Consider the following 72,089-nt stretch of genomic DNA (forward strand, 5'->3'; position numbering starts at 1 on the left):
AGGGCGGGGAGTGGTTCCACTACATAATATAGGTTGGTGGGTAGTTTCCACGTGTTTCCCTTCCCATTTGACTATTTCATTCATTTATAGATACAATGATTATTATTCCGGACATCTCTTATAAATTCACTACAGGTATGCAATAGTCCTGTCAACAGATGTGACAGTTGGTTGGTGTACTTATGTGTACAGACCTCTGTGATACTCGGGGACTCGTTTCTACAGGGACAAGGCTATGACAACTCAGGGACAATCACGGACACTTCTAGCATATTAGTACTATTAACTTGGAACGTGTTAACAGATTCATAATACTACTAATTTTCTGCAGTTAAATGCGTCTATTACTCTTCATTGTTGTAAGTAGTCATTCTCATTCAACACCTTTCCCCCAAAGGTCACTGGCTTTGTGAGTGGTTAAGAGGCTGGCCAGTTATTGTGCGAATGCTCTGACCATTGGTAGCATTGACATTGTCATATGTACAGGTTGGGATGTATTCTGGGGACTAGGGTTGCCACCTTTTCAAATGGCCAAGATGGGACATTTTCGGAACACACATAAAATTTTACAAGCCGACACATACCCACGGTCAGTACAAAGGATAGAACTTTACTTATTTGCCTACATAAAAGCCTATTGTTGTAGCGGTTTAGTTGCTTATTCTGTTTCTTGTAACATTTAGGTATTTTAGATACTGAAATAATTATTTTCTGCAACTATTACATAACATATGGGACATAATTATGTCCTACAATCCCAGGACATTTGCCATTTGTAATGTATTTTGTAAAGACACAACTGTCCAAAGAGGGACTGTCCCTCGAAAAGTGGGACAGATGGTAACCCTACTGCGGACACCAGAATGTTTGGGCCAACACATAGCCATGGTCAGTGCCGGTTTAGAACATTCATTTGTTTCATAGCTGTGAGCCTTATACCTTTGGCACTTTTTTTGTTTGCCTGTTTCTTCTATGAATTACGTTTATTCTATCCTGACGTGACCGCTTTAGGCAACTGTTACATGCAGTATGGTATATAGTCATTTCCTACAATCACAGGACATTTGGCATTGTATCATTGTTGGTCAGGTCACACCTACACACACATTAATTGTCCCTCACACAGTGGATCAGGGGGTATCCTGTTTACATCAGTGCCTTCATCACCCTTATACCATGTGCCACTATGCGAATGTGTGCAATATATTCTCTCGCTTATTCGTGTCGGGACACGTGCGTCAGGGGCAGGTGTTTGATCCTGGGTAGTAGGTTCTGCATGACCATCTAGGTCTGGACAGTCTCGTGCACCATTACTGCACATTCCAACTTGTGTCCAGATATCTACGGGACTGGACTTCGTGTCTTCATACACATTCTAATGTTTACCCAGGTTACTTATCCCATGAGGGATATCCCAAAAATTGAACAAGACCAAAACAAGACAAATACTGACCATTCTTCTGGCATTATGAAAATGTGCTGGGGGTTTTACATGCAAGGGATACATAGTTTGCAATCCTGAAACTGCCTAGGGTGACACTACCTACTACATATGCATAGTGGTCACTATGTGTAGATGTGGCTGCACCAAACCAGTAGGCCAAGTATGGCTGGATTTGGTGGACGCTCAGGTATGGGAGCAGGTTGTGTGCTGTGGGGGGATGCTGGGTAGTCCATTATGCATCCAGGTGTGTTGCATTTGATATGGCCAGTTCCATCAGGACCAATCTGTGGGTATGTGCTGGTGACATGTGTATACATTTGTATTGGACATTTTAATATCGATATGTTTGTGGGATTGTGTTCTACAGTATGGCCTGTCTGGTTGTATTGCAGATGTGTATACATGTTTTTGTATTTCTTTCTGCTTCACCCGCTGCTCCCTCATACACCTCCGGTTCACCTATTCTGCATATGACACAGTGTCGTCTTGGAGGATTATACTATTACCCACCCCCCCACACACATATTCCTGACACTCCATCCATCACTGCTTTTGTTGTTGGTCCATGACACAACCAGAGTAACACATTGCATACCCTACATATGTCAGGTACCTGTATGGTTGTGTGGACTACCCTGCCATGTTTGCTTTCCACATGCTATACCTCACGCACATAGGTACACGCCCATACTTAACTTTCATTACATGGTTGGTATACCCGGGTAATACCCGTTCAACTGTGACACATCCTGACAAGTTTGGCTTGTACTGCTGATGTGCGGATTTTGGCAGACTGTTCTAATCATTAGCAGGATGTCACCTTTTCCTATGTCCAGGATGGGATATATTCTGGACACATATCCGAATGTACTGGACAACACGTACCCACAGTCAACGGTACGGATAATACTGTTCCTTTCAGCCTACATCTTGCCTTATTGTTGTAGCAGTTTATATGCTCCTTCTGTTTCATTTACATGCTTATTCTATTTCCTGTCACATTTGGTATGTGAAATATGGACATACCTATTGTATGTGACTATTACATGCATTGTATGATATAATTCGGTCATATGGTCACTAGATATGTACATTTATCGTGTTTTTTGTTATGGACACATCTGCCCAGCTGTGTACCCTCCCTCACAATATGGGTCAGCTGGAGACCCTGACCATTAGGCTGGACGTACCTATTGGTGGCGCGCTAACATATGATGCGTGTCACTTCCACTTGGTATAACTCTCTACACTGCGCTGGACTACGGGCACACGGTTTTCAATGTCATTTGTTCGCGGGATAGGGACCCGTTATTCCCTACCATGCATTTGTGTTTGCTTCTCATTTTGTGTTCGCAGGAACTGTCTTGCATGCTTTACATACGTTTCAGTATCCATGGACACTGACAGATGTGATTACTATTGCTTGCAAATTGTTAAATGCAAGCATTTTAGGTTGCACGTCGACAGCTGACATTTCCATGCCTCCGTGCGGAACTTCAACATGCCCTATGCACTCATGCTCCTTTCCTATGCACGTGGCTGTGGTGGCAGTGCGTCTTCATTAATATGCATTTGGCGCTACTGCTCCATCTTCACGCCGCATGATCGGCGCAAGCCTAACTCCGGCCTTGCACTGAGCTTCATGAATCCCGGAGTAATACTTTTTATTCTTCCTTATTTTTTATGCTATTTTCATTACTTTTCAGATCTCTTTTTATAGTATGTGTGCATTATTATTGTAACTTTCCTATTATTAATATTAAGTGTTGTACAATTTATAACTTTTTTGTATTGTAGCTTTTCTTCAATACACACTCTCACCTGGGCATCTGCTGAAAATGGACTTCACTGCTCATTTGTACAATCCCACTAAACAAATTCAAAAATAAATAAATGAATAAATAAATATACAAACAAACAAACAAATAAAGACTCTAGCACAAGGAAATAAAAGCTTTGAAATACTACTTAGGTCTATGGCACACAAATATCATAGGCAACCAAAGGTTTATGGTAAATAAAAAATCTCTGATAAATGAAAGTCACTCAGGCAATAAATACCTCAATGGATGAGTTGAACAATTTCTGTGGCTCACCAAATCTTCACGTAAAATACTGTCCAGGAGACCAACCACCAGGGTTTCCTCTAGTGGATTAGAAACTCAGATTTAAGACTCCCACTCATGGAGCTGAGCTGTCTGGCCTTGATACATCTTATTTCACAGGTAAACTACACAGACACATCTAAAACCATGAAGACTTGGCTCTACACTGACTTCTGCCATACTGTCACTGAACCTGTCTTAGATAGGTGTATGCTTCCAACAGCTATTAAAAACCTGCTACCCTAGGTAATTCCCTTAAGGGGTCCAATCTCACATTCTTGCTTCTTACTTGATACCACCTACTATAATGAGCTCTTCCCATAGATATTGTATGTACCTGTATAATGTTATGTTCTTAGTGCTACTACCCATGAGTATTAGTACCATGTATTAGGCAGTGCTTGTGGTGCCATCATGCTATGCTGCTACATACACATATTACAAATGCACACACAAATGTATACACATATATATATATATATATATATATATATATATATATATATATATATATATATATATATATATGTGTGTGTGTGTGTGTATCATAATGTTGAAAAGTCATAACATTGAAACTCAGAAGGGTGAACCCATTTCATTGAAAGGTCATAACACTGAAAACTAATTTCACTGAAAAGTGTAGAACTGTATTGAATTGTTTAGAAAGTATGCAATGGTGTCATTTAATCTGATGATGTCAATTTTCATTCATTCCTCAACGTATGGGTTCAGAACTGACAGATCAGACTCAACCTTTACTCTAGCTCGTGGCCACCAACAAACTCTCAATCTCCTGTCCTACCCATAATGCACTATGCCTAATGTCCCTCAGAGCTTGTTTGCCACTTTCGTGACTAGACATGGTTGACTACAGCTCTTGGGCTAAATTGTTAAAATAAGTGTGTACTTCTTAAAATCTTATTTTTCAAGTCTTAGTTTTGATAAATCTTAGTCTGCTAGAATATTATTCTGTCCCTTGACTGTTTTATTTTCACTTGTTCACTTTTACACTACCCTGTACACTTGTTAGTGTATGCTAAGCTACCATTGTTGGTCGACCTTTCCTACCCTGCCTTTCTAGTCATTTTCCAGTTTCTTGGTGGCTAGTTAATCCATTTTTTTTCTTGGTGGTTAATTAATCTATTCTCAAAAAAAGTGAAGAAACTACTTTCTTAATTTTGTTGCTCTTTCTTCGACAAATTATTGTTGGTGTTATCATTGTTGGCTGTTGTCACTGCTGTTGGTTGTTATTAATCTTCTTCACTATGTCTGAAAAAAGATTCAAGAAATGAGAGATATGTGGGCTAAAATGCCTTTTTCTGATGCCCACACTCTGTGTATCTGTAATGTTTAGATGCAGAACACCTGGATCAGGATTGTGACATTTGTCATAGTTTTAATCCATGGGCTTTAACTGAGAGGAAAAATAAATTAATCCTAAAGGGTATGTTGCCAAGTCGATTCTCTGATGCTTTATCTGGAGTTCAACCTCCTAAAGTTAAAGTTAGTGACCCTTCAAAAAGGTCCATATCTGTGGAATATTCAGCTTCTATGTCCTTTGGATCCAAGCAAGTATTTCCAGTCCAACAACCTCAAATCCAACAAGATGCACTTCTGATCCGAAACTCTCTGGCTTTAAAGCCATTGCACCACACTGCGTATTCACCCGTGGTGAAGCAGGGACTGTCTAAGGTGTCCTCCCCTTTTCCTTGAGTGGCACTATAAGTCTCCTTCGGTGGTGTCTTCTCATTCCTTTAGAAGGCTCATAGAGGCAGATGTGGAAAGGATAATCAGGGCATTCTTCACAGAGCATTTTCAAAAGGGTCTTCATGGTTCCTACCCCCTTTGGCCAGGAACAATGTTCAGCTACTACTCCAATGACAATGCCTCCTCCTCTGATCCAACCTGTGGTGTTAGAGTCTTGAGATCTGAGAGTTCAAGGCCCTTCTGTGTTGGATCTGAAAAAAACATTGTCTTTGGATCTGACTGTTACTCTGAGTGCACTGGCTCTGACTTCTTCAGATTTGGATGACTCTCAGAGCTGAAGCTTCCAGATCAGATCCAAGGGGAATAGGATTGACTCTGAGGTTTTAGAGCTGTCTCTTCCTCTCAGAGCTTCAGTGTTGGACAGCTCTGCTCTGGCTTCTACCTCTGGTGGATGGCTCTCGGAGCAGAGGGAGGTGTCAGGCCAGAAACTCACTTTCTCAGCCCCATTGGCTTCCTTCTCCCTGACGCTGTCTGCCTTGAGATTGTGAAGAGGGTTTTCTCTGCTCCTTCCACCTTGGATCCACCCTTGACATCTCTACTGACTTTGAATGGTGATCCATAACATTTCTACATCAATGGGACAGCCATCCCAGAGCGTCCAGACCACCAGCTAGGTATTGTCATCTCTTCAGATACTTCTCCAGATTATCCCACCAAAGAAGTCCCTAGGAAGAGAATGTGCAAGAGGAAGCACTTGTATTCCCACAGGTGTCCATCATCAAGGATACTAACTTTTATGAAAGAGAAGTGTCACTCAAATCAGCACCCAATCATAGGATCATAGGAGGTTACTAGGCCAATAGCCCTGGGGCCCTTACAAGCCTAGCCAAGAGTTTATCCCTAAAAAAGAAATCTCAGTCAGCACCTGTCACCCCTGTCAATGAGGGACAAAGTTGGAACCCCCTGGGACAGATTTGTGGTTTCCCATCCACTCATCAAGGTTGCGCTTGAAGATGGTCAGCGAGGTGCTCTGTTTGACATGTATGGGAAGTCTATTGCAGAGATGGGGCTGCCTCTGGGAGACAAACCTGTCTCTCCAGGAGGTTTTGTTGATGTTGCATATTAGATTTAGGCCTATCAAGTGGTTAATGTGTGAGGAGTTAGACTTATGGATATGGAGCATCTCTAGTAGGGCAGGGTCGAATATTGCCTTGTAGGCAAGACACAGATCACCTCTGAGCAATTTGTATGATACTGAGTAGAGTGATAGTGATTTGAACCTGTCCACATACGACAGGTATTGGAGGCCATGGATTCTCTTTGTGAGGTATTTCTGTGGCCTTTCTAGTTGGTGCAGGTATTTGGAGAGGTACATACCATATGGGGCATTATACTCAATTATAGGTCTAATGAAGGAGAAGTACAGGGTGGTAATAACCTCCTTTTTTCTGGATGCAATCCCTTTACTTATGAGATGAACCAAGTAAAAGGCTTTTCTGACCACTGCCGCCACATGATAGTTGAATGTGAGATTGTTGTCAACCTGAGTACCCAGGTCTCTCACCACAAGTTGTGTGCTTAGACGGTTGCCGTTGATGTGGTAATCAGTAGGGGCCATGGTTTTGTCGAATGGTATCATATTACATTTTTTGCATTTAACTTAAGGCCATGACTTTGGCACCAGTTATTTGTAGCTGTGAAACCTTCTTGCAGTATATTAACATCATTTGGGAAGTCAGTGACAGCACCCAACTTACAGTCTTCTGCAAACTTGATCAGACACAGGCCCTTTGTTTTCACCTGGACCTCTGAGAAGTAGATGCCAAACAGTAGAGGTCCTAGGACAGATCCCTGGGAACATCACTAGTGACAGGTCTGCTGTCAGAGGTGGTGGCACCTATTTTGACCTTGTGGGTCCTATCTCTGAGCCAGTTGGCCACCCATTTGATGAGATATGGATTAATACCAAGTTGTGTTAGCTTTACAATGATTCCTGAGTGGGGGATTGTGTCAAAGGCTTTGGTCAGGTCAAGGTAAGCTGTATGTACTGACTTTCCTCATTCAGGGCCTTGGTGACAGTCTCAAAGAAGTCAACTAGGTTCAATAGGCAAGATCTGCCCCTGACGAATCCGAACTGGGTGGGGTCAAGTACTTGGAGATTGCCTATGTCCTTGTTTATGAGATCCATAATAATACGCTCAATGGCTTTACAGATCAGACTTGTCAAGCTAATGGGGCGATAGTTTTCCGGGTCAGTAATGACACCATCTTTGTGCAAGTGGATGACAATGGTGGTTCTCCACTCTGCTGGAATGAAGCCTGTTAATTAGGCTGTGGTTGAATAGTGCACTGAATGGCGAAGGTAGTTGTTGCTGGAGATGGTGCAGAATACAGCCTGGGATACTACTATCAGGTGCCATGGAAGCTGTATTCCTTGCCTTAGATAGGGCCTTTAACACTTCATCTACAGAGATGTGAGGTGTGAGACAAGTATTGGGGATGTCAACTGGGTCTTTGGGGGGCTAAGTTTGCTCTGAACCTATCAACTAGCAGGTTGGCTAAGTCAGCAGGATGAATGTAAGGAGTACCATTAAGTACTAGCTCAGAACAAACTTGGGCTTTGCCATGGAGGTTCCTAACATGACTGAAGAAGGACTTGTGGTTTCCTTTTGTTTCAGAGGCTAGTTTCAACTCATAATTAACTTTGGAGGTTTTCACTAGTGATCTAATTTTCTTGTTGAGGTGGAGGAGGGAGTTTTTCTGATTTGGAATTTTTTTCCTTTTTACCCTTAGACAACAGTTTCTTCCTTTTATTGTAAAATATGTTGATAGAGGATGCCCACCAGACAGGTTTGTGTTTCATTGAGGAACAGGTTTTAGTTCTGTTGGGTAAGGCCGAGTCCATGCAGTCGTACAGGTGCTTGTATACTGCATTAGCATACTGTTCAGCATAGTTGTCTGCATTCTCTGAGGGGGGTGGTGGTGTGAAGCTGCTGATACTCTCCCTTAGGAGGTTGTAGTCATCTTTTGAGAAGTTTTTTAGCATGGTTATGGCTGGGGAGGGGTTGGGTAGGATAGAAACTTTGAATGAGACAGACCGATGATCTGATCTCACCAGAGAGGAACATACTATGGGAGTGGTGCAGCTATCGCCCATGTTGGTGAGAACCAAGTCCAATATGTTATCTCCTCTTGTGGGGGATGAGACCAGCTGGTCTAGTGCATTAGAACTGATGAAGTCAAGGAATCATTGGGTGCATTAGTGCAGGAATAGTTCACCCAGTCTATGGTAGGGTAGTTGAAGTCATCAAGGATCAGGGTGTTAGGGAGTACCTTGATGGAGTCAAGTAGGTCCAGGTAGGAGGAGTGGGTGTCCTGAGTCATCAAGGGGGTCTATAGCTGGCTATAATTTGGATGGGTGTCTTGCCAACTGTCAGTTGCACCTGGAGTAATTCCAGTGCATCATGCTGGAGGTGCAGAAACCACTCTTGTGGTAGATAGGCTACCTAGTGCTTACCACTCCCAGTGATAAGCTAGAAGGCTTCCCTCCAACACAGAAAGGCTTGGGGGAGCGCAGAAGCTTACAAACAGTCCTGGATATAGCAAATCTGTATCTGGAGTAGACTAGTTACAGAAAAGATGTGAAACAAGTGCAAATGTGGGCTTTTACACCAGTAAGTTGCAAGAGATGGAAAAACTGCCAAACGGCCTTTTAAATTACAACATCTGAACCAGAAACGACTCTTGTGGTAGATAGGCTACCTAGTGCTTATCACTCCTACTGATAAGCTGGAAGGTTCCCTCCAACACAGAAAGGTTTGGGGGGCTCTGAAGCTTACAAACAGTCCTGGATACAGCAAATCTGTATCTGGCCTAGACTAGTTACAGGAAAGGTGGGAAACAAGTACAAACACAGGTCTTTCAGGGACCACTACTGCAGAGATTCAGATTTCAGTGGCCTTACATTTGGCTACCCTTCAATCTATTGTGAATTTGTTCATGAGGCTCATCTTGTATGCTGCAGAAGGTGCCTCAAGGGCTGTGCATTCAGGCATTTCCATCAGGAGGCATGCTTGGACATGCCTGTGTGGTTTTGTGGAGTCCTTCAAATCATATTTCATTAATGTTCCTTTTGATGGTTCTTCTTTGTTTGGCCCCACAAGTAAAAGACACACTCTGCACATGTGAGAAGGATGGAAAGACCCTATCTGCAGTGGGCATATGTTTTTCAACCCCTCAACGGACCTTTTCTAGGAACCAACTGGGAGGTCAAAAGATGTGGTTCAGGAAGTCTCCAGGTCATTTCCAGGACACATGTGGAGGTAGTTTCCCTAGAGGCAGAGGGGGAAGCAATAATGACAGAAGACACCTCCATGGCAGAAGAAGCCTTGCAAAACTGAGTGTCTAGAGATACCTTTTCCTGACAGACCCTTTCAGCACTCCTGAATGGAGGCCCAATTACCTTCCTCTGAAGGCAGTCGGGGGTCACTTATCTCTGCACCAGGAAGCCTAGCTAAGCATAAGGAAGGATAGTTGGGTGCAGAGAATCATTTACAGAGGTTGTATTATTCCCTTTCCCCTTCCATCCCTGATACCCAGAAAAATCCTGATTTTTCACCCAGTCAGAGGGGAAGCAGCAGCACTAAAAATACAAAAGCTGCTAGAAAAAAAGAGTCATACAAGAGGTCCCTCCAGACCAAATAGAATCTAGAACCTACTTAAGATTCTTTTTAGTGACAAAGAAAACAGTGGACTGGAGACCAATTTTAGATCCCAGTGTGCTGACTAAATCAGTTCAACACACAAAGTTCCAGATGATCAGGGTTCAGTACATTCTGCCCTTTCTGACAAGGATGGCTGGATGAGCATGATAGACCTTCAGAATGCGTACAATCATATAAAAATGAACAGATGATCCAGAAAATACTTATGCTTCTGGCTGGGAGCCAGTCATTACCAGTTCAGAGCACTGCCCTTTGGTGTCACCAAAGACCTCAGGGTATTCACCAAGTGCATGGCAGTAGTAGCAGCTCACCAGAGACTGCAGGGATTCTGGGTGTTTCCATACTTGGACGACTGGCTCATTACTGCCCTGACCAGGCATCAACTGGTACAAGCATGAGACCAAGCGTTAGAGACTTGTTCAGATCTGGAATAACCACCAATCACATCATCACAATTACACCCAACTCAGACATTGGAATTCATAGGAGCAATGTTCAACACAGTGGTAGAATATCTCTTTTCCTTTCAAGGGTATAATCAATAAGAATTCAGATCAGGAAAATTATTTGCAGTACAAAAATTTCAGCCCGGTCGATTCTAGAAACCATGGGATCAATGTCAGTGACGATAGGCATAGTTCCTTTAGCAAGTTATCACATGAGAATTCTGCAATGGATGCTACAAACACAATGATCATTTCTCTCTCAACCTATGTCAATGAAGATAAGAATAACTCAGGTATGCAAGCAGTATCTTTCCTGGTAGCTGCAGTCACAACAATTGTTGCTAGGCCGTCCCTTCATTTTCCCTCAGCCCAAGGCCACAGTGACCATGGATGCTTCCCAGATTGAGTGGAGTGACATATTTTGGGAAAGGTAGTCCAAGGCACTTAGTCCCCCAAGGAGGCCAACTTGCATATCAGTGTTCTGGAAATGACAGTGGTACTGTTAGTGTTACAAGCATTCTGAAGCTCTCTCCCTCTTGGAATGATTGTGATTCAAACAGACATGTCAGTAGTTTTGTACATAAAGAAGTAGAAACCAGATCTTATCCCCTGTATTGAAAAGCCCTGAGGGTATGGCAATGGGCAATTTCTTCCAACTAGTTTCTAATTGCAATGCATATTCCAGGGAAGTCCAACGTGATAGCGGACAAACTGAGCAAATCCATCTTATTACCTCATGAGTGGTCTCTCAGCAACAAAGTGATGGACATGATTTTCCATCAATGGGGCCAGCCTTGCTATGATCTCTTTGCATCTCCCCCAAGCAATTAGTGCAGCAGCTTCTTTGCCCTAATCCTCCCTTTGGGGGTGTCAACGAGGGATGCTCTATGCCCGATTGCCCCCCCCCCGGTCTTCTATACACTTATACCTTGACTCCATTAATTCCCAAATTCCTCCAGAAAGTAGCCAGGTTGAAGAGCAAAGTCATCCTCATTGCACCTTACTGGCCTTGACAGATTTGGTGCTCTTCTTTTGGCCTCATATTCTATACCCACCTTGGATTCCGAATCCATCTCCAGACCTTCTGTCTTACCCAACAGGCATGATTCACATGGGCATCTCAAATCTCAAACTGACTGTATGGTTTCTCCAATTCCATTAATAGCCAGGCAACCTATGCATTCTTCGCCTGTCCATTCCATTCTGTTATCTTCTCATAAACCCACTATGAGGAAACTCTACAGTAAATGGAGAAAATTTGTTTATTGGTCAGAGCAGAATCAGGTAGAACCTTTCTTAGCCCCGATACATTCTGTTCTTGAATTTTTAATGAGTTTATTTAATGAAGGTGCTAGTTCATTGACTGTAAAAGTCTAACTCACAGCCATGTCAAATTTCCATGTGGGGTTTCAGAATAATTCCCTGGCTTCCTCTAAACTATGCAAAGCTTTTTTGAAAGGTACTCTTCTTATTTAGACCTCATTATAAAGATCCAATGCCACCATGGAATTTAAATGTGGTACTGCAAACCTTAACACAGTCTATCTTTGAACCTGCAGATAAATGTGATTTAAAATTCTTAATTTGGAACACTATCTTTTTAGTTGCAATTACATCTGCTAGAAGTGTTTGAGAATTTCAAGCATTATCAACTATGCCCCCATATTTGATTTTCCATAAGGACAGGGACACCTTATGTACCAATGCTTCCTTCGTACCTAAGGCGGTGTCAGAATCCAGCATTAACCAAACTCTTAACCTGGCAGTATTCTTCCCAAACTTTACAAATAAACGAGAATATACACTACACTTACTGGATGCTCAAGGACAATTGCATTTCTACCTACACAGATCAAAACAAATAAGAAAGACAGACCATCGCTTTCTTTCCTTTGCACATCGCAAAATGATCAAATCAGTCACAAAGATAACTATAGCCAGTTGGTTGACGGATTGCATCTTATTTGTCTACACTAAATTGAATCTCCCCATACCAAAACAATTAAAGGCTCATTCAAATAGATCTAGGACTACTTTCACTGTATTCCAGTCCACAACATTCATGAACGATATTTGTGTGGCTGATACTTGATCAAATCCTCATACCTTTATCACTCATTGCAAACTAGATCTGGTCTTGAGGGGAAGAGCAGCATTTGGCTCAACCATACTCAGGAATGTCCTTCCTTAGAGTCCACCCAGGAATTTAGGTAGTTGGGGACTCTGTCCCATATGTTGAGGAATGAATGAAAATTCACAACATCAGATAAAGAAGTTACGTACTTAACATAACATTCCATCTGTGTTGTCCATTTTCATTCTTCCTCAACTACCCACCCTTCATCCCCCTCAATTTCTCAAAAATGACTTCTGGAGGAATAAGACCTTGAAGGACACCAAGGACACCATGGTCCTTTATGTTGAACTCCAGTTATAGAAATTCTCTTATAGTCTGTCTCTCTCTCTCTCTCTCAAGCTGTAAATAGGATCTGAGGGATATTAGGCATAGTGCATTATGGGTAGGAAAGGAGCTTGAGAGTTTGTTGATGGCCACGAGCTAAAGTAACTGTTGAGCTGGATCCGAGTGTTAGATCTAAACCCATATGCTGAGGAAGAATGAAAGTGGACAACACCGGAAAAAAATGGGAATTTGAAGATGGAAGCCACAAACACTCCAGGTACCAAAAATATAAAACTTTATTGATGATTATTTAGAGTTTACAGAAATGAAATGGCAGGTTAGAATGAATGTCAGTGTATTTCCTGGCTTGAATGATAACATTTCTCTTTGCCTTTGTTAAAAGTTAGATCTGCATATTGTATTTAATTTAGAGAGAATTTATTTGTGATATGTTTTTATTTCATTGATTACCCATTTCATTTTTTAATGTTTTAAGGACTTGTTCAGGATACATATGACACGGGGGTGTGTGGTTGCTGATCACTGTTAACTAATGATTTGGCAGGAGTATGTATTTAAACTTATGCACCTGCCTTTTAATTTATTCTGATGAAGTCTGTCATACTGAGACAAAAGCGTTCAATAAAGTTTTATATGTTTGGTACCTGGAGTGTCTGTGGCTTCCATCTTTGAATTATCATTTTGTTCTGGTCTATTGTGGTTGTGTTTTAAAGTGGACAACACAGACAGAATGTTATGGTAAGTACATAACTTCTTTTTATCACAGGAGTTATTAGGGAAGTGTGTCTAGCACCATATGTGTGAATTGTGATGGTCAGCATAATGTTGAACCCCCAGATCTATAAATGTTTGTGTTCACTGTTGAGCACTGATTCACTGTGTGTGCTGTTTTATTTTATTTTCTTTATGGTTGTATATATAAGTAAAGGGGATGTTGGGGGCAAAGCCTCCCACATGGGGGAGCAGGAGCCTTGTTTCCACGCAAAAGCATGTTTTATGGTATGTTTGTTTTGAAGTAAGTTTTCAAAGAAATGAGTTTTGATGAACTTTAGATAAAATAAGTTTTTGATGTTATGGGCTCAATGAAATTAATTTAAATGAAATGGGCTTTTGTCAAACCTATATATCTATATCTATATCTATATATAATATTTCAAAGATCATTTTCTTATGAAATTGTGCTACTTTATGTTTTGCCTTTTTTCTATGATTCCTTATTCTGTCATACCTGCTCCATTACTAATACATTGGCCTCCTTCGTACTTCTTAATACCTTCACTATGACATTTAAGAGAACTCCACAATCATGTTCATCACCGTCTTCTTTCTTTCATACTTGTCTTTACTCACCATGGCTTTCATTACTGCTTCACTGTATTTTACAGCTATTATAATTATTGCATTTTGTTGATTTATATGTTTTGCTCTATCTGAACCTTTGAAAAATTATTTTGTTTATTATATTTGTTATCTGGGTAGGTGGTGTGTTCAACAGACCCTTTTCATTTATGATCTGAGCTCATCAAAAAAGGTATTTTCATATCATGTACATTATAACATTCTAATCATAACAATCACACAGAATTACAATTTGATTTGTTACCATAAAAATATTTTAGCAATATTTTCTACACATTAACAAGCTAGCATATACTTTCATTTAATAAAATATGAACAGCTAACTCATTGCACAATGGATCATCCAAGTATTGCATAGACAAAATTATGTTAATATCTAAATTTCAATTAGATTCTATGCATACTTTTCTCTTTCTCCTTCTTCAACCCATCCGAGTTGGGAACTGCTGGTGGGAGGCTTATTGAGTATTTATCTGATTGTAAAGCAAGTAAATAAATAACAGCTCCCAACAAAGTAAACACCTCTCGGTTTGAGATTAAGGTTAAGAAGGAAATGCTAAATGAGTAAACAGAGAGGTGACCACGGAACTTTTCAAACGCCAGATTATTCAAATATCGTTTAACGGTCTGATGAAGCCTTTGTGAAAGTGCTTACCCGTAGTATGCTCTAATAAATATTCCGTTTTATTTTTAAATACTGCTATTTTGTTCAGTATTATTTTTCAACTGGATTACTCTATTGGTATTATCGACTGAAGATAAGAATAATCTGGCATTTAAAAAGTTCCGTGGTCACCTCTCTGTTTACTCATTTAGCATTTATCTGATTGGCCTAAGGCTTTAACTGTGTAAAAGTCTTTCATCATGCTAGTATAAAAGCCTTACATTTTTGTGAGACTCTGCTCATTTATTCAGAGCTTTCCTGTGCCTGGCTTGGACACCTGTGACTATAATACCTTGGATTGCTTCTAAAACCATCTGTGGACGTAAAAAGCTAATAAACATATTTTTTGTACTTGCTCTATGTCCGTCCTATTTAACAATTCTGTGGTGCATTTATTGATTTTGTTGAATTTATCACTGTTTTTCAGCCTGCACTTGTTAAACGCCATCTGTTTGTCACTGTACTGCTCTTAGGTAGTTTTAACAGTATTCAGATATTTCCTAACCTCCTCTGATGCTGCAAAATTTGTTCTGAGCTTGCCAAAATATTTCTAAGTTTTGCAAAGTTTTTCTTTGTTTCTATAATTTCTCCTACATTTGTGCATTTTTTTTCTGCATTTGTGAACTTATTTGCAAGGATTCCTGATATTGCAGGTGTTCTGCCTTTTGTTGTAGAACATTTGATAATGCACTTGAGCTGAAAACCAGTTTGTTTTACATTAAGAGGGTGTTTCTGCACTCTGTTGGGAGCATAGGGCTGATTCAACCCATCCAAGTTGGGAACTGTTGGTGGGAGGCTTACTGTGTGTTTATCTTGATTGGCCTAAGGCCTTAACTGTGTGTTTCATCCTGTTGGTATAAAAGCCTTACATTTTTGTGAAACTGTGCTTATTTATTCAGAGTTTCCTGTACCTGGCTTGGACACCCCATAGGTTCATAGGGTCATAGGTGTTTACTAGGCTAATGATCACAAGGGCCTTTTTAAGCCTAGCCATGCATCCCAAATCTCTGACAAGTTCTGATACCCTTGATAAGTGTAAGCACGGGCCTGGGAGATGAACCATTTACAGGTTATCTGTGTCCATTAGAGACATAAATGCCAAGCCAGGGATGAATTTCTGGTTTCCCATCAAATTGTACAAGTTGCACTTGAATTCAGTTAGGGAGGAACTCTGCTTTGCATGGATGGGGAGCCTGTTCCATAGACGGGGTAGTCTCTGGGATACACACCTCTCTCTCCATCAGGTCCTATTTATATCATAGGCAAGGTTTAAGTCTTTCCCATGGATAATTCTGGTGCTGTTTGTTTTTTGGATATGCAGGAGGTCAATCAGAGTGGGGTCTGACACTGCTGTATATGCCAAGCATAGATCTCTCCTCAAAAGACTGTAGGAGACAGAATACAAGGATAGAGCCTTGAGGCAGTTTGCATAGGACATTTTACTTACACCTTCTATTTTTTTAGTGAGGAACCTCTGTGGACATTCCAGTTGTTGGATATGCCTGGTTAGGTACATACCAAAGGGGCATTGTACTCAATGATAGGTCTGATGAATGCTGAATATAGTAGAAATAGAATAAAAACGGTGTAGGACACTGCTGAACTGTATCACTTTTATTGCATAAAAACACAAGATAAAACACAAGATGAGCGCTTTCGGGATATTCCCTTCATCAGATACTATTCTCATAAAACAAACACTTTTTAAATTAATGAATAGCCAATAGCAGTCAATGAAAAACCCGCCTATTTTGGAGGGTGGGTTTCACAGGAATCACATCATTAAGCCCTGGTTTCCTACTGGCCAGCAGCTCAATTATCCACCTGGATTCAGTTAACTCTGTTATGTTCTTCAGATTGCCTCCTCTATTATTCAACTTGACATTTACAATAGCCCTAAAAGTAAAACTGTGGGTGGGGTGGTCCATCACATGTCTACTTAAGGCATTATTTATATCATTATTCCTTATACAGGACAAATGTTGCAAGATCCTTTGCTTAAACTGTTGATTAGTCTTACCCACATAAAAACTGGGACATTGGACACATTCTGCCAAATAAACAATATCTGTAGTACGACATGTTGCTCTACCTGGAAAAGTAAACTTCCTATGTGTAACTGGGTGTTCAAAATCAGATGATCTTTTTATATATGAACAGGCTTTACAACCTCCACAAGGGGCTGTTCCTGTCGATGTAACTATTGTTTTGTTTTCATTTATTTTCTCTTTACAAAGTAGGTCCTTGAGGTTTTTATTCCTCTTATATCTAAATCTGGGATGTGTACCTACTACTCTACTTATACGTTCATCACCCATTAAAATGTTCCAGTTTTTACGAACAATCTCACAAACATCACCAACATTCCCACTGTAAGTGAGCATTAATTCAGGACCATATTGCTTCTTCGAATCACCTGTAGGGGTAGCAGTGTTCGGTGTATCACGTTCTATCCAAGGTTTATACTTGGTATTACGAAACCTCCTATTGTGATCTATAACTCTATCCACCACCTTTCCCTGATAACCCCTCTGTAATAAACATCCCTTTAACTTGGACAATTCTGAGTTGTAAACTTCATCATCCAGGCATAACCTTGAAACCCTGCTGGCTTGCCCTTGTATTATGTTAGTGTACGTGTAACGTGGGTGCATACTATCATAAGCTAATAACGTATTTCTCCAACAATCTTTCCTGAAAAGTCTTGATGCAAAACCCCCGTCATTCTGTTCTATATGGACATCTAAAAAGTCTATGGAATGGATGGAAGATTCCACCTGAAATTTGAAAAAAGTTGTTGTCGTATGCAGAAATTCTACAAACTGGTGTAATGAATCTACATCCCCTTCCCACAGAATGAAGATGTCATCCACAAAACGTACATACATCTTGATGTACTCCTTCCATATCTCATTACCCAGTACATGTGTCTGTTCCCATTGCGATAAAACAAGATTAGCATATGTATTGGCACAGGGGGTGCCCATGGCTACCCCCTGTGCCTGCTTATAAACAGAGTCTGCTCCTAAGAAAATATTATTTTCAAGGACCAACATTAACAACTCCTTAACTAGATTGATCTTATCTTCTGTTGCCTTTAACTTCCTTAAAAATGTGTTTATCATATTGACACCATAGTTATTATTTATCACAGTAAATAAGTTGTTAACATCCATAGTGACCATTAATAATTTAGTTGTACATTTCACTTTACCCAATTTCATCAAAAAATCACCTGTATCTTTTAATACATTGTCCAGCCCATTTACAAAGGGTCTCATATAATGTTCAAGCCATAATGATATATTCTCTGTAACCCATCCCCTCCCCGAGACTATGGGTCTGAGGGGTGGGTTAACCAAAGACTTGTGAATTTTAGGAAGTGCCTTAAAAATGGGCGTTAAGGGTTTTTCCACCCACAGAAAGTCAAAAGTTGTCTCATTGATCTTTAACTCTGTTAGTAACTTATGTAGAACTCGATGTACCCTATCTGTAGCATGCTTTACACCTAAAGGATTAATGCTGACATATGTGCTCTCATCAGACAATACTGTCCTTAACTTTTCAATGTACCATGATGTATCTAGCACAACAATAGCCCCTCCTTTATCAGCTGATTTTATTGTTATTTCTCTATTCTTCATTAAACCTTGTAGGGCTACCCTTTGTGATGGTGTTAAGTTATAATACTTACTTTTATTGTCCTGCATAAAATACCTGATCAAATCTTGCTCACAACTATTTATAAATAAACCTAAAGCTGGGGTCAGAGGTGGGACATAACTACTTGGTTTCCTTAATACTTTATCATACTGTCCATTCCCTCCAAACATAACTTGCAAAGCCACATTGCGGGTAAGTAACATTATATCCATCACTACTTCATTGTATATGCTGCTATTGCTAGGGACAAAAGTTAATCCCTTGTTTAAAACCACCAGCTCATCTTCACTTAAAACATACGTAGACAAATTATACACAATACCAGAGTCCATATGGCTATGAGTCAGTCCAGCACCTTCCTCCTCTTGTCCACAATCCGATCTTCGCTCGATGACCTCTTCCATGCCCCTTTCTTCTTCACTGGGGCAGGCAGCATTTCCAAAAAACGTTGCTTCCCTCGTTGTTCTTTGGGACGTGCCCCTCCATTGATATCACCATGTTCCAAGACCTCTGAGATGACTGCTGGCGAAATCTCAGTTCTGGTGACAGCCCCTGTGGTCAGTGTGGGATGGGATCCAGGACTGAACCCATTGTTGGATTCTGTGGGTGGCATATCCCTATCGGCCTGACTCGACAGAGGTCCAGAAAAAGGCCTGTGGACAGTGGAAAACGAGGCAACCGAACGTTGAGCTTCAGATGGACGTGTTATGGGCTTGTCTCGCTGGGAACAATCTACCTCGCTGATAATGCGACTCACACTAACTTGTACATCCTTCTCAAGCTGAATCGGCTCCGCCTCACTAGGTTTCTGACTCACGTTAACTGGCATATGTGAGCGTTCCCATCTGCGTGTATTGTTTGGAACCTGGATACCTTGAGACTGTGTGGCGTTCAATCTTGGCCAAACGAAGATGTTACCATGTGTAAAATCTTCAAAGTCTCTTTGTAATTTGCCTAACTTTTGTTTCTTTAAACGTTCGTCGCTAGCTGCAAAAGTTCCAAATAGTTGCCCCAGTCGCTCAATACTCTTTTGATCAACATATTCATTCACCAGCTTCATTTGTATGTCAGCAACTTCTTTCTTAAGCTGTTCAATATTAGGTGAAAAGTAATCATTTAACAGTTCCATGTATTTGAAACTAGTACAAATATTAATGGACTGCCATTTGGCTAGCAAGTCCGGGTAATGGTCTCCCTGTGCTGGCATGCACAGGATTCTCATTCCCCTGGGAACAATGCCATAATCAATGCAGGCTTCTAAGTGAAAAGTCTGCCATTGTAAGCGTTGTAACTTGCTCACCTTGAAGCTGAGTTCTTTTGTTAGATCCTCAAAAGTCTTGTCTACAGCAGCAGGAATTTGTTGCTCATGAAAAACATCTTTGTTTAATGAAAAACCCAAATGCAAAAGTGGACTGCACCATTGGATTTTTATTTCTATTTTGCTCCAGTTATCTACATACTGCGCATGCTATGGAAGGAAAAACAAGTACAGGAGAAGACTCAACTGTTTTGGGAAATACAAGGGCATTAACTACCAAATGGAGCCTTGAACAATATACTGAGAAGGTGAATCCACTTTTGCATGACAAAGAACAACGAGGGAAGCAATGTTTTTTGGAAATGCTGCCTGCCCCAGTGAAGAAGAAAGGGGCATGGAAGAGGTCATCGAGCGAAGATCGGATTGTGGACAAGAGGAGGAAGGTGCTGGACTGACTCATAGCCATATGGACTCTGGTATTGTGTATAATTTGTCTACGTATGTTTTAAGTGAAGATGAGCTGGTGGTTTTAAACAAGGGATTAACTTTTGTCCCTAGCAATAGCAGCATATACAATGAAGTAGTGATGGATATAATGTTACTTACCCGCAATGTGGCTTTGCAAGTTATGTTTGGAGGGAATGGACAGTATGATAAAGTATTAAGGAAACCAAGTAGTTATGTCCCACCTCTGACCCCAGCTTTAGGTTTATTTATAAATAGTTGTGAGCAAGATTTGATCAGGTATTTTATGCAGGACAATAAAAGTAAGTATTATAACTTAACACCATCACAAAGGGTAGCCCTACAAGGTTTAATGAAGAATAGAGAAATAACAATAAAATCAGCTGATAAAGGAGGGGCTATTGTTGTGCTAGATACATCATGGTACATTGAAAAGTTAAGGACAGTATTGTCTGATGAGAGCACATATGTCAGCATTAATCCTTTAGGTGTAAAGCATGCTACAGATAGGGTACATCGAGTTCTACATAAGTTACTAACAGAGTTAAAGATCAATGAGACAACTTTTGACTTTCTGTGGGTGGAAAAACCCATAACGCCCATTTTTAAGGCACTTCCTAAAATTCACAAGTCTTTGGTTAACCCACCCCTCAGACCCATAGTCTCGGGGAGGGGATGGGTTACAGAGAATATATCATTATGGCTTGAACATTATCTGAGACCCTTTGTAGATGGGCTGGACAATGTATTAAAAGATACAGGTGATTTTTTTGATGAAATTGGGTAAAGTGAAATGCACAACTAAATTATTAATGGTCACTATGGATGTTAACAACTTATTTACTGTGATAAATAATAACTATGGTGTCAATATGATAAGCACATTTTTAAGGGAGTTAAAGGCAACAGAAGATAAGATCAATCTAGTTAAGGAGTTGTTAATGTTGGTCCTTGAAAATAATATTTTCTTAGGAGCAGACTCTGTTTATAAGCAGGCACAGGGGGTAGCCATGGGCACCCCCTGTGCCAATACATATGCTAATCTTGTTTTATCGCAATGGGAACAGACACATGTACTGGGTAATGAGATATGGAAGGAGTACATCAAGATTTATGTACGTTTTGTGGATGACGTCTTCATTCTGTGGGAAGGGGATGTAGATTCATTACACCAGTTTGTAGAATTTCTGCATACGACAACAACTTTTTTCAAATTTCAGGTGGAATCTTCCATCCATTCCATAGACTTTTTAGATGTCCATATAGAACAGAATGACGGGGGTTTTGCATCAAGACTTTTTAGGAAAGATTGTTGGAGAAATACGTTATTAGCTTATGATAGTATGCACCCACGTTACACGTACACTAACATAATACAAGGGCAAGCCAGCAGGGTTTCAAGGTTATGCCTGGATGATGAAGTTTACGACTCAGAATTGTCCAAGTTAAAGAGATGTTTATTACAAAGGGGTTATCAGGGAAAGGTGGTGGATAGAGTTATAGATCACAATAGGAGGTTTCGTAATACCAAGTATAAACCTTGGATAGAACGTGATACACCGAACACTGCTACCCCTACAGGTGATTCGAAGAAGCAATATGGTCCTGAATTAATGCTCACTTACAGTGGGAATGTTGGTGATGTTTGTGAGATTGTTCGTAAAAACTGGAACATTTTAATGGGTGATGAACGTATAAGTAGAGTAGTAGGTACACATCCCAGATTCAGATATAAGAGGAATAAAAACCTCAAGGACCTACTTTGTAAAGAGAAAATAAATGAAAACAAAACAATAGTTACATCGACAGGAACAGCCCCTTGTGGAGGTTGTAAAGCCTGTTCATATATAAAAAGATCATCTGATTTTGAACACCCAGTTACACATAGGAAGTTTACTTTTCCAGGTAGAGCAACATGTCGTACTACAGATATTGTTTATTTGGCAGAATGTGTCCAATGCCCCAGTTTTTATGTGGGTAAGACCAATCAACAGTTTAAGCAAAGGATCTTGCAACATTTGTCCTGTATAAGGAATAATGATATAAATAATGCCTTAAGTAGACATGTGATGGACCACCCCACCCACAGTTTTACTTTTAGGGCTATTGTAAATGTCAAGTTGAATAATAGAGGAGGCAATCTGAAGAACATAACAGAGTTAACTGAATCCAGGTGGATAATTGAGCTGCTGGCCAGTAGGAAACCAGGGCTTAATGATGTGATTCCTGTGAAACCCACCCTCCAAAATAGGCGGGTTTTTCATTGACTGCTATTGGCTATTCATTAATTTAAAAAGTGTTTCTTTTATGAGAATAGTATCTGATGAAGGGAATATCCCGAAAGCGCTCATCTTGTGTTTTATCTTGTGTTTTTATGCAATAAAAGTGATACAGTTCAGCAGTGTCCTACACCGTTTTTATTCTATTTCGTTGGCTGGTTCGTGTGTTAGGACTTTGGTGCAGTATTGGATTTTTATTTCTATTTCTATAATGCTGAATATAGTGGAACAATGACTTCCTTGGACTTAGATGCCCTACCTTTGTTTATAAGTTGCGCAACATAAAATTATTTTCTCACCACTGTAGACACATGATGGTCAAAGGCTAGATTACTATCTATGTGTGTCCTTAAGTCCCTAACTACTGGGTCAAGTCTAAGGGGTGTGTTGTCAATATGATAGTTATCAGGGATGGATGACTTCCCAAAGGATACTATTATGCATTTCTTGACATTTAGTTTTAGTCCATGGCCATGATGCCAGTTGTTTGTCTGTGTCAGCCCCTCCTGGAGAACATTTGTGTCAGTGTGAGATTCAATGACAGCTCCTAATTTGCAATCATCTGCAAATTTAGTCAGCCAGAGACCACTGACATTTGCCTTGACTTCTGAGAAGTAAATACCAAAAAGGAGTAGTCCATGGACCAATCCCTGAGGGCTTCCACTTGTGACTGGCCTCTTTGTAGAGGTGGACTCCCCAATTATAACTTCCTGGGTCCTGTCTGTGAGCCAGTTGGCTATCCACCAGGTGACATACAGGTTTGCACCTAACCTCTTCAGTTTGTCAACAATGCCCGAGTGGGGTATTGTGTCAAATGCCTTACAGGTCACTGTAGGCAGTGTGAAGGATTTTGCTCTCATCCATTGCTTTGGTATCCTTCTCAAAGAAGTCCATCAGATTATGTAGGCATGATCTGCCCTTGATGAAACCAAACTGGGCTGTGTCCAGTGTCTGGAGGTTTACTATATCTCTAGTGATCATCTCCATGATAATTCTTTCCATGGCTTTACATATAAGACTAGTGAGACTTATGGGTCTGTAGTTTCCAGGGTCTGTAGATGGCCCACCTTTGTGCAGAGGGATGACTATTGCCTTTCTCCATTCGTATGAAGCCTGTTTGGAAGCTACAGTTAAATAGTAATTCCAGAGGCCCTGATAAATCATGTTCCATGTTATTTAGAAGGCATTCTGGGATATTGTCTGGGCCCGTTGATGCAGTGTTCTTGGTGTTAGAGAGAGTATTAAGGACCCATTCCCTAGTGATAGTACTGGGAGTTATATTTGATGATATTCCCTGAGGGAAGGCTGAGGGAGTGAGAGGGGTAAAGTTGGACCTGAATTTATCAGCCAGGAGATTTGCTATATCTTCTGGCTCAGTATAGGTGACTCCATTTACAATGAGCTCTGCACACAATTGTGCATTGCCTTTGAGGTTGTAGACATAGCTAAAGAATGCTTTGTGGTTGTCCTTGGCCTGGGAGGCCAAACTTACTTAAAATTTGACTTTGGTAGACTTTATTTGTCCTCTGAGCTGTTTGTTTAGTTTGATGAGAGTGCTTTTATCCTGCTGGATATTGCACCTCCTACTTTTTGCCAGGATTTTCTTCCTCCTGTTATACAACCTATTGATTTTGTGATTCCACCAGGGTGGCTTGTTTTTTTGAATTAGTTCTGTACTTTTATTAACATGCTTGTATAGGATTTATGTGAACAGTTCTGCATAGGCAACAGTATTCTCGTGGTTTATGGGGGCTTGAAATTTTGCCAGGTTCTCATTTAATAGCAGGAATTTAGTCTTAGAATAGTTCCTGGATATTCCAGGTTTAGCTGGGATCAGGTTTTATTTTTACTTCAGGAACTATTTTGTTGTCTGACCTTACCGGGAAGGCATTACAGTAGGGGGTGTGCAGCATTTACCTATTTTAGTGAGGACCAGATCCAGTATGGTTGCACACCTGATTGCTGTATTGACTACCTGGTCCAGGGAGTTTGTGGTTACAGAATTCAGGAATCTCTGTGCATGTAAGTTTGGTGTCATATAGGATTCCCAGTTAATAGAGGTGTAATTAAAGTCACCCATGAATATGGTATTGGGTTGGATGGTTAGTGTTTCTAATAAGTTTAAATACACTGTATGGGTTTCCTGGGTCATGGAGGGGGACCTATAGCTTGCAAGGAAGTGGTATTGGCTTTTGGCTATGGCTATTTGAACATGAAGCAGCTCAAGTGCATTGTCCTATTTGACCAACCTTGAAGTATATTTATTTTTGATGTAAATAGAGATACCTCCACCTTTAGTCCCTACCTGTGAAGTAGCTGGCCTAAATGTATGGAAGGCATTATAACTTTGCACTGTTGGTGTGCTGTCTGCGACTTTAAACCATGTGTCAGTGACTGCAAAGATGGCAGCATTCTCTAGGGTAAAGAGAGCTTCTAGTGAGTGGAGTTTTTTGTTTAGACTCCTAGCATTGAGCAGTAATACCTTCAGAGTTTCTTAGTTTTGATTTGCTATGTCAGAAGTGCTTTCAATTTGGCATTGCCTAAAAAAGGCACTATGGGGGAAAACGTTTTAGCTAATATTCAAAAGTCTTGATGGGAGAGGTGCAGACCATCCATGGCAAAGCATCATGGTCTGTTGACCATCTCCTTCCATGCTGACAAATATTTCACCCCCTTAGAATGACACCAGAAACTAAGCCAGTTAATAAAGTCAGTCATCTTTTGTTCATATTCTGGCATCATCCTTGGAGAAGGGAAAATGCTGCTCACTGCTAGGCTCATACCAGCCTTAAATACATAATTTAAGAGCTCCATGATGCATCTCTTCATATAGTCTAGGGAGGTACATCTTAGGTCATTTAGTCCCACATGGACTATGACTGAGTCATATTGGTAATTGTGGTCCAATGACCTGAGTGCATGCGTAATGTGGCAAATCATAGCCCCTGATAAGCAACTGATAGTGACTTTCTCCTTACTCAGCCAGGTGAGAGGGACATCAGTATGTCTCACAATGGAGTCTCCAGTGACATAAATGTTGGATTGTGTGGTGGTTTGCCTTATGATCTCAGAGGTAGATGCTCAGTGAGATGTAGCTCTATGTGTTTATGTGGGTGTTGTTTTGAAAGAATGCATTTGGGGCTGCTGAGGGTATCTGTTATGTGTACTTCATCTAGGAGGTCTTTGTGGTTTCGGAAGGTTACATTTAATTGCCTCAGCATATGTGGGTTGATGTGTCTGCTTTGAATTGTGCATGATGGGTGCAGCGTGTGTACTACTTACAACCTTATTGACATTAGGAGTACTTTTATGATAGAGCTTTGCCTCCAGTGACAGTGTGTAAATACATCTCTTACATACCATATCAGTTTGTTTGAGAATTACCTATTTGTCAGTAGACATGAGGCAATTTCTACACTGCCTTAGGATGCCCATATCCACCAAGCTGGTAATGGAGACAGTAGGAAAGTTCATATCCATGGCCACAGACCCTTTTTTATTAATTAGACAGTTGGAGTGAGAATATCAATCACTGTCAGGAGTATCCAGTTTGCAACTATGGGAGCACTGCTTGTCACTGTAAACTAGTTGTCCAATGTACAACTAGGTACTGGAGAAATTTCAGCTGTGCTTTTACAAGAAAAATGTCACTCAAGGTGTCTGAGTCTGTACAGAGCACTGCCAAACACTTGAAGGGAAACTAATACATAGACCCTGAAATTTTAAGGATGAAGTATTTAGGCAGATATTCTGAAGTTAGAAATAAATCAAGCAGTACTTACTGAAAACAAAGAATTAGCTTGTCAAGATTGATGAAAAGAGGGGAGTCGCAAGAATAGCTACTGCCAGGCTACTACTAATGCTGGTCTCATCACAGCTTCACTTGGTGAGTAAAATCATCTATGGACCTACAAAGCTGATATATATATATATATATATATATATATATATATATATATATATATATATATATATATATATATATATGTTCCCTATTAAGTAAGTGAATGCTTAATATAGCGAACTCTGTTTAATCGACAGATAAATGTCGAAATGGCAAGATCCTGAAGACACGGTACAGCGATTTCTTTTCCCAGGGGAAAAAAATAACTGGACCGTTTTTGGGACTTTGCCGTTTTCTCCACTGTGGTGCGATCTCAGAATTGGCATATTTAAGTAGGGGGTGTGGGGGCACAGCCCCCACATCTAGGGGTGTTGGGGTGAAGCCCTCCACTTTATTTTGTGGGTTTTTTTTTTGCGGACCAGTGTTTTTTTTCCCTGGGAAAAAAATCGCTGTTCCCTTTGTTTGTAATTTTGTGTTTTCATTTTTTTTTTGGTCGACTATACAGCATTTACTTTTTTAAGCATTCGCTGTTATAATATAGACCCTATATATATATATATATATATATATATATATATATATATATATATATATATCTATGTAGATTTTCATATATATATATATATATATATATATATATATATATATGTATATAGTTTTATATATATATAGTTTTTCATATATATATATATATATATATATATATATATATATATATATATATATGTATATAGTTTTTCACTCACAGTAAGACGCTGTCCAGTTCGATTCTCAGCTAGAGCATCTTCTGCGGTGGAGACATGCGTGAATGAGTGTGCGTCAGGCCTGGCAAGCCGTACCGGCTTTTTTTTTTTTTTTATGTACCATAAAAATCAACTGCCAATCATTAGCGGACCGGAGTTCCGCTGTGGCGACCCCTAACCAGGAAAAGCTGAAAGAAGACTTGCTCTATCTCATTGTTATTTAATACTTCTGTGTTGCATTTATTTATCTTGTTGAATTTATCACTGTTTTTTAGCCTGCAGTTGTTAAAGATATGCCATCTGTTTGTTACTGTACTGTTCTTAGGTTGTTTTAACAGTATTCTGATATTTCCTAACCTCCTCTGATACTGCAAAAACTGTTCTGAGTTTGCCAAAATATTTGTAAGTTTTGCAAATTTTACTGAGTTTACACAGTTTCTGTTTGCAGACCTTTTTCTGTATTTGTGAACATTTCTCAGAGTTTGTGAACTTATTTCCAAAGATTCTTGATACTGCATGTGTTCTGCATTCTGTTGTAAAGCATTTGTTAATGCACTTGAGCACAAATCCAGTTTGTTTTACATTAAAAGGTTTTTTCTGCACTCTGGTGAGAGCAGAGGGCTGATTCAACCCATCTGATTTGAGAACTGCTGTTGGAAGGCTTATCTGATTAGCCTAATGGCTTAACTGTGTCGCACAAACATGGTTACCCATGCTTTGTATATAAGCAAACCTGTCCAGTTTAATATCCTCTACAGGAAACGTTGTCCATAGTCTCTCTCTAGCTGCTCAAAGAACTGCCAGTTTGTGCAGAGGGGAGCACTACTGCAAGTCATCTAATAGTATACTACTAAACACTCTCACTTAGACCTTTAAGTGACTATACCCTAATCATTCCCATCTACTAAGGATCTGTTATAATGGATAGGTGCTTCTCTGTTTCATTTCTGTTTGTGGCCTGGTGGGTATGGGCATCATGAGGCAATGTAGTAACTGCCTCTTGTTCACTGATAACCATTTAATTTTAGAAAACAGTGTGTGAGTTTTATAGATACACAATATCATTGGAGGCAAAGCTCTCACATAAACACACGAAAAATGCGGACCAGGTTGTCAGAGTTACACCCAAAACACTTAACTACCAACACTAAGAAAGAAACACATGAACCCACATATGTGGAGGTACTAACTTTTAATCTACCCAAACCTCCAAGACCACCTAAAAGCATCTCTTATTGGCCCTGCTTGCACTCAAAGAAGACATCACCTCACACAACACATAACTCTGAAAATCATAGCAGGCCTGCTTCCAAGCCCATAAGGAAACACACCACTCAGCCAAACATTCTAGCTATCAGGGATTCCTTTGTAAGACATACTGATGTCTCCCTTAAAAGGCTTAACAAGGAGAAGATCACAGTGAGATGTCTGTCTGGAGCCAGGATCCACCAGATCATGCATGTACTTAGGTCTTTAAACCATAAGTATCAGTATAACACAGTCATAGTCCATGTAGGCATAAATGATCTAAGATGTATCATTCTGGACTTTATGAAGAGAGACATGATGGAACTCTCTGAATATGTGTCCCAGGCAGGTGTCCCAGTCTAGCCTTGAATAGCATCCTATGTTCATCAGTGGTGAAGCCACAGTACCAGAAAAAAATGATTGACTTCAACAATTGACTACGTTTCTGGTGTCACAACAAGGGGATCCAATATCTGTCAGCCTGTGAAGACATACTCAACAAACCAATGCGTTGCCAGAGATGGTTTGCACTTGTTACCACTTGGCTTCTGGATACTGACAAAACTTTATTTATCTCCATAGTGCCTTTTTTAGGCCATACAAAGTTGTTAAACCCTCCAACATAACAAAAATCAATTGCAACTACCTAAAGGTACTGCTGCTCAATGCTAGGAATTCAAATAAAAAACTGCACTCCCTGGAAGCACTCCTCGCCCTGGGGAATGCCAACATATGTGCAGTCACAGAAACATGGTTCAGAACCATGGAAAGCACCCCAGATATCAAAGGCTATAATGCCATTCATACATTTTGATCCCTCTCAACTCAGGATAAAACAAAAGGAGCATGTGTCTCAGGGTTTACTATTGAAATAGCGATCGAACTTGGTCGAACAGCCACTTCTGCGACGTATTTATGCGAACCGAAACCACAAAAATTGTTCGCCACCGCCAGGCATTCGACGTTCGACATTACCGGCCGCACAACACCTCCACACCCATGCTACCATGGTTCATGCAGGGGCGAGGATCTGCTGTTTGCACAATTGGATTCGACCGCGGTGACATTCGCTCTTCCGCCTTCACGCAAGTCGAGTCGCACATAGTCGGATCGGCATTTCAATGGTAAACCGTGTCTCAGTGTTAATAAAGGGCAAGTACACTGCTAGACGGTCCAACAACATGACATGCTTGAGCTCCTCCATGTCCAACTAACCATAGGTGCAACAACCTATCATATTCTTGTTAGCTACAGATCCCCTAACATGAGTCTGGAAGTCCACACCTCTTACCTAAACCTACTGGAATCTCTAAACATTCAGCCTAATACAACCCATAATTCACTTGCTCAGAGTTTGTGGACATCTTCAACACAAACACCCTGGAGGAACTATTTATTTTATTTATTTATTTATTTGCAGTTTGTTTGCCAGGATAGTCCACTGGGCCATGAAGAGCCCGTTTTCAATGGAGTCCTGGGGAGAAAAGCTCCAGAATAGTACAGAAAATCAAAGTAAATACAGACAGTAAAAATACATAACAGTAATACACAGAATACACAATACATACATAATAGTAGTACAGAAGATACAACTGATACAGTACAAGATAAAAATTGTTAGAAGCAAAAAAAATATTTTTTTTTATTCTTTGCTAGAGCTGTAGCTTATAGACACACTAGGAGTTTATTTACAGAAAGTAATAGCTTATGGAGTTACAGATACAGATATCCTAGACCTAGTAGTCAAGAACATGGAGGGATGCTGCTCCCTACCATGCATTATCTCCTCCCTTGTAAGGTCTGACCACAAAATTATCTCCTTTAGTATTAAAACTAACCTAGATCCCCTATTAGACTCCAAACCTGTTAAGAACTTTGCTAAGACCAATTACCTCAAACTAGGTGACATGTTATTAGACCTCCAGGCCTCTCTGAGCCCAGATGACACCTAGGCCTACTCAGAGGTGTACACAAAAGCACTGAACAACCCCATTCATAGTGGCATGGACAAGGCAGTACCTGTCTGAGAGAAACCTATGATCACTGGCTAAAATAAACCACCCTGGCGGACCATTAACATAAATATGCTACTCAGCAAAAGAAAAAAAAATCCTCTCCAAAGCCAAGAAGGAATAGACAAAACAGTGCAAATAAGACACTCATCAGTCTAAACAAACAAACTGTAGAGCTGATCAAATCTGCCAAAGCAAACTATGAGGCAAAGATAGGTTGCTAGGTGAAAGATAACCATTAGGCTCTTTTTAATTATGTTCATAACTTCAGAGGAAATGCTCAGCAATGTGCTGAGTTAATCATGAAAGGCAACACTTACATCCAGCGTGAAACTATAGCACACCTGCTGGCTGATGACTTCAGTTCAAACTTATTCTCCCCATCAGCACCTGTCATGCACCTAGAAATACCCGCAACCATCCCCCTACTGGTCATTATGAGGGAACAGGTCCTTACTGCACTCACTAAATCCAAAAACACAGCCTCCATGGGTCTGACAACATTCCAGGATGCTTCTTAAATAGCTTAAAACAAAATCTATGAGGGCCACTAAAAACTCTCTTTAACCACAGCCTCTGGACAGGCTTTCTCCCAGAGGAATGGAGGACTACAACAGTCATGCCACTGCACAATGGAGGCCCATCAGCTGACCCAGAGAACTACAGACCTATAAGCTTGACCAGTCTTATCTGCAAGACCATGGGAAGAATTATCATGGACCTGATCAATAATGACATAGGAAATCTCTAAACACTGGACCAGACCTAATTTGGCTTTGTCAAAGTGGGGTCTAATTAATTCAATGATTCCTAGACTGTTACTAGTCTCTCAACCATGGGGTGCCCTTCTAGATGTAGCCAAGTTTTCCCAAAAGAATAATGATGTCCTGTATCCAAACAGGACAATGAGGCCAAGGCATTTATAAGATACCTCTTTCCATAAAGGACATGGGTGCCAGGCCTGGTGTAAATTTCCTATTCCCCATCCACTGGTCTGGGTTACATTTAAACTGGGTAATAGACAAACTCATCTCCACATGATTGGGAAGCCTATTTTATAGGAAGGGCAGCCTCTGGGACATATATCTATCTTTCTAGCATGTTCTATTCAAGTCACAGACAAACTTCAGGTCACTAAACATTGTACTTCTGGTACTCTTTGACTTACAAATATGTAGGAAGATTCATAATTGTGGGATTTGTAGATGCCTTGTAAGCCAGGCATAGATCACCCATCAATAATCTGCAGTAGACTGAGTAGAGGGAAATGGCTTTAAGGCACTCTGCATAAGGCAAGTTTGTTACGCCTTGTATATTTTTATTAGGAACCTCTGAGGTTGCTCTAGTTGCTGCATATGGCTGGTCAGGTACATACCAAAGGGAGCACTGTAGTCTATGACTGGTCTGATAAGGGCAGAGTACAGTGGGATAATGACCTCTTTCTAGATGCCATGCTCTTACTTATAAGTTGCACAACATAAAAGAATTTCCTCACCACTGCAGTTACATGGTGGTCAAGGGTAAGGCTACTGTCTGCATGCATACCAATATCCTTGACAACTGGGTTTTCTCTTAGGAGTGTATTATCAACATGGGAAATAGCTGGGATGGTTGACTTCCTAAAGGGTACAATTATGCATTTCTTAGCATTGAGTTTAAGACCCTGGCTTTGGCACCATTTGTTAGTCAGAGATAAATCTTCTTGAAATATGCTAGTGTTTGGAGGGGAGATGATGATAATCCCCAGTTTGCAATAATCTGCAAACTTAGTCAGCCATAGACCCTCAGCATTTGCTTCCATTTAAGAGAAATAAATAACAAAAAGGAGCGAGCCCATTACCAAGCCCTGGGGAATTCTGCTAGTGACTAGCCTCTTGGTGGAGGTCGCCTCATCTATTTTAGCCTCCTGGGTCCTATCAATGAGAGTGGCTATCCAGTGGGTGATAAAAGGGTTTATATCTAGATTAATGAGCTTGTCCATAATGCCTGAGTGGGGTATTATATCAAAAGCCTTGGCCAGGGTGAGGTAAGCTATGTGCAAAGTCTTGCCTTCATCCAATGCTTTGATGACCCTCTCAGAAAAGGTCCACCAGAGTTAATAGGCATGACCTTTCTTTAACTAAGCCGAACTGTGATGGGTCCAGCATTTGCAGGTTACTTATGTCCTCATTTATCATGCCCATGATGATTCTTTCCATGGCCTTGCATATGATGCTGTTAAGACTTATGGACCTGTAGTTACCTGGATCAATGGTTGCACCTCCTTTGTGCAAGGGAATGAATGTAGCCATCTTACGTTCCTTGGGCAAAAACCTGACTGAAGGCTACAGCTGAAACATGATTCAAGTGGACCAGAAAGGTCATGTTTCATGCTATTTAATAAACATTCCAAGTTACTCAATGTATAAAATGGCAGGTAAGTATCTCCAACTATCTACTAAATAATATAGAATTTCCTCAGGGATCCATTCTTGGACCATTACTCATTAACTTCCTCATTAACAACCTTCACACCACCTCCCACCAAAGCTCCCTAATCCAATATGCTGATGATTCCACTCTCATCTCCACCTCCAACAACATAAAAAACCTTATGCATCTAACACAGTCTGCCTGCTCTTCCATTGAAACCTGGCTAAAAAATGCACAGCACCTGCTGAACCCAAATAAAACCGAAGTCTTCCTTTTTACACCCAAAAATCTCTCAGCCAACTTTAAGATCTTTTCACTAAACAATAGTCAAATAGAAGTTGTATCTCAAACCAAACTACTAGGAGTGACCACAGACAATAAACTTTCATTTGATCCACATATCCACTATGGAATCATACAACTCACTGCAAACAAGGAATGCTCTACCAGCACAAAATGTTCATGAATACAACCACCAAAACCAACCTGGCCATTACTTGCCTTCTCCCCTTCCTACTCTACTGTGCTCCCATTCTGACAAACATTCAGATTACCCTGAAAAACAAACTTGAATCATGTTATAACAAACTTGCTAAATTTGCTGTAAATGCACCTCATTACAGACGACTGTACAGCTCTCAGTGCCCTCAACTGACTCAAACTTCCACATCTCCTAGAGCACTTACAACTCAATATGGCAAAACATCTGCAATGCCTTACCAGCAAACAGAGCAATAATGAACAACAAGAATTTTAAAATTACACTAATAAAAAAACTTCTAGAAACTAGTATTTGCCCCTGTTCAGAAATTACGTGGGAACCCAGTTCCTATCCCCTTCCTTACCTTCCCCTCCTTTACTCTGTAATACTTTTCTTCCTTCCTCCCCTCTCCCTGCCTTCCCCTCCTTTACTCCACTATACTTCCTTCCTTCTCCCCCCATCAAAGGACGAAGCAGATAGAGTTACTGAAACATGACAAAGAACTTTATACTTGACTACAAATATTAAGCCCTCCATTTCTTTCATAAGTAAATTAGCTGCTAGACTTTCTGATGTGCATTAGTTGACCAATTTACCCCTTTTCTAAATATATACCTGCAGTATTCCTAAAAGATTTTTTTGCAGATAATATAACTATATAAAACTTTTCAAATTGCATATAGTCTATCTAAAAAGAATAGTAGTTGTTAAACCAACTGTATAAACTCATATCTCTATTTCTTGTTTTTAAAGTTTACTGTGGTAAATCTATACCAATTGTCTCCCTTGTAACTTATTGTAACATACACTCCCACATGTAAATGTAATATATCTGTACTTTTATTTTGTCAGTGTTTTACTCTGTTGAGCTTTTCTCCCCAGGCCTCCACTGAAAATGGGTTCCTGACTCAGTCGGACTTTCCTGGTTAACAAATGTAAAATAAATACATAAATAATAAATAAAATGCTATTGGGGCACATCAAGGCAATGTTTTTGGTCTTGGAAAGGGCATTCATGACCTGTTCCTTAGTAATGGTTGGGAGGATTGTGTTATGTGGTGTTTCCTTTGGACTATCAGGGGGAGTAGGGGAAGAAATTTGAGTTGAACCTGTCAATCAAATGGTTGGCAATGTCCTTGGTTCAATGTGAATAATGCCATTTACAGTAAGTCTGTTTATTGTTGTGTATTTCCTCTGAGGTTACGGACATAGCTGTAGAAAGCTTTGTGGTGGTTTTTTGCCTGAGAAGCTATTTTTTTCTTCAAATTTAGCCTTTGAAGTTTTAAATAACCCTCTTTGCTGCCCCTTTAGATTGGTCAGGGGGTTTTTAGTATGTACGGCATTATTCCTCCTACACTTGGCCAAGATTTTTTCTTTTGTTGTATAACCAATTGATAGTGTGATTCCACCAGGGTGGCTTATATTTTGAGTTTGTCTTATTCTTAATATGAGTGAGCACAGCTCACTCTATACAATTGGCAATATAGCTGTACAGAGCTTTTGTAATTAGCTCAGTGTATACTATGGTGTTTACTGGGTTTGGGGGTGCTTGGAATTTAGCGAACATGCTGTTTAGTAGAGAGGTTAGCCTTGGAATAGTTCTCAAAGGTTTTTGCTTTCGCCGGATGCCCGGATTTAAGTTTTATTTCAAGTAATATTGCCATATGGTCAGATCTGCCAAGCAAAGATATTGCATATCCCCATGTTCGTGAGTCCAAGGTCAAAGATTTTTGTACCCCTAGTAGGAGAATGACCCAATTGTTCCTGGATGTTGGTATTAACAAAGTTTAGGAATTGCTGGACTTATACATTAGAAGTGGTGTAATATTCCCAATCTATAGAGGGGTAGTTGAGATCCCCCATGAATATTGTATTGGGTTGAATGGTGTGGAATCTAGCACAGTGAGATAGGTAGTATGTGTTTCCTGGGACATGACAGGGGACCTATATGTTGCAAGGATATGGTACAACACCCTGTTTATAGTGAGTTCTACATGTATGACTTCCAGTGGGTCATAAGCTTTAACTAGTCTGGATGTGAGATTATTTTTAATATAGACTGAGACTCCACTGCCTTTAGTTCCCTCCTGTGTAGTAGCTAGTATAAAGGTGTGAAAGGTATTAAAACCTTGCAATGCTGGGGTACTCTCACCGATTTTATACCATATCTCCATTACTTCAGTGATGTCTACACTATCCAGGGAGAGGAAGGCTTGCAGGGAGTGGAATTTCTTGTTTAGACTTCTAACATTGAGCAGTACCACCTTCAGATATTTCTTCATAGGTTCACTTAAGTCGGTAGGTTTATCATTTTGGCATTGCCTATAAAAAGGCACTATGGGGGTGGGAAAAGTCTTTGCTAGTATTCAAAAGACTAGAGGGGATAAGTTCAGACCATCCCTGGCAAAGCAGCATGATCTGTCAACCATGTCCTCCCAGGCTGTCAAATATTGTAACCCCCCCCCCCCCCCCCCAGATTGACACCAGAAGCAAAGCCAGTTGTTAAAATCAATCATTTTCTCTTGGTAACATGGCATCATCCTTAGAGAAGGTAGTATGTTGCTCAGTGTTAGGCCCATACCTGAGTGAGACACATAATCAGCAAGCTTGAGTATGTTTCACTTCATATAGTCAAGGGACGTACATCTCAGGTCATTAACATCCACATCTAGACTATGACAGAGTCATACTGGTACCTCTGGTTCAATAACCTGAGTGCCTGTGTACCTTGACGGATCCTAGCCCCAGAAAGGCAGATAACCATGACTCTCTCCTTACTAAGTCTTGTGAGGGAGACATTGCCTAACTGCAGAATCACCAATGACCAGGAAGTTTGGCTGTATGCTGGTTTGCCTTAAGGGCTTAGCAGTGGAGGCACTGGATACAGTGCTACTATGTGTAGCTGTGGGTGGTGTTTTAATGGACTGTTTATGTGATGACTAAGGGCTCTTTCTTTGCACTCTGTAGAAGGTCTTAGTGTTTTACTAAGATTACCTCTAAGCTCCTCAGCATAAGTAGTTTTATGTGTAGGGTCTGTATCCCGCACAGTAATATGGTGCAAGAGTCTTGCCTGCTCAGTCTTGTGGACTTCTTCAAAAACGTCACCAGGGCCCTGGATGATGGTAAAATGGTGCACACTGCTTATCTAGACCTGGTCAAAGTTTTTGACACAATCCTGCACTCAGGGATCATAGATAAACTTATTGGTTAGGTATAAACCCCTCATGATCAGACAGATAGCAAACTGGCTCACTGACAGGACACGTTGACTGGATAGGTGAATCTACTTCAGATAAGAAACCTGTTACTAGCCGTGTCCCACAGGGCTCAGTGTTAGGAACACTTCTATTTGGTATATACTTGTCTGAAATAAAGGTCAGTGTTGGGGACCTCTGTCTCAAAAAGTTTGCCGGTGTCTGTAAGCTGGGTGCAATCAATGAACCTTCAAATGATGCTGACATCTTACAAACCATCATAAAATGACAAATGCCTTGCACGGGCTTGAATTTCTGAACCTATTAAGGTACCATCAACTCAGCCTAGCTTATCTAATTCTGTACTATCCTAAGAAAACCCCTGACCTGACTGGCATGCTGAACTTCTACAATTCAAATAGACAACTTTGGTCCTCCAACAAAGCCTTAATCGAAACCATCACATGCAAAAACAACTCCGTGAAATCACTATTTGCCCATGAAATAGCAAAAATATGGAACAACCTTCCCCCGACCTCAGACTACAAAACTCCACACCCTACTTCAAAAGCCTACTTAAAACATGCCTCTTCACCAACCATCTATGCACCTGTAATTGACCCCCTGAAGCCTTGTCTACTTATTGTATCTACACCCCATCTGTCCTGGACAACACAAACAACACCATGTAACTCTACCTATCCATACATATGAGTGTATGTACGTGTGTGTGTGTGTGTGTGTGTGTGTGTGTGTGTGTGTGTGTGTGTGTGTGTGTGTGTGTGTGTGTGTGTGTGTGTGTGCGTGCGTCGTGTGTGTGTGTGTGTGTGTGTGTGTGTGTGTGTGTGTGTGTGTGTGCGTGTGTGTGTGTGTGTGTGTGTGTGTGTGTGTGTGTGTGTAGATATATATATATATATATATATATATATATATATATATATATATATATATATATATATATATATATATATATATATATATATATATATATATATATATATATATATATATATTAGTGTCTGTGTGTGTGTGTGTATGTATGTGTATGCATATATATGTATGTATACTCTTGCATGTATATTTGCTTGACTGTATATATATATATATATATATATATATATATATATATATATATATATATATATATATATATGGAAAACTTAAACATTTATATACTCTTATTCAGTTGTGAAATATCTTGCAATGCTTTACCAGGTTCTTATCTACTCTCATTGTATATTCTGTACACTTGTATTTTCAACCAAAAGAAGGAATAGCCTCTTATTGTATACTAATGGCTGTAAAGTCTACAATCTGTATGCTACTACTCTGTAATGTCTCTTTTGTAAATTTGTCTTCTCTCTGTAACCTTATGGAAATTTTCTCCCCAGGACTCCGCTGAAAACGGACACTTGTTGTCCAGTCGGAATATCCTGGCAAACAAATGTTAAATAAATAAAAATAAATAAATAAAATGACTGGTGCCAAAGCAATGGTCTGAGACTTAATGGAAGAAATGTTTAATCATACCCTTTGGTAAATCAGATATCCTTGTAAATTTTAATATTGCTAGCACACCCCTAAAAGTAGACCCAGTGGTGAGGGACCTAGGAACACAGATAGACAGTAATCTAAACTTTGACCACCAAGTACAGTAGTGAGGAATTTTTTGACTCAATGTATAAGTAAAGGCATAGTGTCAAGTTCAAAGGAAGTCCTAGTGCCATTGTACTTGGCCCTCATCAGGCCCAGAATTGAGTACAGTGTTCCCTTCTACATGTACCTAACCAGGCACTAACACTAACTGGAGTGGCCCCAGAGGTTTCTCGCTAAAAATATAAAGTGTAAGACATAGATCTTCTACAGACTGACTAAAGACCCTATCCCTTTTACTCCTTCTCATATAGTTTATTGAGAGGTGATTTATGCCTGACCTACAAGACATTCTCTGATCCAGCCCTGATGAAAACGTTACATATTCGCAAGAAAAATTATATGAGGGTTACGTTTTCAATGGACCTGAACTTTATTTTTGACTCAAACAGATTTTGCTGTAGAGAGACTGATTCATATCCCAAAGGCTACCTAGTCTGTGGAATAAACCTCCCATCTTCATAAAACAAAGCCCGTCCCTCACTCTCTTCCAAAAGAATTTGGGTAAATAGATGGGGAAATCAAAAAGAGGTACACTGCCAAAATGCTGCAGTCTAAGTGATCCAGCAAGTTTAATAAACCTCTAACAAAGACCAAGACCATCATCCAACAAGTTTAATAAACCTCTTCCAAAGACCAAGACCAAATCTAAAACCTAAGTGCTTTCATCCTTACAATTACCAAAGGACTTCATTAGAACATAACAGAACAGAACAGAACAGGAAATTACATCAAAATACCTTACATAATTAACCCAATCAGGTAATTAATTATACAAATCATGTCCTCAAAAGGTTTTTATTCCAAAAAACATTCCATCCAGCTTTAAAACATTAACAAATGGTGAAAAAATAATAAGAAAATGCATCTAGAAATGCCTGAAGGTGTACTCAGCTGTATTGAGTTAAGCCTCCTGTAATAGAGGCGTATGAGATGTATGCAAAATCCAACCCTTAAGAAAATCAGCTGTTTCAGCTACTGTGAATGTCCATGTCTTTTTCATTTTAAATCTATGTGGGTACATTCAGTCCACTAAATACAACCCCCTCTAGCTGTGGATATGCATGTTTTTGCCTTCTTATGACCTCATCAGTGCAACATAAGTGGACTGTTTGGCTATACTTTAGAAATGCAGGGTCTTTACACCCAGCTGATGTCTATAACCATTAAGGTGTCTGCAAAATATCCTAATTAACATCCAAAGCAAATAGTAAAAAGGTCACACAGACAAACCAATTAGTAAAAACTACAAGAAAAAAACTAGCAAGGTAGAGTTTTCACTGTGTGATAAGTTAAACCTCCTGTAATAGAGGCCCATAGGATATATGCAAATGCAAAATAAGTGGACTGTTTGGCTTATACTTTATATTTATATTGTATACTTTAGAAACCCAGGGGGCCGGATTCACGATGGCTTGCACGGAGTCTAAGAGTAGTGTAAGACTCCATGCAGCCATCATATCCGACGAGCGATCCACGAACAGCCTGTAGGGGCATGTAAGAGAGCTCCTAAAACGGCTCTTACACGGACAGGGCTTGGATATGCAAATTATCTCGCAGCCAAAAGGCATGCAAATGAGGTAATTTTGTGATCCAGGAAGCACAAACTTGTCCGTGTAAGAGCCGCGTTATCTACAGAAATGTACTCAGTTGACAACTGAGTACCGTTCTGCAAATAGCACAATGGAGCCTTGTCAGCTCCAAATAAAGGTTGCATATGTTCCAGGAAGCATGCCAATGGCCAAATATGTGGCCACTGGCAACGTACCACCATGCAAAATTAAAATAAAAATGTTTTTTTTTTTTTTTAAATGTAGCGCAGTGCCGCACAAACAGGCTGCGCTAAAAAAAAAAATAATAACAGAAAAATATTTAAAACCCATAAACATGGGTTTTATGCAAGCCATCAATTTACAATGTAAGGGAATAGCAGGCTGAAAACAACATGGCTACCGAGTAGGGGTTGCTAAGGGGGGAAGCTCAGTGTAAGACATGTAACTAAGCATTAGTAGGCAATCCTATGTAAATGTGTGTTAGGATAGTGAATCGCACTTTTACATAGCATATGAGCACATTCCCTGGAGTGTAGGAGTAGGATAAGGGGGAGTAACAGAGTAGGAGATAGGTGACATCACAGGGGGGTATGTATGAAAGAAATGAAGCTCATTGGAGCAGAGTGGGATGTGAAAGCTGTCAGTTAGACATCATGGAAAGAGGTGTGTCAACAGGTAGACATGGGAAAGCCAAGAAATGGAAGGTGTACACTGTGGATAACACCAAAGTTTCTTGACGAGCGTGCATGTGCGCGTGTGCACGCTGGGAAGCCTGAGTAAGATGGAGTGTAAGTGTGACTGCACGCGTTTATGCCAGAGTAAGCATGTACAAGCCTGTTTAAAGACTTGTAAGTGCGTTTGCGCTGGTGTGCACGCGTTTTAACCCGAATAAGCAAGTTGTAGTCCATCTAAGCATGTGTGCTCGCATGTTAGCTGCTGTGTGCGTGTGTGCCCCTGTATGCGCATCTCTCCCCCCTGAGGAAACAGACAGGAAAAAGGAAGCACAACAAATTGTAGGAAGCTACCAGGGAATACTAGCAGAGCTAGCAGGTGAAAACAATCAGAATCAGGCAATTACACAGGCAGAATAGTAGCCCAGCCCAGCACTGAAAACTCTGCAAACAACAGTGCAGTATGTGTCTCTCAAGAGACACTGCAACACTGGAGTAAGCTACTAGAAGTGAAAACTGAAAAAGCTTCACTCAGACAAAAAATGCTAGGGGCTGCCATAGCTGTTATAAGGCGACATATGCAACATGCTGAGGGTGGTGACAATGCAAATGCTGCTGGACAACCCACAGTGAGGAGACGGAGAAGAGTGTACAGGCCCAGGGTCACCTACCAGGGGTAACATGAGCTGGAGATAGTGGAGCGCTATGGAGTGGACAGAGACATCCTGCAGCAAATTGTTGAGCTGTGCAGGCCACGCCTCACACACAGAACCAACAGAGGGGAACCCATCCCAGTGGAAACCAAGGTATGTGTTGGCCTAAGAATACTAGCAACTGGTAATATGATGGGGATATCACAGGCAACAGCATCCAGGGTACTGCACCAGTTCCTGGATGCCATGTCAGCACATGTCGGTGATCATGTATATTTCCCCAGTTCCCATGAGGTATTGGCCAGCAATATGCATCTCTTCCAGCAAATAGCGGAATACCCTGAGGTAGTGGGTGCAATAGACTGCACGCATATATGCATCAAAGCACCAGCCGGTGAGCGGGGTAGGGCCTACATTAACCATAAGGGCTTCCCCTCCATCAACTGCCAGGTTGTGTGTAATGCCCAGGGCATAATAATGAATGTGTGTGCTGGCTGCCCTGGAAGCTACCATGATTCCCATATCTGGCATCTGATGCAGCTGTACCAGACATTTGCAAATGGGGACATCCCACATGGTCACCTATTGGGGGATGCTGGCTATGCACTAGAGCCGTGGCTGATGACACCCATCAGAAATGCACACACACCTGAACAGGAACGCCATGAGGCACACGCACGAAGAGCAACCACAATGACAAGCAAAAGAGATGGCGAACCCAAGTAGTGACAAATACTTTATTAATCAAAGTAACATATTGAAAATATGTCACTAAACCAGACCGGTTTCGGCCTTACAGCCTTTATCAATGGTATACAGAAATAAATTTGTAAAAAAGAAGAGGAACTGGTTCTGGTTATATTTATACTCCTCCCTATTAGAACAGGAATTATTGGTATAGCCCAACCTAGTGTTTGGGATGTATAAATGCCCAAAAAAACTTATTTTAAATAAATAATCAAAAACAGTTCATATACAATTATGAAACCAACAGTTATACATTAAATGATTCAATAATACTATAAGCAAATATATAAAAGATATAATTCCATAATACTATAAGCAGATATATGAAAATTTTTTTAGAGTGAATTATGTAAATTACATCTTATAATATTATAATAACCTGATTATGTAAATACAAAAATTCATCAAAGCCAAACAAGAGCTAATTAAAGTATATTCACTTAATGTAGTAATCATAGAAAGGTATAACGTCTCAGTGCTGAAGTGTAAATTGGTCATCCTAGTTACTAGTATTATATAATTCCTAGAACATATATTAACAAAACCACATAAGTGCCACCATTCAGAAAAAACAAAGATATAACAATATACAGCATGTATTAATGTGAATAGATAGACATAGCCTCTGTTATAAATGGTCATTCAGACCAGGCAGAAAAAGTGCCCCAAGCTTTGTAATCCAGTATTGTTCTTTTTTATTCAAAATAGAGTGCCAACCCTGTTGATGGCTACGATCCCCTACAATTTTGTCAATAACCATGAACCTAAATTGTGCATTGGAATGTTTGATGGTGTGTCTATACAAGGCATTAGTTTCCTTCTTATTTCGGATGTCACTCTTATGTTCTGTCATACGTATTCAGAGGGATCTAGATGTTTGGCCCACATAAAATGATTGACACTGACAATATATCACAGGCAACAGCATCCAGGGTACTGCACCAGTTCCTGGATGCCATGTCAGCACATGTCGGTGATCATGTATATTTCCCCAGTTCCCATGAGGTATTGACCAGCAATATGCGTCGCTTCCAGCAAATAGCGGAATACCCTGAGGTAGTGGGTGCAATAGACTGCACGCATATACGCATCAAACCACCAGCCGGTGAGCGGGGTAGGGCCTACATTAACCACAAGGGCTTCCCCTCCATCAACTGCCAGGTTGTGTGTAATGCCCAGGGCATAATAATGAATGTGTGTGCTGGCTGCCCTGGAAGCTACCATGATTCCCATATCTGGCATCTGACGCAGCTGTACCAGACATTTGCCAATGGGGACATCCCACATGGTCACCTATTGGGGGATGCTGGCTATGCACTGGAGCCATGGCTGATGACACCCATCAGAAACACACACACCTGAACAGGAACGCCATAATGAGGCACACGCACAAACACATGATGTAATAGAGCGTGTGTTTGGGCTGCTCAAGTCACGGTTCCGGTGCCTGGACACATCTGGTGGAGCCTTGCAGAACTCACCAACTACATGTACCCAAATTGTCATGGTATGTGCTATGCTACATAATATGATTCTGTGAAAACAGCTGCAGCAGGACCAGCATAGGCCTGGCCCAAACAGCCCCCCACCATTGCCAAGGCCATCACAGGCAGAGCGTGACTCGGAGGAGGAACAACCTGAGCTTGCCCCAGTAGGCAGAAGAAGGCGTGCCCAGTATGCCTTGGCCTTGGCAAAGAGGCAACGCATAGCGCATACACTGACTCAGTAGGAACCCTGGAAATTATACCTCTCTCTGACTCACACATATAGTAAAAGGGATGCCTAAGTTGACACAACCTGCTTTCAAACATGTACAGGGAGTGTAGTATGTGCATCCAACATAGGCAGCCCTGCAGCACCACCTGAGGCATGATTGCCATGTATTAAGCAATGTAACACCATGTAGTATATGCAAACTGGATGACCCATGAGTAACAACCTACCCTCACCAAGCATGATGCCACAATATGAAGACAAGATGATCAATTACAACAATTGGCTTAAGTATTGTTGTTAGTCAAAGGGGATCCAATGCCTGTCAGCCTGGGATGACATGCTGAGCAAGACACAATGCTCCACTAGGGATGGCTTGCCCCTATCACCCCTGGCCTTTTGGATACTGGCAAAGGCTGTTGTCACCCCCATAGTGCCTTGAATAGGTAAGGCTCAAATCACAAACCCACCTCCATAGGTATCACAAGGGATACGAAACTAGAAGTAATGCTACCCAATGCCAGAAGTCTAAACTGCAAGATGCATGCAGTCCAAACTCTCCTCAGCATGGAGAATGTTGATATCTGTGCAGTAACAGAAACCTGGTTCAAGGCTCCCAAGAGCACCCTAGCACTACCAGGTTACACCTCATACCATGCTTTACAGCCCCAAAACATGGAACAAACCACAAAAGGAGGGTGCGTATCAATAATTGTCAAGGATACCCACACCCCCAGGTTGGTGCCACAGCATGAAGCAGCACAGACTATCCATGTGCAAGTAACAGTGGCTAAAACTGCCTCCCAGTTCGTAGCCTGCTACAGACCACCCTCCTAAATCCAGGAACTCCACCTGGCCTACTTGAGAACACATGAAAATATGAAGGTCTCACCAAACATCATTATATTGGGTGACTGCAACTACCCAAACATAGACTGGGAGCATTATTCTAGCACCAACACCCTAGGCAAAAGGTTCCTAGACTTCATAAACTGAAATGCTATGGAACAACTTGTCACCACTCCCACAAGAGGGGTAAACATATGGCCAAGACGAGAAGTGTATCCCTCACTGGTAAGATCAGACCATACAGTAATCTAACTGGATATTCACATCCTGATCCCAGTCCCTGGCCAGAAAACCACAGTGAAAAACATGTGTCAAGCAAATTATGCACTCCTCCAAACTGAGGTGGAATCCATTAAAGCCCTTGTGCCTGTGGAAAATATGGCCCAGACCTCAGAACCCTTTATGAATGCATTCTATGAACACCTTCAGGAATGCATGGACTATGCAATCCCAAATAAAACCAAGACCCAATCCTCCAAAGGCAGGCATCCTGTCTGGTGGACCCCAGCCATTAACAAACCATGCAAGAGAAGGAGGAAGCTACTACATGATAGAGCAAAACCCAAAAAGGGAAGGCATCACTGATCAGTATTATGACAAATAATTATGGCCACACATAAAATCCTCTAAGGCCAGCTATGAGATAAAAATTGTACAGGACACTAAGGATAATCACAAGGCTTTCTTTACTGATGGTAGGAACCTGGGTGGGAATTCCCAGATATACTCAGAATTAGTCCAAAATGATAAACAATACACCAAACCCACAGACATTGCCAACATCCGACCTGACAGGTTCAGTGCAAACTTATCCCCCCCCCACCAAAAGGCCAAATATCTATCCCAGCAGAGTGCTGGCCCCCTGACATCGCAGATGCTCAGGTAACAGCCAGTGTTCCTAAAGCAAAACACACAGCATCAATGGGACCAGATGGTGTCCCGGGCTGCATCCAACATGAAGTCCATGAAAAACTGAACACCAAATAAAACCACTGCTCAATCTCAGCCTTACCATAGGATATGTACCCAAACAGCAGTGTACAGCAACAGTAGTCCCTCTCCACAAAGGTGGTGCCTGAATGGATCATGCAAACTATCACCCCAGAATCCTGACTAGCATGGTCTGCAAAGCTATGGAAAGGATCATCATGGACCTCAGAAATAAAGATATTGGGGACCTACAGACACTGGACCCTACCCAGTGTGGCTTTCTTAAGGGCAGATCCTGCCCCTTAAACCTAGTTGAGTCATTTGAAACAGTCACCAAGGCCATTGATGAGGGGAAGGTGGTCCACACTGCCTACCTGGACCTTGCAAAAGCCTTCCATACAATACCCCACATGGGCATTATAGATAAGCTCACCAGCTTAAATATAAACCCCTTTGTCACTAGATGGGTTGCAAACTGGCTCAAGGACAGAACTGACATGGCCAGAAATGCTGGAACCATGTCAGAGTCCAAACCAGCTACAACTGGCATCCCACAAGGCTCAGTCCTGGGACCCCCCTGTTTGGTATATAATTCTCAGAGGTACAGGCCAACATGGAAGGACTGTGTCTGAACAAGTTTCCAGATGACTACAAACTGGTCGCCATATCTGACCCTCCATGGAAACCATGCAGGCACAGCATAATCCCAGCTGACACAAGCATACTACAAAAGGGCCTCATAGAAACAGACAACTGGTGCCACAGCCATGTCATCAAGCTAAACACAAAAAAGTGTATAGTCATCCCCTTTGGAAAAACAGTAAGTGGCCACCAATTACCACATAGGTGGCAACCCATTACATACAGAAGAAGTAATAAGAGACCTGGGGACACAAGTTGATAGAAATCTCTCATTTGACAACCATGTGGCTGTAGTGGTTATAAAAACATTTCATATACCCACCTAATCATGAAGGTAATCACATCTATATCAGGGGAGGTCATCGTGCCTCTTCAGTCGTCCTTCATCAGGCTCACAATTGAGTACAATGCCGCTTGTGGGATGTACCTTAGCAGACACCTCCAGCAACTGGAAAGACCCCAAATCTGCCTGATTAAACAAACTGCAGCTACAGACAGTGGCATACTGCCTGCCGAGAGGCGATCTGTGTCTGATGAATATAGCCATGTCCAACATGGAATCAATGCACATGCTGCACCTAGTAAAATTTGAATCCCATTGAGCTGTGCACATGAGAGACCTGAACCTCAGCACTGCAATAAATAGGACATGCTGTAGTGATTGATCCATAACCCAGAAGCTCCCTCCACTCATGAGTAAATTCACAGTTCAGGATAGCCAGAGAGTCCCTCATTGACTGTCTTCAAGAGGAATCTTGATGAGTGGATGGCAGATGGTAGGTTTACCCTGGGTATCACTTTTATGTCACAGTTAGACAGAGGCACAGTATACTAACCTTGAAAAATGTCATGGCAAACTCCAGTTAAAATGTGTGTTGAAGGACAAACACACTCTGACTAGGATTAGAAATGCCCTAGGGCACATAGCCTAGTGTTTCTCAATGTTCACCCAAGTTGCGGAATACACTAGTAATGTTGGACAAGCCTGGTTTAAGTAGGCCATAGCTGAACAAAATGCAACATGGTCATACCTTAGTCTGGTGTGCACAGTATGAACATATAAAGCAGTGATGGGACTCAAACCCAGAGTACTGTGCACCAGAGTGAAAGGACTGAACCACTACACTACCTGTTTGCGCAATATGAAAGAATGTTGACAAGTGTATGCAAACTGTCCCATGGAAACCATGCAGGCACAGCATAATCCCTGTTGGGTTCAGACACAAAGCAGTTGGGCAGTAAGAATACAACATGACTTCCAGCACACACACTATAAATGACAAATATTGTTCAAGTTCACACACAACCACAAATGAAGTGGACCTCAGATCTCAACATATGGAAAGGTCACACTGGGCATGCTCACACACTTTGATAAATGAGACATATGTCAGGCAACAAACCATGGAAAGCCTGAACTGGGCATGCTCACACACTTAGGCCATGTCTCAGTATAGAAGTCGGACACACACATCTGGCATTTGTATGTGTTAAGCCAGGAACCTCCCACAATACAGCAATCTGCCCAGTGCACACAGTTAAATGACAACAGAGACATAAGTAATATACTGGAACCCTGCCATGATCAAACATCTTCCACAGATACACAAGTTGTTCATAGAAATAGGGAAAGCTATGGCAATAAAGACCCGCAAACAGTTTATCAGCAACAAATATTGTGCATCCCAAAGATAAACATATGGGTGCAGAGGTCGATACTAGGCTGTTTGCCCTAGGGAATACATAAGCCTAGCCAGAGTGTATTTAGTGTCTGCCTCCCCAGTACAGTAGCCTACTGTGCCTCTGTAAAGTAGGTCACAGAAGGCACCATTTAAGGCTAGTTTGCTGTGCCTCTGTCAAGCAGGGACACAGTGGAGATCCCAGGGGTTGAATTTGCAATGTCACATCCATGTGGATGGAGTTAGCTGGAAGAGGGTTGGCGAGGGTCTATGTCTAACATTAACTGGGATTCAATTCCAGACTGAGGGGAGCCTTATCTGTAGTGTCTGGGCAATTTCACTGTCAAAACTTGCAAGTGATGATTTTGAGGGATTGAAGTGTCCTGCCAATACTGTTCAGAGATGTCCTCCCTCTGTGGGATATTGCTCTGTTATGTATTAGCTCACTCCTTCTGTTGTACAGCTTATATATGGCTGGTGTCAACCAGACAGGTCTCCTGTTGTGGAGGAGTCTTGGTTTTATTTGGGATAGCATGATCAATGAAAACCTGCAGGTGCTCATAGAATGCATTAGTAAAGGATTCTGCAGATTGGGCTGTATAATCCTCCAGCACAGGCCCTTTGAAGTATTCCACCCCAGTCTTCACAAGTGCAAAGTATGCTTTGGAGAAATACTTTGTTAGCAGTGATTTCCTTGCCTGGGGGTGGGGATCGGATATGGACATCCAGGGAAAGTTGGTTATGGTCATATCTTAACAATGGTGGTCTACCTCTGGTGTGGAACATAGAGTCCCCATGTTGGTGATGATCTGGTCCAATATGTATTCCCCCTTGTGGCTCTGGTGATTGGTTCTCATAGCACATAGATTCACAAATTGTAGTGGCTGTAGGGTGATGTTGTTGAGGCCTGAGTAGTTCCCCCAGTCAATATTCCTGTACCTGAAGTTAACCACTGTAATGGCGTATGTGAACACCTTCATATCCACACTGTTCCCAGGGAAGCCAAGTGTGGTTCCTGGATGTGGGAGGGGGTGGTCTGAACTACACACCAAACCAGAAGGCAGTTTTGCACAATGGTAGTTGAATATGTATGGCCTGTCATGCTTAGTGCAGTGGTAACAACCCAGAGGTATGTGTAGCTGTGATGTATATAGGTTCATAGGTTCATACTAGGCTATCTGCCCTAGGGCATTTATAAGCCTAGCCAGAGTGTGTGTGGCTTTCGCCACCCCTTGGAATGAGAATACTATGCCCATTTAGGGTTTAGTTTACTGTGCTTCTGTCTAGTAGTGACACAGAGATGACCCCCAGGGTAAACCTATGAACTCCCATCCACTCGTCAAGATTTCTCTTGAAGAGAGTCAGTGAGGGGCTCTGCCTAATATGGACTGGGATTCTGTTCCAGAGTGTAGGGAGCCTCTGGGTTATGAATCTGTCCCTCCAGCACGTCCTTTTTATTTCTGTGTTGAGGTTCAAATCTCTCACTCTCGTGGCTCTGTTGGATTTGGATTTTCTGAGGTGGAGCATGTCCATTAATACCGGATTGGACGTGGCCTTGTACGTCAGGCATAGATCGCCTCTGAGTAGGCGGTATGCAACTGAATAGAGCTAGAGTTTCTTCAGCCAGGCAGCATATGACATATGTTTGAGACCCTTGATCCTCTTGGTGAGGTACTTATGGGGTCTTTCTAACTGCTGCAGGTGTTGGGTAAGGTGCATCCCAAATGGGGCATTGTACTCAATTATGGGCTTGATAAAGGAAGGGTATAGGGGCACAGTGACCTCTCTTGATCTAGATGTGAATCCTTTCATGATAAGGTGGGTAATATAGAAGGTCTTCCTAACCACCTTGGCAATGTGAGTGTCAAATGAGAGGTTACTGTCAACTTGGGTCCCTAGGTCCCTGATTACTTCTTCTGTACTTAATGGATTACCACCTATGTGGTAATTTGTGGATAATTTGTTTTTCCCAAAGGGTATGACTATACAGTTTTTGGCGTTCAGTTTAAGGCCATGGCTCTGGCACCAGTTATCCATTTCTACGAGGCCTTTCTGAAGGATGCTTGTGTCTGCTGGAGTATCAATTATGGCGCCCAGTTTGCAGTCATCTGCAAACTTTGTCAGCCACAATCCTCCTGTTTGCCACCACCTTGGTAAAATAAATGCCAAACAAGAGGGGTCCCAGGACCGAGCACTGTGGGACGTTTCAAAAGTACCAGGTTCAAAAAGCAGGGATCTGCCGCCAACAAAGCAATTGAATTGTAGGAGTGTCTGGTCTGTCCCCCAATGTCTTTGTTATATGAGTTCCATAATGATCCTCTCCATAGCTTTGCAGACCAGGCTTACACCATCTTATGTAGTATGTCTTTGGGTAGATTAATAAGAAGGCAGATTAGCATGCTTTTGCGGGGTTTAGTTCTCTTCTCATGTATGCTGACCCCTGGACACCGTCTGGTCCCTCCCTGATGCTGTGTTTTTTGGCTTGGGAGGGATAGCTCTCACCTGGCATCTGAGTGTGGAGAGGCTACACTCTGCTGGGATAGATATTCAGTGTTTTTTTTTTTTTTTTGACTAACTCTGTGCATATCTGGGGGTTTCCACACAGGTTTCTATAACTACTAAGAAGGCTTTGTGATTGTTTTCTGTGCCTTTGCGATCTTTCTCTCAAAGTTGGCCTTGGATGATTTTTGAGTGATCATAGTTTTTTGCTAGTACTGACTTGAAGTATACCACTTCAGTCTTAAGAAGTGTGAAGTCGGCTTTTGAGAAATTCTTCACTGTGGTCTTTTGTGCTGGGGGTGGGGGCGGGATGTGGATTTCCAGTGAGATTAATTTATGGTCTGATCTCAACAATGAGGGGTATACTTCCGGTGTGGAGCATTGTGTCCCCATGTTCATGATGATCAGGTCTAGTATATTATCTCCTCTTGTGGGAGTGGTGACTAGTTGTTCCAAAACATTTGAGTTTATGAATTCTAAGAACCTTTGGGCTAGGTTGTTGGTGCTTGAGTAATGCTCCCAGTCTATGTTTGGGTATTTGAAGTCTCCCAATATGATGGTATTTGGAGATACATTCATACTCTCCAGTGTCTTCAGGAAGGCTGAGTGTGGTTCCTGAGTTTGAGAGGGTGGTCTGTAGCATGCTACAAACTGTAGGGCAGTTTTGCCTATGGTTAGTTGCACATGGATGATCTCCAATGCTTCGTGCATTGCCACTAACCTGGAGGTGTGGGTGTCTTTGATGAATATGGACATTCCCCCTCCCTTTATGGTTCAGTCCAAGTTTTGGGGCCGAAAAGCATGATATGAGGTATAACCTGGTAGTGCTGGGGTGCTCTCAGGAGCCTTGAACCAGGTTTCAGTAGCTGCGCAGACATCGATGTTCTCCATACTGAGGAGGGCTTCGAGAGCGTGCATCTTTAGGTTTACACTTCTGGCGTTGAGCAGCATTACCCTTAGTTTTTTTCCACTTGTGTTTTCTAGGGAGGTGGGTTTGTCTTTTGAGCCTTGCCTAAAAAAGGCACTATGGGGGTGGCAAGAGCCTTGGCCAATATCCGGAAGCCCAGGGGTGACAGGTGCAAGCCGTCCCTTGAGAAGCAGCATGGCTTGTCAAGCATGTCATCCCAAGCAGACAGACATTGGATCCCCTTAGAATGACACCAGTAATTCAGCCAATTGTTAAAGCTGATCATTTTGTTTTTGTACTGTGGCATCATTCTTGGTGAGGGTAAGATGCTGCTCAGGGTCAGGGTCATACCGGCCTGGGCTACATAATCAAAGAGCTCCTCTATGTCTCTTTTCATGTAGTCCAGGGAGGTACGTGTCAGGTCATTCACACCGGCATGGACAATGACTGAGTCATATTTGTACTTGCTTTAGAGTGACCTGAGTGCTTGTGTTATGTGGCGGATTCTAGCGCCCAACAGGCAGCTTACTGTAACCTTTTCCTTGTTCAGTCTGGTGAGCGGGACGTCAGTGTGTCTGACTATGGAGTCACCTATTACAAGTGTATCAGGCATGTTGTTTGGCCTTAAGGGCTGTGACTGTTTGGCACACTGACTTTGTGAACTATGTGTTGCATGTGCTATGTTTTGAGGTAGTGGTTGCTTGGATGTCTGCTTTGGAGGCCTCTGTTGTTTTGGTAGATTTTTAATTAGAGCCTCCGAGTATGTTGTTGTGTGTTTATGTGTTTGGTTTGCAGTTGTGATAGGTCTATGTGAGACTGAGTTTGTGGTGTGTGTGGTTACCTTCTCCTGACTGGTTTTGCCAGTACTGAGTCGAGAGAGCACAGCCTCCAGTTTGGCTATATAGTTGCATCTCTCACATATATTTGTATTTGTTGGGAGGAGGAGAGGGTTGTCTGTGTACATGAGGCAGTTGTAACATTGCCTCAAGATTCCCAGATTCACCAGCTGAACTGGAGAGGATGCCAGTAATTGACCCTTCGACATGCTAGAATAGTGTATGGGATTGCTGTGTAACTGAGTCAGAAAGGACCTATAGGGAAATGTGTACTCAAGGGGATTGTAGGTGGATGTAGTGCTTTCTTTTTGTTTAAGAGTGCTTTACCTGTGTAAAAATGCTTTTGGAGCAAGTACTGGGCTTTTCAGATAGAGAATAGACTGTTTACATTGAACGTAGAGCAGTTCTAAGGGAAAAACTGAAGAGCATATGGATATGGATACACTCCCTGGTTGTGTTGTGTGTTACAAGTCCTGTGTTCATGAAGCATGGTATAAAACATAACCAGGCAGTGCTGATGTGCATAAGTGACCCTTAACTAGGCGTCTGTTAATGCATATATATTGTTATCCCCCATACTGAGGGATAGTAATAGATGTACATACCTCTTTGTAAAAACTGATGTCAGCACCCTATAAATACTGCAGGAGAAGAAAAGCCCCCCCAGTAATGTGAATAGTGCACTGTGCTAATGTGTCTCTCTCAAGTGTTGTAACATAGTTAGGTAGGAGTTTGAATCCTGCAAATGCTCAGTGTGTGTGTGTTGGGGGGGGGCGTATGGGATGTGCAATTCACTTCAAAAGAAATGTCCCTTTTGACAACTGGAATAACACACTACATGATGTACATTCCTCTTTGTAAAGACTGATGATGTCAGCACCCTATAAGTACAGCAGGAGAAAAGAAATAACCCAGTAATGCAAATAGTGTGCTGTGCTAATGCATCTCTCTCAAGTGTCATAACATCGTTAGGTAGGGGTTTGAATACTGCAAATGCTGTGTGTGTTGGGGAGGTAGAGGGTGTTCATGTGTGCAATTCACTTTGAAAGAAATGTCCCTTTTGACAACTGGAATAACACACTACATGATGTACATTCCTCTTTGTAAAGACTTATGATGTCAGCACCCTATAAGTACAGCAGGAGAAGGGAAACCACCCAGTAATGCAAATAGCACGCTGTGCTAATGAGTCTCATAACATAGTTAGGTAGGGGTTTGAATCCTGCAAATGCTGTGTGTGTGTGTGTGTGTGTGTGTGTGTGTGTGTGTGTGTGTGTGTGTGTGTGTGTGCAATTCACTTTGAAAGAAATGTCCCTTTTGACAACTGGAATAACACACTACATGATGTACATTCCTCTTTGTAAAGATTGATGATGTCAGCACCCTAGTAGCATGAATAGCGTGCTGTGCTAATGCGTCTCTCTCAAGTGTCAAAACATAGTTAGGTAGGGGTTTGAATCCTACAAAAGCCATGTGTGTGTTTGTCAATGTGTGGTGGGTTTTGCTTTTATTATTGTATGACATATAATTATAACAGTAATCGCAATGCACACATCAGGTATGCGTGTGCCACATACAGATATGTACCTGTGACCTTCAATAGTTCCTATGTGTGAAGCCCGCCTCATATGAATACAGTTGTTACCTGTGCCAGCATGTCCTGCAGATTTCTGAACTGTATGCCATACATGTATGTTGTTGACAATGCAGGCTACTGCAGTGATCTGTGTCCTAGGCCAACTGGGTGACACACACTCATGAAAGCTGTGATATATTAATGTGGGTGAGGGTTCATGTCTGGAGTATATGTCACACATGTTATAATACAGCAAAGTCTGTGAGTAATGGACATCCAGTGTAGGTGTATGGCAACTGTTGCTGATATGCATAAAGATGCCTTCTTGCTTAGGCGATACACCAAGAGACTGCACAATACCTTTGGAAATGTGAATATCACAGGATAGACAAGAAAACACTTGTCCATATGTACACATCATTACCCGTTCTCCATGATGGGTGCTGCCACCTACATGGTACTACTGGAATTCTATGTTAAGTACATGCTGATGACAAAGTTACAGTTGCGTTACAGTAATAGAGCATGGCTTGGACAACAGGTATCTATCTGTATGATACCCTTCTGGTGGTCATGTGTGTCATGTGCAGACTGCATTGTAGGCCACTGTATACATTTCCAGTCGTGGATGAACATATCGCTAGTGTGTTGGCATGTACGTGAGACTGCTATATGCCAAACAGTATTCTTCCCTGGGATGTGTGGGGCTCAGTAAGAATGGCTACTGGTATAGTGTAGTACTGCAGGGATATCACTGACACTGGGTTTCCTACATCTGTGTATCAGTTGAGGATACATCATGTAATAGGTTCATACTAGGCTATCTGCCCTAGGGCAGTTATAAGCCTAGCCAGACTGTGTTTGTCTTTCGCCACCCATTTTAAATGTATTTTCATATGGCCTTTTTCCAGGTTAGTATACTCAGCCTCTGTGTAACAGTGACACAGAAGTGAAACCAGGGGTAAACCTACAATCTCCCATCCACTCAGCAACAGTCCTCTTGCAGAGAGTCATTAAGCGACTCTGCCTAACCTGGACTGTGATTTTATTCCAGAGTGAAGGGAGCCTCTGGGTTATGAATCTGTCCCTCCAGCATGTTCTATTTATGTAAGTGCTGAGGTACAAGTGTCACGAGCACATAGTTCCATGGAAATTGGATTTTCTGAGGTGCAGCATGTCCATTAATTCCAGGTTGGACATGGTTCTATATGTCAGGCATCTGTTGGAGCCCTTTGATCCCCTTGATGAGGTACTTTTGTGGACTTTCCAGCTGCTGCAGGTCAGGTCTCTGGTAAGGTCCACCACAAAAGGGGCATTGTACTCAATTACGGGCCTGATGAGGGATGACTGAAGAGGCACAATGACCTCCTGTGATCTAGCTGTGAATCTCTTCATGATTAGGTGGCCTATATAAACTGTCTGTGTAACCACTACAACTATGTGGTTGTCAAATGAGAGTTTGCTCTCAACTCGGGTCCCCAGGTCCCTAATCATGTGTACAGTACTTAATGGCTTACCACCTATGTGTTAATTTGTGAGCACTTTGTTCCTGCCAAAGAGGATGACTATACACGTTTTGGCATTTAGCTTGAGGCCATGGCTCTGGCACCAGTTGTCTGTTTCTATGAGGCCCTTTTGTAGGATGCTTCTGTTGGCTGGTGAGTTGATTATGGAGCCCAGTTTGCAGTCATCTGCGAACCTGCTCAGCCACAGTCCATCTGTGTTGGCCTGTACCTCTGAGAAATATATACCAAACAAGAGAGGTCCCAGGACTGAACTCTGTGGGATGCCACTTGTAACCGGTTTGGAGTGTGACATGGCTCCAGCAATTCTGACCATGTGTGTTCTGTCCATGAGCCAGTTTGCAATCCATCTAGTGACATAGGGGTTTATAGTTATGCTGGTGAGCATCTCTGTAATGCCCGAGTCGGGTATTGTATCAAAGGCTTTTGCGAGATCCAGGTAGGCTGTGTTGAACACCTTCCCCTTGTCACTGGCCTTGGTGACTGTTTCAAAGACATCGACCAGGTTTAAGAGGCAGGATGTGCCCTCAACAAAGCCGAACTGGGTAGGATCCAGTGTCTGTAGGTCCCCAATAGCTTTATTTATGAAGTCTATGATGATCCTTTCCATAGCTTTGCAGACCAAGCTAGTCAGGTGTATGGGGTGATAGTTTCCAGGATACGTTGAGACACCACCTTTGTGGAGAGGGATCACTGTTGCTGTACGCCACTCCTTGGGTACATATCCTGTAGTAAGGCTGGGATCGAACAGTAGTTTTATGTTTGTGTTTAGGTCTTCTTGGAGTTCATGTAGGATGCAGCCTGGGACACTGTCTGCTCCCATTGATGCTGTGTTTTTGCTTTGGAGAGGGAGACTGAGCATCTCATATGTCAGGGGGGCATCACTCTGCTGGGATATATATTTGCCCTTGTTGTGGGGAGGGGGGTGAGATGTTTGTGCTGAACCTGTCAGCAATGATGTTGGCAATGTATGTGGCTTAGGTGTATTCTTTGTCATTTAGGACACCTTCTGAGCATATCTGGGAATTCCCACCCAGATTCCTAACATAAGTAAAGAAAGCCTTGTGATTATCCTTAGTGTCTTGTGCAATATTTCTCTTGAAGCTGGCCTTAGACGATTTTATGAGTGCCCATAATGTTTTCAAAATACTGATCAGAGATGCCTTCCCTTTGTGGGATATTGCTTGATCATGTAGTAGCTTCCTCCTTCTATTGTTTTCTGTTATGTGGCTGGGGTCCACCAGAAAGGATGCCTGTCTTTGGAGGATTGGGTCATGGTTATATTTGGAATTGCATGATCTGTGCATTCCTGAAGGTGTTCATAGAATGCGTTTATAAAGGATTCAGCAGTGTGGGCCGTATTTTCCACAGGCCCGGGGGCTTTGAAGGATTCCACCTCTGTCTTGGTTTTGAGGTGAGTGGAATTTGCTTTAGACAACTTTTTCACTGTGGTTTTCTGGGCATGGGCTGGGGTTGGTATGTGAATATACAGTGAGATTACTCTATGGTCTGATCTTACCAGTGAGGGATACACTTCTGGTCTGGAGCATAGAGTCCCCATGTTGGTGATGATCACATGCAGTATGTTTTCCCCTCTTGTGGGAGTGGTAACAAGTTGTTCCTTAGCATTTGAGTTTATGAATTCTAGGAACCTTTGGCCTAGGGTGTTGTAGCTACAGTAATGCTCCCAGTCTATGTGTGGGTAGATGAAGTTGCCCAATATAATGTTGTTTATAGGCACCTTCATATTAACATGTGTTCTTCAGTAGGCCAAGTGGGTTTCCTGGGTTTAGGAGGGTGGCCTGTAGCAGGCTATGAACTGGAAGGCAGTTTTCCCCACTGTCAGTTGCACGTGGATAGTCTGTGATGCTTCATGCTGTGGCACCAACCTGGGGGTGTGGGTATCCTTGACATCTATTGATACTCACCCTCCTTGCGTAGTTAGTTCCATGTTTTGGGGCTGTAAAGCATGGTATGAGGTGTAACCTGGTAGTGCTAGGGTGCTCTTGGGAGCCTTGAACCAGGTTTCTATTACTGCACAGATATCAACATTCTCCATGCTGAGTAGAGTTTGGACTGCATGCATCTTGCGGTTTAGATGTCTGGCATTGAGTATCATTACTTCCAGTTTCTTATCCCCTGTGATACCTATGTAGGTGGGTTTGTGTTTTCAGCCTTACCACCAGAATGCAAACATGTGCAGACATTACACTTTTGGAATTAACAATGGTGTATAAAAAACTACAATGACAATCATACTGTTAATGCATCAGGCATGCTGGGATATACCCACATTTATATCATTACACTGTACTGTAACCAACATGATAATATTACTACAGTGCTATGTAGTCACCCTGTGCATCAGCACCATGCTACCCTGTTCCTGCATCTATGTTACAGATTGCAGGAGGTGGCACAGTTTCATCATATGCACAGGGTGTGTACTTGGTATCTTCAGAAATACACCAAAATTAAGCAGTCAGAGGGTGAGACAAAGAGAAGCAACTTTAATCCATCTGTCCTGGTACCTCGGCAGTTCGCCTTCAATGGAACAAACTTACAAACATACACGTTCTCTTTTATATATTCATCAATTAAATAATTAATCAATCAATTCATCAAATGTTTTAACCCTATCAACACTATTACATACACAAACTTTTAAATACTCATTTTCTTTATCAAAATAGTGAATACTAAATATAATTTCCAATATTACACAATATAATATAAATGATTCATGTCATTTTGATTTTCACAATTTTTACATATAACACTAATACTAATATGCACACTCAGAAAATATAATTTGATTTAAATATACTCAAATTACAATATGATTCAAAAATTGCAAAACACTAATAAATTTCACCCACTATCCAAATTCATCCCAACAGGAAATAATGTGTGATACCCTAAAATCATCCTCTGCTCTAACCTATTCAGTGCAGTTTTGAAATTACCTGTATAAAAATGGGGTCTGGCAAGTACACTAAATACAAAACCCTCACTTTTGCCATTATGCATGTTAACGAAATGAGTGGCTACTGGGTTCTCCATGTTACCCCTCCTAATGTCACTCAAACGCTCCAAAATGCGCACCTTAACCTTCCTACTTGTTTGACCAATGTACCAAACAGGCGTGCTGCAATCACACCCCAAAATGTACACTACACCAGAAGACATACAATCAAACCTTTCAAATGCCAAATATTTCCTTCCATTTATTTTTGCCCCATGCATATTTTTGATTTTATCACAAACTGAACAGCGGCCACAACAATACATCCCAACATTGGTGTTAGCTAAAGGTTCCAATTTCCTATTTAATATTTCTTTTAAGTTAGAATACCTTTTATAAGAAAAGGTAATATGCTTAGGAAAAAAAGAACCAATCACAGAATCTTCACACACAACATGCCATAATCCTCTGATAATCTCTTCCAAAATATCAGAGAAAATAGAATATCTGGATACGAAAAATATCCTATCCACAGTGGATGTAATCACAGATTGATTACAACTCTGATATCTATTCCTCCTTAGAATGTGTGTCCTGCACAATCTCTGTTTTAAGTCTAAAAGTTGGTTATGTTCATATCCTCTGGACAAAAGTCTATCCATAGTTTCATCACAAACCTTTTCCCACAAATTTTTATCTGAAGTATTTCTCAAAATCCTTTTGACTTCCCCTTCAGGTAAAGCTCTAATTAAATGAGGAGGATGCATGCTACTTGCGTGCAAAAAATTGTTAACCACTGTTGGTTTCCTGAATGGTTTGTATTGAACCAAACCATCTGTCCCTACATAAAATTCCACATCCAAGAAGGAAATATTAGATGATGACCTATGTGCAACAAATTTTAACCCATGATAATTTTGATTTAAATCTTCCATGAATTCTGTAAACAAAGATAACTCACCCCTACATATAAAAATTAAATCATCAATATAACGTCTATAAAACATGACATTATTAACAAAAAAAGAAGTCCGAAACATAAATTCTTTCTCAAACTCGCCCATGTATATCACTGCATAAGTGGGTGTAAAAGCTGCACCCATTGAAGTTCCTTTTACCTGCAAAAAGAAATCTTTCTTCCACATAAAATAATTATGCGTCAAACTAAACTCTAACAAACTTAACAAAAACACAGTTCATGGCCCTTCTCCCATCATCTTCTGCATAGCCTCTAGACCCCATCTTATATTAATATTGGTATATAATGATGTAACATCAATTGTTACCCAATAATAATCTTCCTTCCATTTTAACCCTCATAAGGCTGAACACACATCTTGAGTGTTCTTCACATGTGAACAAACTTTAGGAAGAATTTTTTTAAAATGGGAATCCAGAAATATGTTAACCCTTTCCACATAGGAACCAATGCCTGAGATGATGGGTCTACCTGGTGGATTAACAACACTTTTATGAATCTTTGGAATGATGTAAATGTATGGATGATGGGGTTCCCCTACTGATAGTTTTTTCACATCCTTTCCAGTAAAGAAACCTAACCTTTCTCCTCTTTCCAACAGTTCACTTAATTCTTCAGAATATAATTGCAAAGGGTTATTATTCAATTTCACATAGGTATCTTCCACTAACAAACCATTCACAATACTCTCATATTTTTCTGTGTCCATCACAACCCAGTTACCCCCTTTATCGGCTGGTCTAATGGTGACTTTATCCAGTTTAGTTCTTAACAATTTCAGGGCCAACCACTCATCTTTACTCAAGTTAAAAGCCTTGTCCTTCATACAAAAAGTCTTGTATGCCTGCTCAAGTTTAGAGAGCAAGACATGCTCAAAAGCATTTATGGCCTGCGACTTCTTAGGAGGGATGAAATTACTATCACCTGGAAAACAGGGGACATCAATATGCCCATAACCTCCCCCAAAAGTTTCCTCAATACTACTATGATCTTCTGTAAATGATTCAATTGCATGTGGACCTTCATCTCCATCTGACATTGATCCATCATAGTCGTATATGCTCAAATTCAACAAAACATCATCTAGCGAGGCTTGGTTTTCACTTACAAGACATTTTTCTCGCTCAGAGAAATAAACCCTTAAATTTAATTTACGAACAAAGCTTTTAACATCCAACATTAAGTCTGCCAATGAGGGTAACCTAGTGGGTATAAACTTTGTACCCTTTGACAAAACCTTCAGCATGTCATCAGATATAGATAAATTAGAGAGGTTGAGCACATTCAGACCCTTGTTCCGTAGAGAACCATCAGTATTTACAATGTTTTCAGTGTCTTCACCAACATTCCCAATGACATGTTCCAACCAAAATTCAGAACCTATGTTAACATCAGACATTAACATAGCACCATTTTCACTATCTGTATGAACTGCACTATCTGATTCCGAAACAAGAACAACATTTTGAATATTTTCAAAAACAGTTCCAGTAGCATTTTCAAAATAACCTGAACTAACATTACTATTGTGCGTAGAACTGACATCATTAACAAAAAAACTTTTTGTGACAATCCCCATTCCTGAATCAATATCAACACTATGCTTCATGTGATTAAATGAACAAACATTATTATTTTCAAAAGGAACAGTTCCGTCATGTTTTTTCAAAACTGCACCACAGTCAACGCTAAACAGAACGCAAAACTCATCATCTGGTGGCGTCTTGTCTTCCAAAGCGCACTGACAGTCTGATTTTAGTTTTTTAAAAGGCTTAAAGCTGATGCATGACTTGTCTTACCCTGGCTCTTCGCAGATCTCGTTTGTACACTGGAAATGTTCTTCTGATGGCTCTGCTCACCTCTTCGGCTCTCCGCACTTCCATCTGGACCTTCAGTGGCAATATTTTCAAAAGAAACACTTTTACGACTTCCTCCAGTCTCAACTGAAAAACATGAAGACACATCCTCACTTCCGGTTGTACGTCTTTTAACGTATTGATGGAAACGACGCCCCTTACAGGGCCAATTATAGACTTCATTCTTTTCATAATCCTGGATGTCTCTATTTAGCTTGGATTTTTTCCTGGCCATGACATAATTCTCAACTTTTTTCAGTTTGTCATTAATATTCTTAAAATTTAACTGAAAAACGGCAGTGGAAGCCCTGTTGGTGAGATCATGCTGCAAATCATTTATTTTTTTATGTAAACTCTCCATAGCCCTCTGATTTCTTTTGATAAGTATTTTTAACCAGTTCAAACAGCACTCCTGTGCTGCTTGCCTCCACTCAGTTAACAAATCATTCTCATCTTCTTTAAAACCACCTGCTGGTAATTTGTCTATACGCAACCCTCTAGGGGTGATGTTGAGTGTTACATATTTCTCAAGCAACTTTGAATCATAAAAAACAGTCATTTCCATGGACATTAATCGTTTTAAGTGCGCAAAACCTTCTGAACATGAATCATTGATATCCATAGTCCCTAAATCAGAGACAGCACACTACAATACCACAGCAAACAAAACATCAAATCTTCAGAAATACACCAAAATTAAGCAGTCAGAGGATGAGACAAAGAGAAGCAACTTTAATCCATCTGTCCTGGTACGTCGGCAGTTCACCTTCAATGGAACAAACTTACAAACATACACGTTCTCTTTTATATATTCATCAATTAAATAATTAATCAATCAATTCATCAAATGTTTTAACCCTATCAACACTATTACATACACAAACTTTTTGTGTACTTGGTATGCCAGAGTCTGCCATTGACACATCCAATCAACATGTATGTGTGTGTGTTAGTGAGGGACAACAGTACAAAATGGGGCAATGTTGATGAGGTGTGTGTGTGTATGTGTTAGCCCTAGGTGTTAGCATTATGCATGCGTGTATGCATGCACACAGTTCCACCACATGGCTGCCATATACGGGTATTTGTGGACAGCCACAGACTGTACCTGCCAGGTCATACAGATCACTGTCTCTGGCCACGGACACGGTACCTGTGCCTGGCAGGGGTGTTATGGACAGTATCAGGTACTAAGCCAGACTGGGTACTGTCATTAGAAGCAGTTAGTTGATGACTGGACACATGTCCCTGCTGGGACTGTCCAGAGCCATGTGCACGTGGTCTTCTAGGACGGTCTGATGACAGCACAGACCCAGCATTGCTGGGGCTGGTACTGGCACTATGGGAGTGGCTGCGGGTTTGTTGTCGTCCGTGATGACTGCCAGCTGATGATGTTGCTGGCATACGTCCACGTTGACGCCTCAACCATCCTGCATTGCCCTGGCTCATGGACATGTAGTTGTGGAACAGATCTAATGTATCCCCCAACGTCTGTCAATGACCTCGCTGACAGTACGGATGGCAGCCGCAACGTCACGCATAGTGTCATTCATAGCAGTGTGATGTGCTCTAAGCTCCCTCAGACCCTGTCTGGTGTACCATTCCATACGTGCCTGTGCCTGCATTACAGCCCAGAACATAGCTGAGGTTGAAAGACCTCTGTGGGCACGTCTGACAGGGGCAGTACGACCACGGATGCTCCCACGAGAACCCCTGGACATCTGCCTGTGTGGTACCATGTCAGGACTCTGGCCATGGCTGCTGTGAGGGGATGCATGTGCCACTGATACCACATTACCCTGGTCAATGCCCACTGTATGTTGTCCCTCAGCTAAGGACATTGGTGACAATGGATGTATCGGCAGGATGACTGTGCGCATTGATGGGGTTGACTGCTGTGTACTGTCGATTGGCTGACCAACAACAGACCCTGTCACACCTCCCTGTGCCATTACGCATGTATCATCATTATCACTATCCCCAGCAGTGGCTTCAGTTTCCCTGCTGCACGCCAACAGAGCAACACCAGAACCTGTGAGAGGAAGACAGGAAACACAGTTTACAATGTGTACACAATGTTACCACAGATGCACACAGGCACATGCACACATGCACACGGGCACATGCACACATGCACATGGGCACACGGGCACACATGCACACATGCACACGGGCACACATGCACATGGGCACATGCACACATCCACACATGCACATGGGCACATGCACACATGCACACGGGCACATGCACACATGCACATGGGCACACATGCACACTCCTCAGTACAGCAGATACAAACACACACACACCTGCAATCCAACACATACACAATAAAATTTTGAGGGTATTATAAGTATTAATATTATTATTAGTATTAATAGTATTGTTATTACACACTCACTGGCATGGATTGGCTGCCTTGCTGTTACTCCAGAGGGACCTGCACAAATAAGAGAGTTATTGTCAGTGGCCACAACTGTGCCATTGATACTGTGAGTATGATACAGTACAGTAGTACAACAGTTGGCTTTCACAGGTGTACTGATGATATTCAGAATATCAATCTTGCACAAGAATAAGCAGGATAACAGCTACACACACAGTACACATCTCACACATGCATGAACTACCAATGCAGAGAACAGTCAGCTACAGATATGGCATGTTACCTGCACACTCCATGTCCACATGCTGGGTGGCTCCAGCCTCCATCATGACACATGTCTGTGGATGTTGTTGTTGTTGGCCTGGAGCCACAACACTTAGGAGGAGCTCCTCCACTCTGGTGGGGGGTGGATAGGTACCCCACCACCTGTGGCAAGCTGTTGTCTGTGGATATCAGACGCACGTTGACGGACATTTCTAATTAAATCACTGCAGTGATGGCGTACCTGCTCATATGTCTGGTTATGCATGCCTATGTCATTTACCCGACGGATAAGATCTTGCCACAGTGCAGCCCTCTCCTGCTGGTTCTGGCTGGTCCTGGAAAACAGTGTGGAAAAATCCCACACCAGGCTCCAGTGTATCTCCTCATCCTCTGCAGCTGAATAACAGAGGTTGCGTTGATGCACCATTGCCCTGGAAGGAAAATAAAAATATGTGAGCAAGTAATATGGCACAAGTAATACTCAACTGTACTGATATCACTGAACTGCCATATATAGCATCTGTCTGTCTATCAGAGGATACACATGTAAATTACCACATATCACTGCTCAGCCAACAACTGTGTGACAGTGCCTGGCACACTCCATACAACAAACTAGTATACACCAGCACTCGGCACACTGTTTGAGGTACAATGCACAACCTCACACTGGGGGTACGTATCAAGCTAATGGATGGAGAATATTGTCATCCCATGCAATGCACATTTATAGTTTCACTGGTAATCCACCCTAGTCTTTGCTGCCATACCCCTACCTACACCGCAGTCGTACACAGGGAACTACAGAACAACATATGGCAATGTAGTATGTTTGTATCCCAATAACTGACACATCCTTCTCTGGCCTCACACCGAGGACACACACTACCATGACAGACACAAAGTCATGCTGAACAATCACACCATTACAGACCTTGCACACAGTCAGTGTCACACTCATTCCACCTCACATAGTTGGTATTGCAATGAATACATGTGTGTGTGCATTGTGTCATAGGCAGGTACTATGCTATTGGCCCTGGGCCTATGGCAGCATAGCCTTATGCTACCCTGCCCCTTGGGACACATGTAATGTGATTGTACTTGCTCCTGTCAAACAGTTACACAGAGGTGACTCATACGGCATATTACCTATCTCTATAACATTCATCAGGGGTATGTCTGACATCTACTAATAAGGAGCCTTGCTTGTTAATGCTGGGTGGTTTAGTCCAGGGTATGGCTTATTTGTGGATAGGAACCTGTACCTCCAGCATGTGGTCTTTACTGTAGTGACAAGGATGAGGGCCATAGGTCATTTAGGCTGGACAGATTGTGAGGTGTTACCATGGCGGTTGGACAACTGCTATGGGTGTGACATAACTCTGTATATCCAGCAGTGGTAACCTCTGTGTAGGTCGTATGAAAGGCACTCTATCTGTGGTTTTGTCAGTCACTCTGCATAGGGAATATGTTTGAGGGCATTATCACTCTTTGTTAGGTATGTCTGTGACCTTTTCCCTTGCTGTAGTTGTCATGGGAGGTACATACCGTGTAGGACATTGTGAGGTGTAGAGGGGTACACTGACCTACGTTTCCCTAGCTGACACACCATTTGTGATGACACGTACCATGTACAGGGATTACAAGACTAGTGTGCCACTGTGAATATCAAAGGGGAGGCTATTGTACACTTGTTTCCCATGTTCCCTTCTGACACTTCCAGTAGTAGGCAGGCAACCACCTATGTGGTAGTTAGTGGTTAAAGTGTTTTGGAATGGGGTATGGTACTTCAGTATCCACACTGGTGTTCAGTCCATGCCTTCATCACCAGGCACCTGTTGCAGTACATCTGCCCCCATGTGCCTCTCTCACTCTCTCTCTCTCTCTCTATATATATATATATATATATATATATATATATATATAGATAGATAGATATATTCATATACATGCATATCTATAGACATTCATATCTGTCTGTATATGTGTATATCTATATATGTATGTGTCTATTACATCTATATGTATATACATATTCTATCTATCTATCTATATATGTCTATCTATTTATACATACCTCTCTATCTATGTATATATATATATATATATATATATATATATATATATATATATATATATATATATATATATATATATATAAATATATATATATATATATATATATATATATATATATATATATATATATATATATATATATATATATATACACACACGTACACATACAGACACTAACATACTTCTAAACATCCATTACTGTACAACCTACATTGTACATTGTACATTGTACTACAACCTACATTCATATGTGCACATAGCAACCTTCAACTACATATGTATGTCCAGCCTTCACTAACAGTTGCAGTATGTCCCTTGCCCTATGCACATCTTCATATACATATAGATACAGACTGCTAACACATATGGTGGGTTCACAGTATGTAGATTATTAGATTATGTAGTTTACATTACTTTTGTTTCTGACAGCTTTTTTGGATGGCTGGCTTGCTGGCTGGCTTGCTGGCTGGCTGGCTGGCTGGCTTGATGGCTTGTTTTTTTTTTTTTGGTCTCTCTCTCTCTCTCTCTCTCTCTGTCTCTGTCTCTCTCTCTCTCCCTCCAGTGGCTGCAATAATATTATTGCATGTGTGGACTGGCAGTACAGGCTGCTTTTGTAGGTATCTGCACATGTGCATGTGATGGCCTCTGCACCAATTGTCGGCCAGCATTTACTAATTGCATGCAGCCTGCTGTGTGGTAATTGCAGTTCTCACTGTGATTTCAGGACAGTGCTTTAAAATGTTAGGTTAGATAGGCATAGGCCTTTCAGTTTAGTAAGGTGGGGACCATGCTGGTTTGCTGTGGACACTGTTGCGTCAGTCAAAAGGTTGGTATGTCTCTCATATCTAAGGCTGTGTTGTAGCCACTGAAATGCATGTTGTACTGAAACCTGACTGTTGCTTCTTGCAGTTCATTCTTCTCAGTGTGTATGTTAACTCACACCTAATAATGCTAACACTGTTTACATGGGAGTATGCACTTTCCTGTGGGACTCGTGGATTAACTGGTATACAACAGTAGCTCTTGCAATGTGTTGCTATGGCTTCACTATTTTGCCTTTACATTCACTCCTTGAAGGCCTGATATTTGTCTTTACTGGAATGTGTTGCTATGGCTTTCCTATTTTCCATTTACATTCTCTCCTTGTAATGCATGATATATTTCTTTCAGCAGCAATTTCTTATATGTTTGGTGTGGTTTGGTGACACTGCATGTAGTTTGGTGAGGCCAAGGTCTGGGGTTTCACACTTACAAGGGTATCTTATTTTGCTGCTGAGCAGTAGTAGGGCCTTGTACTTTGTACTAACAGTTATAAATATCAGGCACATGCAGTGCTTGTAAACTGCTATACTGTCCTTAGTTTGTTAGATGGCTACATCCTTTGATATTTCTGGGTTGTACTCCTACATGAGGGTGCGCTTGTGGAAGCAATTCTACAGCTATTCGCAGAGTGTATAACAGCAGACAGGCTGATATGCCTGTGTGTTTCTGACACTTGCAGGCCTCAGATACTCTCAGGTATATATTTGAGCAGCTTCAGGGATCGGTACATATCAGTGGGATACACCCGTGATATATTTCAGATATTCTGCAGTTGTGACTGTGGGGTATTTTAAGCATATGTATTACTACACCATTTCTGACATGCAAGTAGTGTGTACTTTAACTTATTGACGGTCACCATTACGTGGGATTCCCCACCTTTCTGCCTACTGTTAGTACATTTCACGGGGAGTCAGTGGGGCACAGGTAACATTTTTTGACAAATGAAGGACATCCCTGTAAATCAGTCACAGTTGGGATGTCTGGCCTCATACCTATTCAAATATGGTGGTGTTTATCCTGCTCTGATACCGTGTGTGGTTTGTAAGGTGCTACTCTAACATTATTACCTCCTAGCATGGCTGTTTCTCTTATCACACTATTGTAATACAATTCCACAAGAACTGCCAGTAAAGATACAGGAAACAAGCTTTGTGTAATGGCCTTCCTATATTCCCTTTACATTCAGTCCCTCTATGTCATGATATATTGCTTTCAGCACCAAGTTCTTGTATATCAGTTATGGCTTAGTGGTAAGTCATGCAGACTAGTGTTTCCAAGGTCCTGTGTTCGAGACTGACAGGGGAATTTTATTTTGCTGATGAGCACACTACAGGCCTTGTCATACAGAGTGACTAAGGCACTTTTAAGCAGTTGTAAGCGGGTTTGCGCTGGTTTGCGCGATGCTCACACATGTGCACAGTCGCTTAGCTACGCGCACACTTGCTTAGCTAAGCGCACAGAAGCGCACACCCGCTGACTACTGCTTAAAAGTGCTTACTCTCGCTAACACCCGCGCTAATTTCTTTTAAAGAAAAGAAAATGGGTAGATAGGAAAGTGGTGAAAAAGGGGGCAAAAAGAGGGTAGGACAGTAGGAAAACAAGCTCGGGATGTGCAGGAAGGATGTAGGGAAGGCCCATAGCTGCCCATTTCTTTACCAGCAACAGCTGTGCATATGTGTGAAATTTGGTGTGAAGTTTGAAACCTTCCACCCCTGAGAGAGGGGTGAAGACAACAAAATATGTTGTACAGCCAGTGTTAATTATCAGTTGACATGTCCAGCAGACATGTCTGCAAAATGGGCAGCTATGTATGGGGCGTAATTTTTTTGTGGGAACAGAGTGCCCTTTTTTTATTTTTTTTTCAGGTGAGAGTGGAATGTGAGGTACAGGAAGTAGGTATATGTGGGGAGGTAGGTTGGGGAGGTTAACAGACAAGACAAACAAGATGCATACAGGGGTGGAGTATGACACGTGGGGGTAAACACAATTGACGAGGACGGATGTTTGGATATCGCGAGCCCATGAGCCCACAGATGGCAACAGTGGAACTGAGATCCGCACCCATGGGCAGTTACCACTGTGCCTTCACTGCCCAGGATGGGGCTATGCCAGGGGCTGTATAGGACAGGCAGGCACACCCGTGAGTTGCGCCACCCTCACCTCGAGCTGGAGTAGGGGATCAAGCACAGCATGCCTGATCTCGCTACGCACCACAGACCAGACACTATGGAGGGTGAGTGGACGTTCTCCTCCGGCCACGCTTGCAGAGGGGGGACGAGCCCCATCCCCTGCAGTGCTTCCACCTGAAAGTGGCACAGGGCCACCAGAGGAGGTTCCGGCCTGGGCATTGGTGCCAGGTGCACTCGCCACCTGAGGTGGGAGGGGTGGGTCCGCTGGAACCCGCCTTCCCTGTTGTCCTAAGTTTAACAGTATTTTATGACATTTTGGGTTAGTAACAAACAACACCATTCAAAATTAGTTGTAACAGCATGCAACAGTATTCCCATTAACCAAACACCCATGAATTCCAAACATTGAACAGCAAGCATAACACATGCATATTTAGAACAACAGTACCCAATCCAACAGCATGCACGGTTGATTGATGGCAACAGGGCATCAGGTTTGGATATGTGAACAGGGCACATGCATCAACATACATGCAGATATGTATGAACCAACAGGACAAATGTCCATGGGAATTAATTGTGTATACACATTCCCAGTTTGGTGTGGAATGGCATCATTTGTGAAAATGGGGCAGGGTGAAGAAATATTACATTAACAACTTAAATTACCTATACATATGCTGTACATTCCTAGTAGCTGCAGATATATATCCCCTACATGTCTTTGTACAGTTTCCTATATGCAACCTTAGGAATGTTGGTGATGGGAATGTTACTGCCACATTAATATACATTCCATTTTTATTCATACATGTTCATATCTGGCTGTGTTCAGGTACAGCATCCTGCTACATTTGATTTATATGGCTCTAGACAACTGTGGATGTTCAGTATTTCATACAACCATACTATCTCCATATTGCAAGGGTACAGCACCATACCTAAATTGTGGGAAACACACATTCCAGGTTCAGTACTTTATTACACCCATTTCACTCTTTGGTTGTGGCTGTCTCATTCATTTCATTATGTACTGACTGCAGTATAACTTTATTCCAGACTTATTACAGCTTTCTTTGTCGATTCATACCCTCTTTCTCACACTCTCAATTGTTTTATTTTTACAATTCAAGATGGTACTTAATTCTAGGTGTTATTAACATTTCCTACTTGGTTACAACAATCCTTTCCAACAGACTCACTTATTTCATATGGCAGATTTTAAAAGAGGATTATTTGACACATGTCTAGCCTTTGTAGATTGATTACCAGTCATTTTCAGGGTGAAGCAGCTATCTGATATTACAATACAGGTGGAAACTCTATTTCAGACTTGTTTAATGTTTATTTCTGGATTACAGGTTGCATCACTTATCTAATCTTACAGTACTAGCAGAATCTTTCTTCTAGGCTTATTTGAACTTTATTAATATGTAACAACATTGAACTCTTTTACAAGCTGTCTCACTTATATTCTCTAACAATTCCAGCAAAATAATTACTAACCTGCCTGGTGGTGCAACCTCACCAGCCTATCAGCATAGGCTCACTGATTCATGGAACAGACACCTGCAGCTGTAATATAGATGAACTAATATTGGAACATACATCTCCATAATATAGGCTAAGTTAATTTCTTACATACTTAATTACATGGATACTTACTCGTTGGGCATTTGCCGGGCCTCCTGGATCCAACGGTTCAGTTGGTCCTGCTTACGTCTCTTCAGGTCCGCATGGTGGTGATGGACCTGTTCACCAGTCCTTGGTATGCCTGTGGCACTGGTGAGATCATGTGCCAACCGGTTCCATTCCTCTGCCTTGTATGCACCCCAGTGGACCTGGCCCTGCATGAGTTGAGCCTCATGGTCATGGACAAGGAGCCAAACCATATATTTGGACTCCTCGACACCCCATTTCTGTGCTCTAAAGTGACTTCCCTCTCCTGCACCTGCCATCCTGACTGCAAATGGGTACCACAATCAGTTATGCTGTGTATTCCCACCTATGGGGCTTATATATGCCCATTTTCCCGCACTTATCTGTGATTGGCCATTTTGGATATTTATCAGCTTAAGAAAACCTGCTTTGTCATGCTTCTATTTCCATTCATTCCTATATATATGCTAATACTGCATCTTTCAGTACAACTGTCATGGCTTAGTGGTTCAGTACTTTGACTATGGTGCACAGTATCCTGGGTTCGAGCCTACGCATTGCTTTTCTTGTTTTTACTACTGTCTAGACAGGCAAGGAGGTGTGTCTGTGTAAAGGTGGTTTTGATACAGCTTGCTCAACGTTGCCCGCCGGTAAGCTGGTTGGTGCACTGCGCAGCTCCGCGCAAATGGCTTACGCTGGATAACGCGTTATTTAGCTATGAGCACTCATATTACGCTGGGTGCAGCGCTGCTGAACTATGGGCACTCATTTTAAGCGTGGTAAAGTGCTGCTCAACTCCGGGCACTCATATTACGCTTGTTAAATCGATGCTCACCTACGGGCACCCATATTCAGCTTGCTAAAGCCTTGCTTAGCTGTGGGCAATTCTGATCCTTTTTTATATTTTATTATGTCGGATTTCTTCAAAAATGCATGGCCCATTTCATTACATTTTACTTAAATTATAGTTCTCTCTCTCTCTCTCTCTCTCTCTATATATATATATATATATATATATATATATATATGTGTGTGTGTGTGTGTGTGTGTGTGTGTGTGCGTCAGGGGATTGTTTCATGCTTATTTAAATAAAAATGGAAAATGATGTTGTGGGGGCTCAAACCATGACTACCTCCTCTTTGGCCAACGTCTCTACTGCTACGCTATTGCTACTTGGCTTAATTTGCATATTTAGATCTTATATGCTTTTCAATGACTGCTAACTGTGACTGAGCGGAGAGCATACCTGCACAAATGAACGCAACTATGGGCAAACATTTTGGAAATTTTTGGCTATTTTTACGTTTTACATTACAGTTGGGTTTATAGTCTGTGGGGGCATGTGTGGTGTTGTGTTCCTTGACATTTCCGCGGACTCGCTTGTGGGAGTTTACTTTCAGGACTCTGACTCTTCTGGGGGTGTGTCCCTTTGCAGAACTCGGCATTCAGACATGCCCCCTACTGTCCTATATGGACCGTGTTAGCCTAGGGTGTGATTCAGCATGCCCTCATGAATATGCATGGCATGCTGACGTCATACCGTTAGACTGCAGCCTCCGTGTAAGACATATTAACTCTTACACGGAGGTTTCGTGAATCCTGCCCAGGGTCTTTACACTTTATAACTTACAAACTCAAACAACTTTCACATTAACATTCTTCTAAAAGAAAAGAAAGAACTTTTATATTTGTTACTTTTGCATATATGTATATTTCCATGCTGATGATGCACATTAATTCAAGAAGATCAGGGTATTAAAACTACATTTCTATAGTAAATAAAAATATTAATTACCTTCATTACAAAAACATTTGAATATTAAACTAAAGTAAATGAATTAATACATTCATTTTGCCTCATGTACAAAAGCATACTGAAAAAAGCCACAGTCTGTATAAGCAGCTATAAGTGCGGCATGCTTTCAGTGGCTAAAAGAACAGTGAGGTGCAAAGGCATTATTAGTTAATCAGTGACATACACCTTGATGATATCAACATCAGAGTTTTGCAGCAGAAAACAAGATAAAAATATTACCCATTAT

The sequence above is a fragment of the Protopterus annectens genome, chromosome 2.part0 (genome assembly GCF_019279795.1).
Source record: "Protopterus annectens isolate FY-2018-M chromosome 2.part0, PAN1.0, whole genome shotgun sequence".
NCBI classification, from domain to species: Eukaryota; Metazoa; Chordata; order Ceratodontiformes; family Protopteridae; genus Protopterus; species Protopterus annectens.